General features: G+C 38.2%; 3 protein-coding genes and 1 long non-coding RNA gene across 7 annotated transcripts; 3 read left to right on the top strand and 1 right to left on the bottom strand.

The window, feature by feature from the left end:
* The first annotated feature begins 19,063 nt into the window (after nucleotides 1-19,063).
* Nucleotides 19,064-23,470, top strand: LOC133857300 (actin-related protein 2/3 complex subunit 3). 4 transcript variants are annotated; one of them, XM_062292514.1, is made up of 5 exons: nucleotides 19,064-19,319; nucleotides 19,492-19,526; nucleotides 19,718-19,826; nucleotides 20,167-20,436; nucleotides 22,945-23,470. In XM_062292514.1, the coding sequence occupies exons 2-5, from the start codon at nucleotides 19,524-19,526 to the stop codon at nucleotides 23,085-23,087; spliced, it is 525 nt and encodes a 174-aa protein (XP_062148498.1). In that variant the 5' UTR covers nucleotides 19,064-19,319; nucleotides 19,492-19,523; the 3' UTR covers nucleotides 23,088-23,470. The 4 variants fall into 4 exon arrangements, with proteins under 4 accessions (XP_062148498.1, XP_062148496.1, XP_062148497.1 ...); XM_062292512.1 differs by having other exon boundaries at nucleotides 19,492-19,544; XM_062292513.1 differs by having other exon boundaries at nucleotides 19,164-19,319; nucleotides 19,435-19,526.
* A 7,751-nt stretch (nucleotides 23,471-31,221) lies between these two features.
* On the top strand, nucleotides 31,222-36,696 carry LOC133857097 (ubiquitin C-terminal hydrolase 22-like). The gene is made up of 3 exons (XM_062292220.1): nucleotides 31,222-32,558; nucleotides 32,837-32,961; nucleotides 35,348-36,696. Exons 1-3 carry the CDS (start codon nucleotides 31,681-31,683, stop codon nucleotides 36,118-36,120), a joined length of 1,776 nt encoding a protein of 591 aa, XP_062148204.1. The 5' UTR covers nucleotides 31,222-31,680; the 3' UTR covers nucleotides 36,121-36,696.
* A 7,311-nt stretch (nucleotides 36,697-44,007) lies between these two features.
* Nucleotides 44,008-44,705, top strand: LOC133856993 (uncharacterized). The gene is made up of 3 exons (XR_009898275.1): nucleotides 44,008-44,036; nucleotides 44,106-44,232; nucleotides 44,333-44,705. It is a non-coding gene; the product is annotated as an uncharacterized LOC133856993 (long non-coding RNA).
* Nucleotides 44,706-48,458: 3,753 nt separating this feature from the next.
* LOC133857880 (uncharacterized transporter C405.03c-like) lies at nucleotides 48,459-51,680 on the bottom strand. Its single transcript, XM_062293249.1, has 8 exons — nucleotides 51,564-51,680; nucleotides 51,077-51,448; nucleotides 50,747-50,964; nucleotides 50,501-50,571; nucleotides 50,122-50,223; nucleotides 49,601-49,718; nucleotides 49,232-49,367; nucleotides 48,459-48,654 (listed from the first exon to the last, which is right to left on the bottom strand). The coding sequence occupies exons 1-8, from the start codon at nucleotides 51,642-51,644 to the stop codon at nucleotides 48,529-48,531; spliced, it is 1,224 nt and encodes a 407-aa protein (XP_062149233.1). The 5' UTR covers nucleotides 51,645-51,680; the 3' UTR covers nucleotides 48,459-48,528.
* Nucleotides 51,681-71,930: the final 20,250 nt, after the last annotated feature.

The raw sequence follows: 71,930 nt of genomic DNA, 5'->3' as shown, positions 1-71,930 counted from the left end.
TGAGGGTTTGCCAGAAATGATACCCACAAACATTGAAACACTATGTTGTCAACAAGAAAGAATTTTCACACAAACCATGGTTCATACGTCATTGGCATGCTTAAAAAGACAAGCCCCATCATAAACATCAACAGGGAATCCAACATCAAATCACTCATAAATGGACAGTTAAGACATCACATTTTCTCAAAAGTGTAAAGTGAAATCAACATGCAATTATGAGGTTTCATTTTAATCTCAAGATAAGTACTTCAAAAATCATTGGAATCCCTATCAAATGAAACAACCAAGGCAAGATATGCAAATTATTTTATTTTATTTTATATATATATATATATATATATATATATATTTTTATATGTTGGCTGTGCAATGCTCGGCTCCGTTAAGCTTTCTAATTGACCCATGTAACGAGTGTTGGGCCAGTGGCTCCCAAACCAGATGGTCTTAGGGCACTAGATGTAGAAACATCCCTAAGAGCTTAATTACTCAAGTCAAAAAGGCTACGAAGCCAAACTAGCCATACAATTAATCAAATTGAAATTCTCACCTTTTGACGCGAACACTCAATGCTTAGTGAGGCAAGAGACCCGGTTACTCAGTGAAAAACTCAAAATGATCTTATTTTATTTCTTTTTCTCTTTTTCTCTTTTTTTTTTTTTAAATATCTTGCAAGCCAAGGTTATTTATCAATAGGTCATCCAAAAAATTCTCAAAATATACAATTAAGCACAAATTCATACCCCACAGATTACATGATAATGTGCTCGTGATAATTCAACTCAAACAAGTGAAGTCTCACTAGCCCAAAAATAAGTCAAAAGATTCAGATTCCTAAAGACATGATGTGTTCAAAACTTTAAGCAAACCAATGAAATGCAAACCACAGTTACAGTTTAACTCAAACTTGACAACAATAAAATTTTTTTTTTTTAATTTTTTAATTTTTAATTTTTTTAGAACAAAAAGACAACTAAAAATAACTAAACAAACAAAAGAAATAAATAAACAAACAAACAGACAAGTGTTTTTCCATACCTCCAAACTTGAATTACACATTGTCCGCAATGTGTAGTGTAGAAATACATTACCAGAAATACGGAAACATCGAGGTATGAAAGGTCAAGGCGTCCCCCAAACTTAAACACCAAAACTCCTGTCAACAAAAACTAACAGTAACATTTTCTCATAGAAACAAACATCAAAAGGTTAATTGTTGTCAGAAACAAAAATAAAATAACAAGAAATGAAATGAAAAATGAAAGAAATTAAATGTACAGAAAGTAAAAAGGGAAAAAGAAAATTTACAGCGCCTTCCCCGATCATGTGGATGTCCAACCAATCCCTTCCACCATTTTCTCTTGAAAATTTGGTATCCCTCTGGTGGAATGTTTCGCCATTTTATGTAGCCAACTTGCTTGCTTCGAAGGATCTTCTTAGGATGATGGTGCCTAGATTTGCGCAGTTGTGTGTATAGATCCTTGACAGTTTTGACATAAGATGGCTCTTTGAGACATTTAAGAATTGAAGCTTGGGCTCATGAAATGTCTCAAGAGAGATGTTGATGAAGGAATGAGCTTCAGTACTCATTTCCTTGTCATTGGACGTATTTGGATTTGGCGGGGGCGCTGTGTGCTCTAGGTGCTCCTCCTTTTCTTTTTCCTCATTGCCATCCACAATTTCCTCATTCTCAAACATGGTGATGGTAGGGACATGCTCATGACAAGAATAGCTAGCATCATCCTCATCAATCATGTAGTGCACTTCAGCAATCAACTGACTTCGAAACTCTTCTTCCTCTATTCGGGTGACTTCAGCAACCAGATATTCGAGTTGTCCTTCTATCCTTGCAATCGCCTGAGTGTTTTCCATAACAGCATTCTTTACGTCACTAATAGCCTAGCCTGTGAGCTCCATGAAGACCTTGAGAGTGTCTTCCAAAGTGGACTGTGAAGAACATGCTGGATAATTGTAGGATGAAGGATGGGAAGATTGGCTATCGAACTATGGATAATCAGGATGGTGCAGTTCTTGAAATTGGGGAGCACAATTTCCCATGGCTTGAGCTTGCCATGAGAAATCAAGCCATGAGAAATTAGGATGATTGCTCCAGTCTGGGTTGTAAAAATTGGGATTTGCATCAAATCTCGGACTAGAGAAATTGGGGTTCATTTGCTCATAAGAAAGATTGCAGAATTGTCCCCATGAGGGACAACTACTAGCACTATGATAAGGATCAGAGCAATATGAACATGGTTCATGTGGGTTGAAACTGTAAGGGTAGTTGGTTGGAGCAAGTGTCCTACCACTAGGTGAAGCATGTTGTGCAGAATAGTCACAATAATTATCAAAGTAAAAACTCATGTTTCACTTACACCATATAGCAAGAAAATTTCCCACCAAAGATATGAACCAATTTTTTTTTTAAAAAAATAAATTAATCAAAGAAAAACAAACAATAAAATAATATAAAACAGAAACAGAATATTAACAAAATAAACTAAAAACAACTGATTTTTTTTTTTTTGCTTAGAAAATTTGCACGATCGAAGTAAAGTTCGATCGATCGAATTACTTCTAGATCGATCAACTTTATATAGGGCGAATGCTTTCTCGATCGATCGATTGAATTGATACTCGATCGATCGACTTCGCAGGGCACTTAGAAAGTGCAGAAACAGAACCGGGAGCACAAAAATTTTTCTTCTTTCTTTTTTTTTTTTTTTTTTTTTTGAACGAAAACAGAAACAAAACAACAAATATATGAAAGAAAAATCTATCTAAACTAGTAGAAAAATAAAATCAATTCAAACAAAAATCAATTTCCACAAACTAAACAATTACCCGGCAACGGCACCAAAAACTTGTTGTGCAAATTATAATTACTCGCAAGTGCACGAATCGTTTTGCAATATAGCGTTATGCAAGTGCGAGGTCGATCCCACAAGGAATTGTGTTGTGAAAATTAATTTCTATTTAAACTAATCCTATTTTAACCTAGTTCCAAATTTAATGATTTTTAACAAAAGAAAACATAAACAAAATTAATGAAAATAAAGGGGTCTAGGGTTTTGGAATCCACACTCACCAAATCACAACAACCTAATCTCATGCTCATCACACATATTTTGAGGTTTTCAAATGCAAATCTTAGGTATGTTCTACTTTTGCTTCAAAAATTGTTTAAATCATTCAATGAATCCATTCTTCCACAAATCACAAAAGATATCTAGTTTTAACTAAATCATCAAATGTATCCATAGAATGAAACACAATGAATATCCAACATACATGAAAACCCAAGCCATCAATTTAATGAAACTATATCAAATCATCACTTGTATCCGGAAATCACAAGAGATATCCAATAATAATCTCAAAAATCAGAGTAGAACCATGAGAAATCAAAGCCCATAAACTCAAATAGCATAAACAAGCAATGAAACTCAGTGTCTATTCAATGGTGAGGTTTCATCCTCAACCCAAGACGAAAGTTTAGTTATACATCACTAAAGAAAACGTAAATGAACAAGAAGAATCAATAAAAACATAAATAAACTTACAAAGGAAGGTGGTTCTAGGTGAAAATCACCCAAGAACCCTAAGCTAGGTCAAAATCGGCCCTTTGGGGCGCCCAGACGGTCTCTGCAGCGACTCCTCATATTGAGAAAATGAGAAAAAGACGTATTTATAGAGTTAGCTAGGGTTTCTGTCCCGCAAAAATTCGATCGATCGATTTAAAATCGATCGATCTACTTAATATTCGATCGATCTACTTTTCGATCGATCTACTTAAAATTCGATCGATCTACTTTTTCAGCACTTCCGAAAATCCAGCTTTCTATGTATTTTGACTTGAAAATTGTCATTTTTTCTCTTATTACCCTGCAAAAATGCAAAAACACTAAAACTAACCAAAACATCAGAAAGTAACAAAGTTAAAGGTTTAACTAATGTAAATTAAGGGATCCAAATATACACTTTTTGGCACTCATCAGATGAGTTGTTGAATATGTGATTGATGATAAGTGCACTAAGAAATTTGTGATTAGCAATTTCTCACACTTTCAAATGACCAATGAGAAGAGCATTACTTCTCTAAGTCATGAGTTTTGTTAGTATTTTTATTGGTTACATTCTGGTTAAAACAAAAACACTTTATGTTATGGTTGCAGGACAATCGGTTTTTCCAATCTTTAGATATTTGACAGTCAGTTTTTAAATTGGAATCTTCATACATAGAGACATTTGCTGTTCACAAGCTTCTAGAAGATACCCATGAAGTGTCCATTGCAAAAACCAAGACAAATCAGCCAGTTCCTGTGCAACCTTCTGGACGGGCCTTTGAAGGCGTTCGGACGCCCCGCAGTGTCTTATAGATAAACATTGAAGACGTCCAGACGTCAGAGCAACACCGTTCGGATGCTCGGTCAATCAGTATTCAACAAGGAGTCTGTTCCCAAAAGTCGACACTGTTTGGGAGGTTTATGCAATCCGTCCGGATGACAACGCAACACGTCCGGACGATATCCAATAATTCAGATAACTCTAGATTTCCGTTCGAACGTGAAAATGATTTCAGTGAAGACCGTCCGGACGCACACCTGATAAAGATTGAATTACACGGTTCCTGAAAGATATCGCAGAAAACCTTCCAGACGGGGCTAACTTCTGTCCAGACGCTCGACAGACAGAGTTCGATTTACAGCAGTTTTTAAGGTCTCTTAAAGCCTATAAATAGGGGGCTCTAGGTCTGTGTTTTGTACAGAATTCAGTGGTGAATTCCATAGTGCTTTGAGAGGGTGTTTAGGGAGAATCGAAGATCCGCTAGCTCTCAAGCCGGTGCCAGTGTGTGCTCAAGTGTTCGTGTGAAGTTTATCTTAGGGGTCTTCCCTAAGGTAAATGAATCCATTAAAAACCCCTTATGGTGAAAGATCTAGTTGGGAAGCGTTTGTGTTGGGCTATATGTCAGAGTTAAAAATATGATTACTGCATAGGGTTATGTGAGTACGAGTGTCTTGTAACTAGCTTTATTTTTGGATAGTGGATTTCCTGGGTTTGGCTGCCCCGGAGTGGTTTTTTCTCTTCATACAGTTTCCACTTCGTAACAAATATCTGTCTCATTTAAATTCCGCATTTAAGATATTTGTTTGCACACAAACACACACTTGGTTTAAATTAGAAGTCAATAAATTATTTTCAATTGGTATCAGAGCCTGGTACACTCTGTTTTTAGATTTATTTCTTGAGTGTATCATTTTGACTTCTGTTTTTGATTATTATGTCTCAAAATCTTAATTCTGTTCCGTCCTTTGCTATTGGAAAGCCCGAATGCGCTTCTTTTTAAAATCTATTGACGTCTGGAAAATTGTTGAAATTGGTTGGATTAAACCAGAAGAAACAGAAGAAATTACTGTTGTTCAAACAAGCGCAAGGCTGTCCAATGATAAAGCCCTCCATGCACTATGTCAAGCACTTTCACCATCTGAATTCGCAAGAATTTCAAATTGTGAAATTGCTAAAGATGCATGGCAAATTCTAGAAACAACATATGAATGTACAAAACTAGTAAAATCTGCCAAACTTCAAATGTTGATTTCTAAATTTGAAGAAATTAAGATGCTAGAAGATGAGACATTCGGAGAGTTCTACACTAAGATTAGCGACCTAAGAAACTCTATGGTGAGTCTTGGGAAGCAAATCTCGGATGTAAAACTCATCCGAAAGGTACTAAGATCTTTGCCTGAGCGTTTCAGGATTAAGGTGATAACAATAGAATAAAGCAAAGATCTGGAGGAGATGAAGATTGAAGAGCTGGTAGGATCTCTTCAGACATACGAATACTACTTACCTCCAGTCAGAAAGGCAAAGACAATTGCCCTCAAAGCATCTAAGGTTTCCAAGAAGAAATCCGTAGTCTCATTTGACGAAGACTCGGATGTTGATGAAGATGCAATGGCAATGTTAGCCTAGAACTTCGAGCGCTTTATGAAGAATAATAAATTCAAGAAGAAATTCCCTGACAGATTAAGAAAGGCTCCTCACACAACTGATACAGAAGAGGCAGAAAAGAAAGATCTGAGGGGTCCCTAGTGCTTCGAATGTTCAGCTTTTGGGCACATCAGGACTAAATGTGCAAATCTAAAGAAACAAAGAGGGAATGCCTTTAATGCAACTCTCAGCGATGAGTTTGAGAAAGAAGAAAAAGCTCCTGAGGAAGAAAAATTCCTGGCATTCGTTGCCCCATATGAAGGTAAGGAGGATTCTCAGTCCTACTATTCTGAGAATAGTGAAGACGAAGATATGTAGTCAGCCTATCAACTTCAATATGTAGAATTCCTAAAGCTGAGGGACAAATACAAGCAGCAGGTACTAGAGCTGAACAGCCTTAGGACTGAAAAGACCTTTATGCTTATAAAGATCAATGATTTAGAAGAGAGGCTACTGGAGACACAGTTACAACTAGAGAGAGTCTCAGATGAGAAGCTCACTCGCATGCTCTCCATTCAGAAGTGCCCAACTGACAAGACCGGACTCGGGTATGTTCCTACTTTTGATACTCCTTCTACCTCCAAGACCATTTTTGTGAAGCCAGTTATTCCCGACTCTCCACCCCCAAGAGTGGATAAGGGAAAAGCTGTTATGGAAGGAGAAGGTCCTGTCAACTCTCAGCCTCTGTTCAAGCTTCCCATCAGGAGAAAGCCTCCCACATGCCATAACTGTGGCAAGTTAGGGCACATTAGACCTAAGTGCCCACATTGAGAAGTTCGGTAGAAGAAAAAGTGGAGGCTCCTAAAACTCCCATGTGTCACCAATGTGGAGCTAACAGTCATGTCAGACCTAAGTGTTATCCACCTAAGTCACCCAGGCAGCATAGATCACCGCCCAGAAATCATACTCCAAGGCATTAGCAGCTGCAGAAGCCTACTCAGGAGAAAAAGACTTGGGTCCCCAAGAAAACTACAGCAAGGGAAATCTCCAGTGAAGGAACATCTTCCACCGGTACTTTCATGCAAGATCTGGTCAGATTTCTGACTTTACAACTTCAGAAGGAAGGATAGGACAATGATGAGAACACTCACTCCCCGAGGGGGAACAGATCTACCTAGTAGGTAAGGTCACACATGCCTAAGATTTTGGTTCCTAAATCCTAGAGCATGACGGGTACACTTGCATAGTTTATTTTATTTTATCATCTTATAAAAACTTTGCATGCTGTTTTGGAACCATCTTTTCTATCTCTATATTCCCTCTTGGGTTGTCTTGAGGAAATTCTGTAGGTATTAAATAAGGATGATAGTAAAAGCACGTCGAGTGGCTGTTTTGTCTATCTTGTTACTCTCAAACATCTCTCCCTGAGGCCAAGTTTGTTTTTACCATACATGCTTAGTCAACCCTATTTTTTTTTGAAAGCATGTTTGTTTTTTTTTTAAATAAAAAAAAGGGGTTAAAAGGATGCAGAGTTTTTCTTGTTTTATAACTTCCAGATATCGTATGTATGTTTAACTGATTTCTCAGTTTCTGATGCATTTTTTCAATTGCCTTTATATAACTGAGAGTTTTTTTTTTATCTGCGAAGTTTTCCAGTGGCGTCCATTCTAGATAGTTGTTTTTTCTCTTGCGATGAAAAATGTGCACTATCCAAGGCTCTCCTAAGGTATTTGTGTCTCTCCTCTGACTTGAAGCTTTTGGATTTTTTTTTTTTTTTTTTTTTTATGGGAGAGATTTTTGCCAAGATGGTCAATTTGACCAACTCGCTAGTTGAACCTAGAACCCATAAACTCTGGCATTCTTTCTAGGGTACAGCACCAAGTGATAAAAGGCATTCAAAACTAAATAAACATGGATAAATAAAAAGATCCACTGCTTATGCTAAATCTGTTCTTGATCTTGTCCCTAAAGAAAAAGTCAGTGACCACATCATTGCGAAAATAAACGGTCACTAAAAGACATAGTAAAAGAAAAGTTTTGCAGCTTAGGGGGAGTGTATCAGATGAGGGTAACTAGGCCCTAGCATAATAAGGTTTGACTTTTGACTGATCTAACATTGATTTTCTCTCTTCTTTGAAGAATCCGGGTGTTTTAAGTCATATCAGCATACTTCATACCTTATTGAGAAAGCCTTCACACACACACGCATTGCTTGAGTTAAGTTTTCTATTGAAAAATGTTCTTCCGCAGGGAAATTATTGTGATGATTAAAACATAACTCTCAATTATATCTTGTATTTTTTTTTTTAAAAAAATGCTAATTGAACTAAGATATCAGTGTTATATACATGCGTGCTCTGGAAATTGTTTTTGGAAATATTTTTCTGCTCTTTTTCCTCTCTTTTTCAGATTTTTTTTCTGTGAAGCGTCCGGACGGTATGTTTGGGGACGTCTGGACGGTTATCCTGAAAGTCTGGACGGATATTCTGGTTGTCCGGACGATACGGTTTCTTCGTCCGGACATTTATGGTTCTTGTCCGGACAGCCGTGTTTTCGCAACCGTTTATGTGGCACAACGTCCGGACGTTACTTATGTTCCGTCCCTACGATGAACCCTGTAGGGTTAAATCGTTTTCTCCCCGCCCCGCAGCTCACTTTTTGGCCTCCTTTTGTGTTGTTTTGTCGTCTTGTGCGTTTTTCTAGTACTTTTTATGCATAGTTCTCACGTGCATGTGTTGTCTTTGGATTTTTTCTCCACCCTGAGTATATTCTTGTACTCTTTTCCTACCTTATTTTAAGTTTTCTTGCTTAAAATAGGTTATTGTTAGGTGTATACTAGTTTGAGTTTAATATGTATTTTTTTTCTGAAAATATACTATTAGCTAGGTTGAGATTATGTCTATTTGGTTCTCTATATGTTAGGGCTGTGTTTTCTTGATATTGTAAAATTTTTGGGTAGTCCATTTTACAGCTGTTATAATGCCCAAATTTTTTTTGAACTAATTGAAATTAATGTTTTTATGGATTTGTGTTTGTGATTTTTTTTTTTTTTTTTTTTTTGTGTCTAGAAATTATGTCTTCAGACAATTCTCCTCCCCGAGCCAGGCAAAGAATTGAGGAATCAATTGCAGACCAGGTGCACTGTATGTAATCCTGACAGGTCTTATCTGAGCGGAATCTTCTCTGAGCAGATTTGTGTGACCTAGTTCTGCTTCCTATTGCACAGATGCTCCTGGAGAACAACTGGGAGTACCTGTACAACTGTGCCTGCGAGGCATTTTCCATACTGGTGTGGGAATTTTATGGCCATATGATCGTCACTCAGGATGATGATCGTGGACTGATCATGCAGACTATGGTCAGAGGCCAGACTATTTTGATAGACCTTCAGCTTATCGGTTCTGTGATCGGGGTCCCTGTTCTCCCAGTCTCTGGAGCTCCGTTTCCTGATGAGGCTCCCAGCATTGATTTTCTCCATGACTTCTTTGGGACGAGACCATAGCGTGAGGACAAGTCCCACTCCCAGATCAACATCAGTGCTTTTGCTCCTATACACCGCTTTTTAGCAAAAGTTGTGGTGACAGATCTTTGGCCTCAAGCTCGACGGAGTGAGCTGACTCTCAAGAAGGCCACCCTTCTGTATGCCATAGTGATGCAGACTCCGTTTTGCATGTGCAAGCGCATCTTGCACACTATGCTCGAGGTTCGAGATGAGAAGAACAAGAGTCTCTCTTTTGGGTGTTTGATCACTCAAATCTGCCTTCGGGTCGTGCCAGACATTTCAGACTCGGAGCCCCGCTCACGGATTCCAGATCCCCTTGGCATACAGACTCTCATGAAGTCTAATGCCCAGTTGCGGCACGAGGCTCAAGGCGTTGTTCCTCAGCCTCCACCAGATCTCCCTACAGTAGCCACATCATCATCATCTCAGGCTATGCCTCCCTCTTTTGACATTGAGGCTGCTTTTGCATAGGTCATGACTTCCATGTCAGCTCTTCAGTGGGAAGTAAATCTTATAGGGGAGCATGTCGAGTAGAGCCAGATCGACATAAAGGAGTGCCTGAAATATCATCATCCCAAGCTGAATGATGATGATGATTGAGTGTTTATTTTTTGTTGTTCTTGTCTTATTTTTCGAACAATTTTAAATTTATGTTGACACTTTGTGTACTGCTTAAACACTTATGGTTTTAATTTCATACTTTGTTTACCCTTTGTCATTGTGTGACAAAAAGGGGGAGTAATTTTTGATTATATTTGGTGTTTAGACCGGAAATGTATTTCCAAACCGGTCAAGTGTTTTTGTCCCAGAATGGCCAAAGGGGGAGTTTGTTAGTATTTTTATTAGCTACATTCTGGTTAAAACAAAAACACTTTATGTAATGGTTGCAGGACAGTCGGTTTTTCCAATCTTCAGATATTTGACAGTCGGTTTTTAAATTGGAATCTTCATACATAGAGACATTTACTGTTCACAAGCTTGTAGAAGATACCCATGAAGTGTTCGTTGCAAAAACCAAGACAAATCAGTCGGTTCCTGTGCAACCGTCCGGACACCCCGCAGTGTCTTACAGATAAACATTGAAGACATCCGGACGTCAGAGCAACACCGTTCGGACGCTCGGTCAATCAGTATTCAACAAGGAGTCTGTTCTCAGAAGTTGACACTGTTTGGGCAGTTTCTGCAATCCGTCTGGACGACAAGGCAACACGTCCGGATGATATCCAATAATTCAGATAACTCTAGATTTCCGTTCGAACGTGGAAAGGATTTCAGTGAAGACCGTCCGGACACTCGGTCAAGCCGTCCGGACGCAAACTTGATAAAGATTGAATTACGCAGTTTTTGAAAGATATCGCAGAAAACTGTCCGGAAGGGCTAACTTCCATCCGGACGCTCGACAAACAGAGTCCGATTTTCAGCAGCTTTTAAGGTCTCTTAAAGCCTATAAATATGGGGCTCTAGGTTTGTGTTTTGTACAAAATTTGGTGGTGAATTCCATAGTGCTTTGAGAGGGTGTTTAGGGAGAATCGAAGATCCGCTAGCTCTCAAGCCGGTGCCAGTGTGTGTTCAAGTGTTCGTGTGAAGTCTATCTTAGGAGTTGGCCCTAAGGTAAATGAATCTATCAAAAACCCCTTCAGGTGGAAGATCTGGTTGGGAAGCGTTCGTGTTGGGCTACACGTCAGAGTTAAAGGTATGACTACTGCATAAGGTTATGTGAGACGAGTGTCTTGTAACTAGCTTTGTTTTTGGATAGTGGATTTCCTGGGTTTGGCTGCTCCAGAGTGGTTTGTTCTCTTCATAAAGTTTCCACTTCGTAACAAATATCTGTCTCATTTAAATTCCGCATTTAAGATATTTGTTTGCACACAAACACACACTTGGTTTAAATTAGAAGTCAATAAATTATTTTCAAGTTTAATAACATAGTTACCGAATTGGCCTAAGAGGGTGATGGTCTACCTGAAAGCTTTGTGACCCAATGTCATGTTGAAAAATTATCAGACTGTTGGAAGTACATACTCCATTTCAAACAAAAAAGAAGACTTTCACGAGTCTTCAACAAACCATATTACATTCAAATAGAATAAATGAATAGGTTCTTGGAGAAGGTTAACAAAGTTAGGGAGATTGTTTCCAAAGCTAATTGAGTGGAAAAGAGACCGAGTAGGCCTCCACAACACTACGGGAAATTTGACTATAAGCCCAAAAGAAAAATTTGGAATAATAATAAGAAGAAAGTCAATGCACCCCATGCTTAAATACAAAAGAAAAAGGGAAATTATTTTATCAGTGGCAAAGCAGGTCATTATGCGGCTGTGTGTAGGCAAAGGGCTACCAACAAAAACAAAGGATCAATATAAAAAAAGAAAAAAGAAAAAGAAAAAAAGAAAAAAGCCAAATGCGACGGAAGTTGAGGAGATCATTGTAGTGTTGGTATCCGAAGCTCACATGATCACGAAAGTAAAAGGATGGGTGGTAGATTCCGCAACTACTAGGCATAACTGTGGAAATAAAGAAAACTTATTGTCCTACACATCGGTGGAGAAAAACACCGAGTGGGTGATCGTGAGAGACAATACGTCCGTACCCGTGGTAGGTAAAGGGAAAGCTCTCCTAATGCTAACTTCGGGTAAAACCCTTTCACTCTCTGATGCTTTATACTCTTATGTGCAACCTTTTCTTTAAATTTTGTTTTGTATTATTTTGTATTTTTAAAAAAAATAAAAATTTAGAGGGTAAAAATATAACTTTACAAGGACTTCGTCATACAAATAGTTAGAATTGGAAGGAATGATCGATTTCATACAAAAAGCTACAATAAAGAGCTTTAAAATAATTTTTTTTAGCTTAGGGATCAATTTAGTACAAATCCAAATTCTTGGAATTAGTTTATTAATTTTTCCTTCATTTTATTCTTTTTCAACTAATATTTGAAAATATGGAAAGTTAAAATGGATTGGTGGGAAAAAAGAGGAAGTGAGAATGCATCCAGAAAAAATTTATGGAGGTAACTCATCTAGCCGTGAAATGGGTGGGCACTTCTATTGATTTTCCTACCTTTCCAAGAAAGAGAAGAGATGAGAAAGGATAAAGCATCATAAAAAATAGGAGAAATTCGCTAGCCAAATGTGAGGTTGGTGTGGTTGAGAGCTAGGATGACTACCTGAGAGTTTCCCTAAAAAATGAACTTCTGCACATGGACGAAGATGACCAGTTTGACAGCAAGTAGGGATGCCAAAGCCTTGCTTGTGTTGGGGTCGCAAGGGGGCTAACTTCAGAGACAACTTTGATTATAAGGCTAGAAGAGTTCCTACAGACAACAACTTGGATTGAGAAGGAGTTTCAGATTGCGATATCAAAATTAATCTTGAGAGCTTCTAAAAAAGGACGAGCCCATCTCTCAACCAAGGGAGAATGAGTCTTATAGCCCCATGTAGAGTTGTATTCTAGAAAGAGCTTCTTGATCGATTTGGTCAAAGCTAGTGCATCCGGGATTTTGCCTTCATGATAGGCTTTGGAACATGTCAAAAGCCACCGAGGTAAAAATTTGGAACATGTGTTTGTCTTCCTTAGGAATATTCAGAATCTTACCAAGTGGGAGAATTAGATTGATTCAATTAACAAGATTGGAGATCCCAAGGGCTAGAGTGCCAAGAAGTCAAAAAGATTCCCTCCACACACTCGAGCAAAGTTAGTGAAAATGTGCACTAAAGATGTTTTATTAGATTTGAAAAGGGGGGCAAAGGAGATGGAAGGTGGGAGAAAAGATTATATATATGTACCTTGGTAGGAATGATATTCCAGACTAATTTCCAGAGAAAGAGCTTCACTCTTTTATTGAGATTGAGCTTTCAGAGAGCTTTTCAAGAATGACTGGAAAGGGGTACGGGGTCTAAGGTTAGCTTGGAGGAGATATGCAGATTTAGTGGAGAATCCACAGAGGGGGAAGGGGACCAAATGAGCTTGTTTGGGGCATGGTTGAGGGGGATTCTGAGTATAGGATCCTAAGGGCACAAGGTTCATAAAAAAGGGAAGTGATTAGAGGAAATAACCAAGTTTTGGTGGAGGAGTCAATGAGATTAGAATTGGTCAGGATAGGGGAAGTAAGACTGCTGGAATTCTTTGGGTTAGGTTTGAAAGAGGGAGATGCTGGAATCCAAGGAACTTAAAATAGTAAGGGGAGTTATGGCTAAATTAGTAGCAAACTCTTGACTCAATAATGTGTTTGACTTTCAAGATGCCATTTCAAAGCTAGGAACAGTTTTCAAGGATGGGAGAGGAAATGAAGCTATTATTACCTAGGTACTTACTTTTTAATTGAGACACCCAGATGTTGTAAGTTTTGGAGAGAATCTTTTGTTGGGACTGGTGTCCAAAACTTCAATGCATTGATGATGCTTTTCTATAACTGTATGATATCTAACATTGGACATATACAATGATATTTTACATGTACATATATGTTTAAATATTTTCATATTATATACGTGTAAGGTCCATTAGTTACACTGTATTTGACTATGATGTGACTAATGAGATTATCACAAAGAATATCATAGTCATAGGTCCTTGTAACTTATAAAAGATTATTTACAGTCGTAAATGGAATTGAGAAATCCATCTAGATTATAAAATGTCAACCTCAACAATCTATCTTGATTAGGAGAAGCAAGTAGGGCTTTGTGTTGATATGTTAGTGTAATAGCAAGGTAGTGCCATGCACCGAATGAGCTACATGTGTCATCATACTATCAACACTATGATAAAGAATGATGTACGTGTACGACGACTTATAACAGTTACTCTAAATCTTGAGAAGATTGTGAACTCAGATGAAAAGTGTAGGTCACTTTATCAAAGAGAAGATCTGAAAGTTTAATCAAGAACATCATGAATGTAAAGAACATGTTCTTGATCATTCAACATGCAAGGAGAATTTCATCTAGAGTTAAATAGCCCTACATGCTTAAGAGATGCCAAATTCGATTGTAAGTATCACGAACTTGTGTATTTGTTTAATCTAGTTTTGTTTATCTTGAAGCAAAATTTTTCTTGGCATTGGTTTTCATTGCGCTTACCCTTTATATGCATGATCCCCAATATCTTCCACCCCATCATAGAAACAAGGGCCTTGCTAGCTTCTTTCATCTGCCTGAAACTAAGACCACCAGTTGAGGAGGGTTGTTACAAGGAGCTTTAGGACTTAAGAGTGAGGTTTTTAGATTTTCCAATGGGAAACCCCCACCGAAGTCCTTAAAAAGCTTGTCAAGAAGGCAACAAGAAGTTGCTCATGATATAAGAGGGGATAACAGAAGCAACATATTTAACTAAAACAATCTTGCCAGCTTGAGATAGGGTATGGCCCTCTAACCGGAAATTTATTCTGAACTTTGTTAATGATATCTTCAAAAGTTGCCTTCTTGGATTTGTCGAAGAGGATAGTAAGGACCATATAATTGGATCTAATGGGGGTTCTCTTGGAATGAAAAAGGTCAAGAATAACAATTAAAGACTGAAGTGAATATTAGATTTCCTCGTGTTTATGGCCTAGCTAGACCAAGAGCAATAGGTATATATCCAGACAATCCTTAACAATGGCAGCTTTAGAGGAATTAGATCTAGCAAAAAAGATCAGGTCATTTGCAAAGAGCAGGTGGGTGATGGGGGTGTAGTTCCTAGCAATTATGACACTCTGAGATGCCATTGACTTCTTCTCTAAGAAAATGTTTGGACAAATGTAATGCCTAGACAAATTAAATCACATAAAATAATAATAATAATAAATTCTCAAAATGCATGGAATAACTTATTAAAATGATTGGTTGTAAGATACAGGAGTACCCTAGAGAAAAGGAACCATGAATACGGAAATAAGAAACCCTAGTCTTCCCTAAAAGAAATAAAAATTTCCAAAAAATGGCAGAGAATAACTTCAAATGGGGTTTGGAGGTAAAACCAATAGATTTTGAGCTTGGACAGGTTTTGGTAAGGCTCAACCAACAATGGATTGAGTATATCTTGGTAGTTCAGCAACAACTGTGCCTCCTAGACCAAGTCTGACGATACCACACCCCGAAACACCCGATTCGGCCTTACCAGATTGCAAATCTCCGGCAGCTTCAGATACAGGATGGTACGGGTTTACAACCGGGTGAAAAGATAGCCCAATTATAATTAGGGTTTTGGTCATAAGTCATAACTCTTGTTAGATAATGTAAGAGTCGTATTGTCCCTTTAGGAGAATAATGGATTTATTATCCATACTAGGAAAATAAGGAGATTTGCTCATAAAGCAATATCTCTAGTAAGAAAATAAGGGATTTGTCTCCCATTAGAATTAAATTTGCTATTTACGTTATTTCAATTCTTACTATGTAATCTTCTATTTAAACATGAGAGTTGATCAATAAAAATATGAGAAGTTTATGATTCAACTCTAGTAGTTGTTTTAGGAGGTTTAAGGTGTTGAATTACCCTAAAATTAGGAGGCCCAGGATTCCTCGAATTATCTTATCAAATCTATCATTCTTGTTGATTTTTCATCACTCGTTAAAAAGGCCCATAACAACTTGGTATCAGAGCCACGTTGCAATTACGGATCAAGCCAACCATGTTTGTCAGATTCTTTGAAGAATCCTTGGCAGAGTTTCGTCGGTGGACAGATCAGTTTTTCAAGCAATGGAGAGATGACATTGAGGCATATCGCAAGCAAGCAATATCACTCTCATCTTCACTATTAGAAAATCTACCTGAAAAACAACCAACAAAAGAAACCACAGCCTCGATATTGTGCAAGGACCCAAAACCCACCAACACTTAAAAGAAAACCCCAATAACCATACCCACCGTCGCAAGCCCTCAAAATCGCAACCAACCACATCTGTTAGCCACATCGTCGCCCAATACCCACCATAGAACTACCTCCGAACAATGGTTGGCAATTCGGGTTGTCGTGTCGAGTTTGGGTCAACCCGCTTGACTCGCCAACCCAATTAGGTCAACCCGAACCCGACACGATTATTAATCAGGTTGAAACTTGCAACCTGAACATGACACGACACGATTAAGTTAACGGGTCATGTCGACCCGACCTTATTAAAGATTTTTTTTCCTTTTTAATTAAAAAATAAAAGATTTTGTTGTTAAAGATTTTTTCCTTTTCTCTGTTCCCAAATGCTGGGGAATCATGGCTTTTGTTTTAAGTTATTTACTTCTTCTTCTTCTTCTTCTTCTTTTCTTCTTCTTTTCTTCTTCTTCTTCTTTTCTTCTTCTTTTCTTCTTCTTCTCTTTTTTTTTTTTTTTTTTTTTTTTTTTTTTTTTTTTTAAAAAAAAAAAAAAAGAGCATTTATTCATTTTTATTTTTTAAAAAACTAAGTCTAGTAACTTCTGAATTTTTTTTAATAAGTAAACGGGTTGGCGGGTTAACCCGCGAGTTGACGGGTGACTCGAAAACTTAACGAGTTGTAAACGGGTCAGCCCACCAACTCGTTTAGCCTAAACCCTAACCCTATAATTTCATGTTGCGGGTTGTGTCAAAAATTGCCAACCTTACTCTCAACAGCGACCTTCCCTCCACCAACTCAGCCACCCCTGCCGACGTAATCCACAATCAACTACCCAGTGTCTAAACTTTCACAAACAGCTCCCGTCGCTGACCTTTCAGCAGCGACAACAAACCAAACGGCTCATGTTTCACTACCCCAAGTACAAATCCCAGAACCTCCATCTCAAATGCACCTCAAATCACTGCTTCTGCATATCCTCAAGTGGCCCCGCATCAGTTATCACCCAGTTGGTGCGCACCTTCCCTCCACCAACTCAGCCACCCCTGCCGACGTAATCCACAATCAACTACCCAGTGTCTAAACTTTCACAAACAGCTCCCGTCGCTGACCTTTCAGCAGCGACAACAAACCAAACGGCTCATGTTTCACTACCCCAAGTACAAATCCCAGAACCTCCATCTCAAATGCACCTCAAATCACTGCTTCTGCATATCCTCAAGTGGCCCCGCATCAGTTATCACCCAGTTGGTGCGCACGTTCAACTCTCATTCGCCGGTGTTTCGTGTTTTCTGGTTCATTAGAAAGAAGAAAAAGAAGTTTGACTTCTTTGTTTGGTCTAAAAAAAGAAAAAAAATTGTGAAAAAAGAAGACAAGAGAAGCGGCATATAAGTTTCAACAAAAGCAAGAAAAAAAAATGGAAGGAAAGGAACCGGTTACAGAAACCACAAAAATGAAGGGGAAAGGAACAAGTTGCAGGAACCATAGAGTCTTCAAATGCGAGTTAACTTTAAGTGCCAGCTTGTAGTTCATTTATTTTGCCTTCTTCCAGTAATGATACTCCACGTCAGTAGCGATCTGAGAAATAATTCAAGGACCTTGAGGACAAGGTCATTTTAAGGAGAAAAAAGTGTTACAAGTCTACAACCTGGTGAAAAGATAGCAGCCCAATTAGAATTAGGGTTTTGGTCGTAAGTCATAACTCTTGTTAGATAAGGTAAAAATCGTATTGTCCCTTTAGGAGAATAATGGATTTACTATCACTATTAAGAAAATAAAGAGACTTGCTCATAAAACAATATCACCAGTAAGAAAATAAGGGATTTGCCTCCCATTAGAATTAGATTTGCCATTTATGTTATTTAAATTCTTACTATGTAATCTTCTATTTAAACGTGAGCTGATAAATAAAAATACGAGAAGTTTATGATTTAACTCTAGTAGTTATTTTAGGAGGTTTAAGGTTCCTCAAACAACTTTAAAATTAGGAGGCATAAGATTCATCGAATTATCTTATCAAAATCTATCATTCTTGTTGATTTTTCATCTCTTGTTACGAATGCCCGTAACACAAGAACACGCACACCACACAGCTCTTCGGTATGTCACCCAAACCTGGCCCTGTGCCCAACCCATTCGCCACCTCCCCCATACCCGACAGCGTCACGCCCATCTCCGAACCCACTCTCTTTGCTATATGTTGTCCTTTAGGTTATGACATCGCGGTTAGTTTCGAGAAACAAAGTTGACTTTATATGTTTGTTTTGTCTTTGTGTTTGGTTACTGAGAAAGTAAGAAGTGGAACAATGTGTGTTGATTTTCTTTCATGTTTTTTTGGGAGTGGGACGTTGTATGTTGATTTTTCCTATGAACCACCTTCTCAAGGGTGGGGTTGGGTCACCAGGAACCACCACCACCCATAGTGGCTCTTTCTGTCCACAACCACCACCTTCCGCTTTTTTTTTTTTTTTTTTTTTTTTTTTTTTTTTTTGCTTTTTATGTCTATTTTTTTTAAAGTGATATGCTAATGTGGGAAGCATGTACATTTAGCTGTGTTTTATTAGTCTTATATGGTTAACACGTGGCATAAAATCCATCATCTTTTTTAATGGAATATGAACAAAATGAGTAAAACGATAAATGATGAAAGCACCATAACCTCTGTCACTTTTAAAAATTCATGAAACAGTTTGAGAAAAATGTAAAGCTCGTAGACCAAAAAGTTATTTATTTATTTATTTTTTTTTTAAAAAAAAAACCGAATGAATTTGCGTCTATGACTGACTATTTAAGTCTGTCCAAAACTACAGCTTTCAGATTGTCGTAAACCTGTTCAAATAAACGACATTATTTTGCTTGCCGAGAACGCGAAGCGGTTCATTGCCTAAACGACGAAAGACGCACCCCCACTTCACACCGACAAGGTTGTCGTAAAAGCGTCGTTAAAGAGCCGAAAGGGTGTCGTTCAGTTCGTAATGTAATTATCGGAGCACTTCCTCCCACCACCATTCACGTTAAGGGCAGTCCGATTGAGCTTTTCACCTTTCATAGTTCCGTCCATTTCCGATCCGATCGAGAGAGAGGGGAGAAAATAAATTCAGGTAATCTCAGACCCTGAATTTTAAATTCCATTGAGTTTTAGATGATCTTTGGCTGTTTTCATTTTTATCCGAAAATTGACTCGTTAATGTTATGCCGCAATGATGTTCTTTTCAGAATTATTGGGCTGTTTTGGAAAAATCTGATTATTGAGCTCCGATTGTGTTGTTGTAGTAAGACATCAATTTATCTGGAAAAAGCGAAACATGGTATGGGATCGAACTTCGGTAATAAACTTTCAATTTTGATGCTGATTCAGTTAGCTTCATACGTTTTTTTCTTTTGGATTACTGGAATTCTTTTCTTGTAGGTTGTTGTTTTTCTGTTTTTGCATTGAATAAACAAATGTGGAACTTTAATTTTCCGAAATGGGAAAATTAAGAGATGGTTGTGATGGCAGGTTTATCACTCTAGTTTTGTGGATGAAGAGGGTATTACTAATGCTTGTGGGTGCCCTCTACTCCCTCTGAAAAGCCATATAAAGGGTCCTGCTCCAGCTTCTGATCAAGGTTTTTACTTGAATTTGTCTTTTGTCTATGCTGAACACTGTTTCCATTGCTTAATTCTCTTAGAAGAGCAATACAAATAAAATTTTTATACTCATGTCATGCTGAGCCATGAGAGTTGCCATGTATGGAATAGACAGATACATGTAATTTGAAAAAATATACATAATTTTTGTGGGTACATTTAAGCGCATACACATAACAAATTGGTAATCATAGCATGGATGAAAAAGAATTTGTGAAAAAAAAAAGGAGTAGGAGTAGGGTGTTTTTTATTTATTCATTTATTTATTTATTTTGTGTGTGTGTGTGTCTTTGGATATTGAGGTATCTTTATATGCAGATAGAACTGATATTGTCGATGAAGCAATCACATTCTTTCGCGCCAATGTTTTCTTCCGAAACTTTGATATTAAGAGCTCCGCGGATAAGCTTCTCATCTATTTGACATTATACATTAATGTGGCTTTGAAGAGGCTCGGAGGTTGCAGAACTTTGGCTGAAGGAACCAAGGCAATCATCAACTTGGGTTTGGAAAAGGTTCCGGTCCCTGGGGAGTCTGGTTTTCCTTTTCCAGGCCTTTTTCCCCTTCCTCAGTCTCAAAAGGAAGCAGGTGAAACTCCTTGTTTTTGTGTTTAGTATTACAATGTATGTCAGAGAGCTAATTTTCATATTGTTTGCCTCATTTCTCATATTGGTTATCCTTAATTATAAAAAACAATTTCTCATATTGGTTATTCTTAATTATAAAAAACAATTTCTCATATTGGTTATTCTTGAATTGCTTGACTTCTGTTTTTGTATATTGGAGGTTGTTATAATGTTTTTGAAACATAAATCAGTTGAGAAACTTGATTTATGTTTTTTATCTGGATAATTTATAAGCAAATTCAGATGTGGCTTCATCCCAAACTTGGATGATTTATTACAAATTTTAGTTCATAACCTTTAGACTTTTGTATGAATCTATAGAGCAAACATCCTAGTTTTATTTTTTCTAGTTTTTAATCCTTGAGATGGTGGGAGCTGGAGTCCCTTTTCGTATCCCTCGACCTTTTGTACTCCTTGAAAACCCATCCGGTGGGAGACAGATAGAATGTTGTGGACCCCAGCATGTAATCATGGATTTGAAGTGAAGAGCTACTATAAATCTTTATAGTCTGGACTTGTCTATTCCCATGGAAGAGCATTTGGAAGGTGAAGGCTCCACCTCGCATTGCTTTTTTCACTTGGACGGCAGCTTCGGGTAAATTCTCACGATTTATAATTTTAGGAGGTGGGGTCTTACTCTTGTTAATTGGTGTTGCCTATGCAAAAAGAACGAAGAGACTGTAAACCATTTTCTCATCCATTGTGAGTTTCCTAACAAGATCTGGCACTTGGTTCTCAACTTATTCGGAGTTTTGTGGGTCATGCCTAGAAATATCCTAGAGCTGCTTCATTTTTGGAAGACTAAAGGGTAGGGACACTCCAAACAGGCCGTCTGGAAAGTTATCCCCGCTTTATTAATGTGGAGCACTTGGAGAGAAAGAAATCGGTGCCTATTTGAGGATTGCGAGTCTAATGTGCCATATTTAAAATCCTCCTTTATGAGGTCTCTTTTAGAATGTGCCGTATCTTATCTTCCAAATTTTCCTCTTCAAATCTTGTAGATTTTGTTAACTTCTTAGATTTTCGATACCATTAGGGTGGCTACATCTCTTGTATACTTTTCGTGTACAAGGACTTTATCTCTTCTGATAAATTACTATTCATCAAAAAGGATGGTGGTTGATGGAGCTAATAGCTTGAACCCATAATTGTATATTGTTTCATAACATGTTACTTTGATATGAATGGTACATATAGAAAGAATTATAGATTCAATTTCCCCTATTGTGCTCTTCCAAATATATATATATATATATATATTTCAAGTTATCGAGTATGAAAATTTATTTGCTGCCCTTCTGTTTGAAGAAAGTCCACTTATTCTGCTTTCTATGGCATTTTCACTATTCTCTTTATGTTGGTTTATAGTTCGTGGTCTGAAAATAATGCTCAATGTTTTTAATAGTATTATTTTTTCCTTTTTTTCCTTTTTGACACTACTAAAAAATCCTTAGCTTTAACTTTTCAACGTAGATGATAAGGGGAGAGGTTTTTGGTTGTCTACAAGCTCTTAATGCCCATCTTGCAAGATCTTCTGTACAGTCTTTAAAACTACATCTCAATGGAAGTACTAATTTTAAAATGTTCCAACGATTTACATCCTGCATGTGCCCTGACACATTACTGTTTAGGAATGTCATTGTCTATCTAGTGATTGATGTGGTATCAATGACGCAGTAGGTTCCTTCATCACTTAAGGTGTTTTGAAAGCAATAGACCATTACTAAAGATTAAAACCAACCACTTCTTGTTGGTTATCAAATATCCTAAGGGAATGTGAAGTCTCTCCGTATTTAATTTTTCATTGTGGAGACGGAAATTGTTGTTTTTCATTTTTTCAGTATATGGACGCTTTTTCCAATCTGGATTTAGTTGACTGGTTTTTCCTTTGCTAGGGCTGCTGTAGTGGCCCAAAATTTTGGCTCTTTTGCCTATTTTTTTTTTTGGATTTAATAGTTTACTTTGACAGAATTTAATAGTGAGTTGTTTGTATGATTTTTAGTTATTAAGGTGAATGAATGTACGACCTTGGATTTTTTAACTATAACATGTGTCATGAGATTTTTCGCATCCTTTGAAGGTTATGGAGTTGGAGCCTTTGCACATTTTCTTCCATAGTTGAGACCTGAATATCTCAACTTGTAACTCTGAGTGTCATTTCTGCGCCAAATTATTGATCCTTGTTATTTCAAAGTGGTTGTAAATACATCACTGAATTGCCCCTGCATGGAGAAACTCATCAAGAAAATTTCAAATCCATTTGTCATTTTGATTGATAAACTTTCGTAAAATCAGTGTAGTTTTATTATTAAGATGATAGCTGAATGTTGAGACTAGAGAATCATATTGATATATGATCAGACGTGAAATTTTGGTTTTGCTCTTCTGCATAAACACCCCTGCTTCCATGTGAGATTGCTTCAGCATTAAATATTCTTCACAATTTTAATTTCCTGATTGTTGAATGCAGAGCTGCTGAGGAATTATTTGAAGCAGATAAGGGAGGAAACAAGTGGGAGATTATTGAGTGTTGCATATAGACCTAATGGTACTCCAAATAAATGGTGGTTGGCTTTTGCCAAAAGGAAATTCATGAATATCATTGTACCATGAACATCAATTTGGTGAATCGTGAACAATACCTGTGAAGTTGATCTGTCATAGGAATCGCACGAGCTAATCAGGGAGCACGCTTGCTTCTTGTGAGCTCAGTATAAAATGAGTGAGGTCTTAGTTACTCCCTTGTTGCCTTCTTTTTCTTTGAAGAATCTTGAACCAAGTAATTGAACTAGGGGATTATGCACCCTTGTGCAATATTAGTATATTACAGTTGTGTAAAGAACCAGCTTCTTTATTCTATTCTTCTTTTTCTTTCTTTTCTACCTCAAAGGCCACTCTTTGGTATAATTGCTTTGGCCTTATTGAGTTGATGACCTGTTGTCTCCCTGTTCCTTGAAACTGAGTGAGTGATATTGTGGAAATTATTTCTGGCACAAGTTGGCTTTTCATAGATTCATTTTTATAAGCTTCAGTATTTTGCATAGTTACAGCACAATGATCATGTTGTCCTGCCATAATTCTCATAAACACCTTTGGTTGATAGGCGCAATATTGCAAATGAAAGATAACTCAGGTTTGGGGAAGCAGTTATGAGCATTTCCTGCAGCATCTTTAAATCCTTTCTGTTTCTCTAAGTTTAGATAAAATATTTTCCTAAATTTGGGTTGACACTGTAGCTACCCTATTATTATTATTATTATTATTTTAGTTTACAAAATCTCTTTTTTCTCTCCCTTTTTATTATTCAGCCCTTTTCTCTCTCCCTTAGTCCTTAGGTAAACACGAATTCAGACTTGTTTGTAAATGATTGTGATTGGGGTCAAAACTTTTCCTTATCATCCACCAGTCATGACATATGTAAATGACTTGTGAACATGGATCTTTGAACAGATGATGACGTAGAGTCCTCAGTTACCCTAAAAGTGTGCCACTTTCTGTTACTGTTGGGTCAAAATATCAGATGGAAAGCCCTAGCTTTTTCTTTCACTAGAACCTTCCTTCAACATCAAGAAATTATAGCCTTCATGTTCAAAAAGATAAAAATTAAAAAAGAAAAAATAACAAACGAAGTGATGTGGTTTCTCTTTTTAAACCAAAAAAAAATTAATAATAAAAAAAATTAATAAAAGAAAGTGATGTGGTTTCTCTTTTTAAGCCAAAGGAAACCCCCAAATTAGTCAAGTATCCCAGTCTCTCACTATTCTTGGCTCAACAAAAGGGCCTTGTATTCACAAAAGAGAAATGTTACATACATTTTTAAGTGTATATTCCCTAACGTGATAGTAAAAATCATTATTTAATTTTGGATGGATTATCAATAGATTTTGGATCTAATGGTGATTTTTATTGCCACGTCAGGGAGTTCACTCTCTGATATGGAAATGAAAATCACCACTGAAATTTGGATGGATAACAATTAGATTTTGGATCCAATAGATGATTTTCATTGTCACATTAGGAAGTGTGCACTTAGGAGTGTATGTATCATTTCTTTTCACGGAATCAAGGAAACGGTCCAACAAAAGAAAATGAAAAGCATGAGTTTTATTCCAAAAAGATCGAATAATTTTAGTTAGTACGGGCTAATTAGTAGGAGTCCTAACTTATCCAAAGAGGCTCCATCTGAACCATATTTTCTTTGCAAATGATAGTGTGTTGTTTTGTAAGGCAACCTTGCGGGAATGGGGTCACTTGTCCCAACTTTTGGCACGGTATGAGAAAGCATCGGGGCAAAACTTGAACAAAGAAAAAATTTCTATTTTTTTCAGCTGCAACACTAGTCAAGAGGTTTGAGCTGTAATGACCCACCTCCAACAATACAATATTGTTCACTTTTAACTCCCTCGAACCAGACTTCTCAAGAGGTTACTCATTCTGGTACTACTCTCGCATAGGAATGCTTAACTGCGGAGTGTTAATAGATTCATGGCTATCACGACATAAAACACGTTGTGTCAAAAAGTGTGCGAATATACATATATGCACATCCTCATTCACATACCCAGGCGATGTGGGATGTCATAATCACCTCCTCATGGGACCCAGCATCCCTGCTAGCCACCCTCATGGGATCACCTCATCTCAACAAGTGCATGTTGGCGACCTTAATGGGCTTGTGCACGCTCCCCCCATCTCAAGCTAGGAAATGACTCTGATACCATTTGTAACAACTCAGCCCAACGGTATAATATTGTCAGCTTTTGGCTCTCCTAAACCAAACTTCACAGGAAGTCACCTATCTTGGTACTACTCTAGCATAAGTACGCTTAATTGCAAAGTTTTGATAGGTTCCTAGCCATCACAACTTTTAAATGTATTGTGTCAAGAGTATGCGAATATATATAAGCACATCCCCATTCCCATACTCAAGCGACGTGGAACGTCATAGTAACACTAGAGAAAAGTAATAAATTGTAAAAAGTATAAACTTAGAAAATATAACAAATTCGGACTTAAGACGCTCATTGAATGAGGTATGGACTAACACGAGTTAGTATGGGGGTTTCGGGTAGATGGAAATCAAGAAAATTAAGTTAAAACTTAAGAAAAACTTATAAATTAAGCATCTCGTCTAAACATGTGAAGGATTCCGTTCAGACGAGAAGGCATCATAGCGTCATCCGGACTAGAAAGGATTAGCGTTCGAATGAGATTAGATCAATGGCCAGGATATTGCACACGCACAGATCTAACGGATGCAACGAGTTTTTAATGTGAGAGATGAAGATGAGCATTATTCATCCGAATGAAATGGGAACAACACGTGTCAGAAGATTGCTAGAGCGACGAGATGTTGATTGGAGTTAAATTTAATGATTCTGACTTGATTTCTTTTGGACGACCCTAATAACCCGTTCGGGCTAGACTGCATAGTAGGCATGAAACTTGCCTATTTAAGTGCGTCTCACTAAAAGGCAACCGTTTTTGTTGCCTTGCTTTCCTTCCAAACTAAAAGAAGAGAGAATGGAAAGTGTTGAGACTTAAGGAGGAGGAAAGTCATCACCAAAGGTATGCCTTTTCTCTCTCCCTCTTGTTTGATTTCGTTTCAAGGATTTGTGAGGAGGTTCAGAGGTTAGATTTGATGTAATGATGCATGTTAGTATCTGTTATGGATTGTTAGAGAGTTGTTGGAAGGGTGTTTAGGAGATAGGGGGAAAAACTATTCCTTTAAAAGATGCATTTTTACATTTGATGTTGGTGTTTTTCGTATGTATAGATTGTGTTTGAGTGGTGTGTTGTGGAAGGGTTTTAGGAGGTGTTGGAAATGTGTTAAGATGTGATTTTCGAAGTAAAAGTGCAATTTATGCATTTTGTCTTCCGGGCAATCATATTCCTGTCCTTGATGAGTATGTGAAATAAGACTCAGACAAAGGATAGAGGAACTTGTTCGATACTTCATCGGAGCAGGTTCGGATAAGGTCTCGATAAGGGAAATGAAAAAAGGATACCCGAAAGGCTCGTTCAGTAGCTTGGTTCAATGTGGGTCTTGACGAGTTTCAAACATAATAGTTTGTTCGGAGTTTGTTTGGAAGAGTTTCAAATAGAATAGTTCATTTGGAACACTTAGTCGATCAGACCTCATTCAGTCGAGAATGTTCGAAAATGGAAACTAGGGTTTCTAGTGGGAGAAATGGGACTCTTTGAAGTCCAATAGGTTCCACGAACTATATAAATGAAGTAGAAACTAACGTATAGTATGATATAATTAAGATGAGTTTGAGAACATATTAACGCCGCCTAGAAAGGGATTAAGCGAAAGTTGTAAGTAGGGCTTTCACCCAACCATAATTCAAATGCTTTACATGAAATGTTTTGTATACATCAAATTTATAGATGTTAAATGTTTTAAGTTTGTATTGCTTGCATACAATTTTCAATGAATATGAGCTCTATAGTTTCGTAGTTAAATTATATAGACATTATATTACAATTGATATTGACAAACGTGTTAAGAAAAGGCGTTTAAAGAAATGACATGTGCATGCAATGCTTTAATGAATAAAAGAGTAACAGAGAAGGAATGGTTCAATAATGAAAATGTAGTTACCTTGCTTTGGCCCCCTATCTTATTATATTTCTCATTTATGCTTTGACTCCTTCTCAAGGCATCAAACATTTTCTTGTCTGCCTCTCCGAGGGTGGTACATGGCGGTGGTGGTGGCGGTGACTGGTGGCAGTGGCCACATTGATCTGGCCTCAGGGTTGTGGTTCGATTGATGTGATCTAGTGGTGCAACTAGACCTGTGCAAGTTTGTTAAAAACGGTGGTGATGTAGGGGTTGTTCTATTGGTTTTGGTGGTTCTCACTTTTATGGATGGATGACAAAAATCTATTGGGAGCTTGAGTTTGTGTGTGGAAGGGCCGGTGGGTGTTCTTGGTCTTGAGTTGGTGTTTCGGGTGGGGCTTCAGTAATGAACTACCAGTTTTGGGTGGATGAGAGGTGGGATGTGTGTCTTGGGTGGAACTTTTTGATGGGTTAAAAACGGTAGTTATCAGTGGTAATGAGTCTTGGGCAAATTTTTTTTTTTTTTATGGGTCTTGGGCAGCGACGACACTATGTTGTGACTTTTTTTGTCGTGATTTGATGGTGTGATTGGGTGGTTTTTCCGTATTTGTTGAGGAGGAGCGTGGTGGAGATGTCAGTTTGATTGGGTGATGGCTAGTGATAAGTGCTGAATGTTACACATTCAAACCCCTTAATTTACATATGTTAAGCTCTTAGTTTTGTTATAATTTGATGTTTTGTGTTGTTTTTTTGTTTTCTTGTATTTTACAGGTTTTAGAAGAAAAACCGATCAAATTCCAAGATTATAATGAAGTCAGCAAACTCACTTTTGGATAGATTCAAACTCCAAATCAATTTTGAATTTAAGGAAAGAGAAGTTGGCAAAAATTCGTTAATTACAACAAAATTGGTGGCATTGGAAAGCTAATAAGAAAGGAAATAAATATGTCAGAAATAGGTTTTTCCTAATTCGGACGTTTTCCATGCCAAAATCGCCCCGCAATAAAAGACCGCAAATCTGTACGAATTTTGGAATCCTTTTCCTACTTGGATACAAATTTCAGAAAAGGAGAAAACTTGTAATTATTCTTTTTGGACTAGAAAACCTACTTAGAATTGTAATAGGAATTCTAGAGCTTCTAAAGCTTCTCTAATCCCTATAAATAGGACTCTAGCCTTTGAAGAAAGACACATAAACTTGGAGGAAGAATCAAAGGCTACATCAAGAAGGAGGTTTTTTATAGTTTTTATTTTCTTTCTTTTCCTTTATTAATTTCTTATGAGGATGATTTCCATCCAAATTATGTGTAACTAATACTTTAGTTAGGGCTCGATTGAAGCCCTAATCATGTCTTTTTAAGTTTTTCAATTTGCCTTGCTATAATTTATATATTAATGCTTAACTTGATTAATTCTAGTTTCTTGAATTCCTCGCATATTTATGTTTAGCTAGCATATTCTTGTGGTATGGATTTGTTATTTATGTCAATTTGGATGACCGAGTCCTGGGCATAATAGAGTAACGGAAGAACCCCGACACAGGTTCTTGGATTAATCAACATAAAGACAATTGGAATAGATACCATATTCCAATCTGAGTGTGTTTACCGATTTCCATAGATTTATGCTTTCTTGAAGAACAACTTAGTAGATACCATGCTAAATCCTTCAAGGAAGAAAAGAGTTAGAGTAGATACCATGCCTAACTCGTTGTTTAGGGAAATCAATAGTTTTAGGAGAAGATACCATTCCCTTGTGGCTGGTAAGCATTAAGCATCATGTTATGATTGTAGTATTGTGTATATTGCGAATCTTATTTGAGTATGATTAGCGGTGGATATCGAAGCCCTACCTTTTCTTCATAGTATTTTTAATTCAATCTTTTATCCCGTCTTATTCAACATATCACTTTTAGGAATTTCTCTTTAAATACAATTTATACCAATCCTTGTGGGAATGATCTCGTATTTGCCTGCTATACTATTGTTTTGATCTTGTGCACTTGCGAGTAAAACGTATAAGTAATTGCCTAATTATTTAGGTAGATATTTGCACAACAGCTAGAATCAGTGGGAGTTTTTAGTTGGGAAGGGAGTTGAAGCTCAGGTGCTTTTAGTTGTGATGTTTGTAAGAGGGATAACACTATTTTTGACTGTTGAGGGCGCGGTGATAAAAAGTTGTCAAATTTTCTCATATGTGCGAGTAGAGGCGGAGCTACATGGTAGCATGCCCCCCCCCCCCCCCCCCCCCCCCCAAGCTACTATGTTTTCCTTCCCCCCCTTATTATTATTTATTTATTTATTTTTTTATAGTTTTGCCACCCCAATTTTTATTTTTTTGTTTTTCAGTTTTACCCTCCCAAAATTTCCAAATGCTAGCTCTGCCCTTTCGCGCGAGTAATTGATCCTTTCACGTGAGGAAATCTGACTGCATCTTTTCTTGTACAATTGGTTGCCCTGCGCTCAAGGAGATTTTGACAGACATGGCCGAGTTTATGGTGATGGCAACCCTAGCTTTGTTACCATTTCATGTGAACCAACTAGTAACAAGCACAAGAAATCAATATGTTTGGCTACTTCGAGTGAGCCATGACCTTCAAAGCACAATAAATGAGCAGCAGTAGCCTCACCATAAAGAGCAGAGCAATGTGAGCTAATAAGAGAGATACACTTGATTATAGAATCAGTACAGTCTTTGCAAACTGTAGCTTGAGCAGAAAAAGTAGCTTTGATGGCAGTATCATAGTTTATCTTGAAATAGGGAGGGGATGTACTTAGGGGTGAAAAGGCGGTTGCGGTTAGCGGTTACTGGCTAAAACCGCAACTGCCTAGGTGGTTAGTGAAAATGCCAACCGCCTCCGCCAACCGCCAACTGGAAACCGGTTTTATTGTTTTTTAATGAATCTTTTTCTGTTTTTATTCTTAGAATTAAAGAACAAAACACAAAACAAGATCCATCTAAAGCATTATACAAGCATAACCCTAACAGAATAACTATAGTAAGTAACCATCCATATTTGCAATTACCTGCAGTAATTAGGGCTTGGTCGACTAGACAAGCTTATGTTTGTTTGTTGAGAGGAACTTTCTAGTCCAAGGAAAAAGGGTTGGGCAAAAAAGCGAACATTGCTGGCCAAAAAACCACAAAAAATTACAGATATTTCTTTTGGCATTCTTCTGATCATAAGAAAAATACAAGATATCTGCTTCTTTCTCGAACCCACTTCCCCATACAAATTGTTCCACTGGTTCCACTCACCCATTATAGATCCTTCATAAGCAAAGCTCACAGCAACCTTCTTTCCAAACAACAGATGGTATAGATCACAAAATCTTCAATTGGCTAGGACACAAAATCGAGAGGTTGAGGGGCTTGAGGCTGGTGAGATGAGTGGCGGCGTGGAGACGTGAGAGAATGGGAGATGAGAATTTGAGATGAGTAGCGGCCAGGGTTTGTTTTTGTTCTCTAGGGTTAGGTTAAAACGTATGAAACGACGTCGTTTGGGTTAAAAATCAAAACAGAGCCGTTTCATATATAAAAACCATAATAATAATAATAATAATAATAATAATAATAATAATAAAGACGGTTAATGGTTTTTAAAGCGGTTTTACAGTTATACGGCTAGCTGTTATGGGTGGTTAGCGGTTAACAGACGGTTATTAGAGGGCGGTTATTTCACCCCTAGATGTACTCTTCCAAACTTCATGAATTTAATCATATTTGGTTGTCCGCGCAGAATAGTGCTCAAGAGTACTATATTTAAATAAGACTACTACCGATCTCTCACTTGAAGAGTAAGAGTAAGATCCTCTTATTGTACTACCATTAGTACTACTATTATCCTATAAGTAATGTTAGAGACTATTTTATTTTATTTTATTTTATTTTTGTTCCTTTAAAATTGATGTTGTTTTTAAAATTATTTTTGAATTTAAAATGAATCATTATTAAATTTTAATCCCACAATAATTTTAAAAGATGATCCTTATAATAATCGGGATAAATTATAGTTTAATAAGATCTTTCCCTTCCCAAACAAATAGCAAAATAACGTGATCAACGACATCACAACCGGCAAACAAATGCCGTGGAACCTCCCGCAGGAAAGCAACTATTTTTATATAATTTTGGCCTTCCACTATAAAACAACGCAGGGCTCCATGCTCTACTGCTCAGTGCTCTCCACGTTGTCATTTGTCATTCAGCACCACTTTCATTTCAAGAGGGAGCAAATGAAAATAAAACAAAAATTACTTCTCTATTTATTTATTTCATAATTTCCCTCAAAATCTCTCCCTCTCTTTTTGGATCAAAAAACTCTAAACCATCAAACAAAAGCAAGATTCACACTAAATTATTTTTAGGTTTTTTTTTTTTTTTTTTTTTTTTGCTCAAAAAATTAGAAACAAAATCTTGGAGATCCGAATGCAAACGAGCTGAAACAGTAGAGAGAACACCCAAGATTAACAAAACAACCACCAGATCGCAATCTTCATCAGTCATCACACTCCATGGTCTCTCACTTCTGCTTCTCTCATCTCAGCCGTTGATTTCGCCGATTGATGAACCCTATGTTCTTGAAATCTAGGGCTTCCACCATCAATCTCCACCCGATCCCCGTCATCGCCGTCACCTGCAATGTCTTTAAAGATCGACCACCGAATCAACGGCCAGATTTTCCCCCAGCCCTGTCCCCACCTCGCCGAGTTCCGCTCCAGGAACGGCGCCAAGCCGTTCCGGGCCCTACAGGACTGCCTCCGGGTGAAGCCGCCCAGCGGACGCGCTGCGATCCGGCGGGACCCGGACGAGGTTCCGCGCTGCGGCGAGTGCGGCGACTCTGGCGGCCGCACGCGCCTTTACGCGTGCGTGGGTTGCGCTGGCGTCCACTGCCACGCGCCTCCCGGACCCTCCCATGCGGCGGCCCACGCTGAGTCCATGGCGCCAGGGCACGAGATCGCCGTTGACTTGGACCGTGCCGAGCTCTTCTGCTGCGCGTGCCGCGATCAGGTCTACGATCGCGACTTCGACGCCGCGGTGGTGCTCGCCCAGACGGCCGCATCGACGCTCCACGCGCCTTCCTCCATCGCCCGATCACCTCACCCAGAGAATCTCAGAAAGCGGCGCAGAGTTGATTACCGGCCCTGGACGCCAGATCCGAGGGAGCGAGCCTTGATGGTAAGCTGTTCCAGTCCGCTAAACGCCGCCGTTTCGGTCTCTCGTTCGAACAATTTGCCCTGGGGATTGCGCGGATTGAACAATTTGGGAAACACATGTTTCATGAATTCGGTGTTGCAGGCATTGCTTCACACGCCGCCACTGAGGAACTATTTCCTGAGCGATCGGCACAACCGCTATTTCTGCCAGAAGAAGAGCGGTGCGAGCAATGATGCCACTAAGAGAGTTGTGGCCAAAAATGCTGACGCGCGAATATGCTTGGCTTGCGATATGGACGCCATGTTTTCGGCCGTCTTTTCTGGGGATCGGACTACATATAGCCCCGCTAGGTTTTTGTACAGGTTCGTGTTTGCTTAGTGGGTGATAGAAATGTGCTTTTTTTTTAAAAAAAAAAAAAAAAAATCTGGGTATTTGATTTCTTAGTTTATTTTGTTGGTAGAATGGGTTGATGGGCACGGTTTGTAGCATTTCTCTGTTTAATTTGACCCAGTGGATAAACACGTTTTACCTTGGGCTTAGTCTTTACTGATTTGCGGTTTTTGTGACACCCATTGATTATGTTTACTTAAAAAGTATTTGCCTTGTTGATGGTGATAATATCACTGTGGTTTTATCCCAGTTGGTGGCAACATGCGGCAAATCTGGCAAGTTATGAGCAGCAAGATGCTCATGAGTTTTTCATTTCTATGCTTGATGGGATCCATGAAAAGGTTGAGAAGGATCGACGCAAGCCGCAGAGTCAAGGTGCGTTTTGTCCTGTTCCAGTTTCTTTCTATCACTTTTTCTTGTCTCGTTTATGTGCATGTTACGTAAAGTTGGGAGGGGTGTTTCATGTCACAAAAAGAGCTATCAAGCGTTTCTTGAGTTTATGCAACACGTGGAATATCATGGCATGCGGGTCCCTTTTTGTTTTGGTCTATGCAAAATTTTCTTTATCAGGTTTTTGCAGTGAGAATCTTAAGGTGATTTGGTTGGTAATTGGTGTATATGGCTTAATCAATTAATTGTAGAATAATCTGAATACGAGCTGTACAACATGGTCCCAATATTTCCTGCTATGCCTAATGGTGTTGCTAAAATCAGAAATTCAGTTGTATATCAATTTCTCTACCTTTTATTCATAGACATGGTGATTCATGGAAGTGTAATTTAGGCATTGGGGGTCTTTTGCAGCCGTGTATTTAGTTTCTATTTAGCAGCTTTGTCAGTTAAAAGGCTTTGAATTTTGTAGAACTTGATCATATACTTCGAGTTTTGAAGTTACAACATTTTAACTTGTAAGATCAGAATAGTCCTTTGAATCCTTTCATTGATATAGGATGGTATGATTGCTGTGTTTGTAGTAGAGCCCTGTTGGAGGATCTAGTTTTGCTATTGGGACTGCCTCTCCTAATATGTTATTCCTGAAAATAAGTGTTTGCCTGTGAAGATACATGAAACATAGCCAATAGTTAGTTCATCCGAAAAACTCTAGATGACGCATTAGTCATCTTAGTATATCATCAATGTTATTATCGGATTTGCTGTAGCTAAGTGGTGGGAACCCTTGGATAGCTTGATATCACATACTACACTATTCCAATTAGTGTATTGTTCAAGCCAATGGATTTCTAAAACACGAATGAAACTTGCTGTGAGCTTATACTGCAAGGTGACCAACTTAAAGTTCTCTTTATGAGCAGCTCGTGTCCCTCTCATGTATATTTATAGTTCTTTTTAATCAAGATGATACTGTTAAAGATAAGAAGTAACCTTAACATTTAACTGCAGGGTCTGGGTTTAGGTATCCTGTTTGTTGCCCTAGGAGTTGAAAAGTGCTCTCAGATTTAGGGCTAATTGTCAACCTCAACCTGCTGGCTTGAAGGTGTTGTCTGCTTCATCTAGTAAGTCAAACTTTTCCTAGCCCACTTGGTTTGCTTGTTAGGGTTTTCTCGCCTTCAATAATTCTCATGTTAACTCCACCTGTTGGCATGTTTAGGGGTCTTACTACAGAGCTGATCCGGGTCTCAAAGAAAGGAGGGTTGTATTAGGTTCAAAGGCAGCATAAAACATTTTGTCAGTCTTTCAGGAATTTTTGGATTCACATTTTCTCCTTGATCAAACTTTCTTCCGCATCATCTGGTTGAGATATTGAATATCCAATGAACTTCATGAAGTTTCTGATATCTGATTCTCATCTCTTACCAAAAAAAAAAAGAAAAAACTATACTGCACCAGTAACTATGCTGCACCTGTTCCTCATCCTTGTTATCAACGAATAACAATTAGTTCATGTGCTTTTGGAATTTATGTTCCAGTCACTCTGTTTGGAAGGTCAAAAGGGTTTCTAAAGTAAGCGGATATTACGCTATCCGAGAATAGCGGTAATGCCTGTGATAATTTGCAGCAATATTTTCTTATACAAATTTGTTGGTTAGCAGCTCAGGAAAAGAAGAAAAATTTGTTGGTTAGCAAATTAGTTGACCGATATTCTGACTAAAGAAGATTAAAGACTCTGGTGTCTCACGGCTAAAATTAGGGCAATACTAGTAAGACAGATTGCAGCACATTCTTTACTTACATGAAGATTTCCAACATGAATCAGATCAATTCATCCAAGATAGAAGCAGTGTTGTACTTAGGAGTGGAACTTATGCTATGCTTTTAGAAGCACTGTTTATTTTGTATATATATGTTGCTCATGATGTTCACGCCCAACGTGCTGCTCATGCTCTTCATCAGCTCCACCTTCACCGAGATTGGCACCATCCCAAGCGGCGTGTTGTCGAACATCTGCATGCCCCTCACAAAGCACTTCATGGGGTCAGCAAAATTGTTCTGCAGAACGCCTTGGTATGGATACTTCACAAGAGAAATATAGTGGAACCAAATCCAGTAGAGCGGGATTCGGTCTCTGCCAATGAAAAACCTGCTGAACAGGAGGAGGAACTAGGCTAAGATGGCGATGACAACAGTGTTTCTAAAAGCATAGAAGTAGTGTTGGCTTCTGTTATTTGTCAGATATATTTGCATATCCTTGTGTCATAATATCTGGGTTATTTGTTACTATTTTTCCAATTATCTGTCATGATTTGATATATGTAGAATATCTTAATAACCCATTCCCACCACCATTTCTTTTGTAGTGCAGGCAATGGGGACTGTTGTATTGCTCATCGAGTATTTTCTGGTATCTTGCGATCTGATGTGATGTGTATGGCCTGTGGTTTTACATCTACAACATATGACCCATGTGTAGACATATCACTGGACTTGGAACCAAACCAAGGGGGATCTGCAAAGATGGCGTCCACAAAGTCTAATTATTCCTACAGTGGCGAGGCAGATTGCACGAATTCGAGTCAAAACTATGGAATATCTACCCTAATGGGATGCTTGGACCGCTTTACAAGACCTGAGAGACTGGGCTCTGACCAGAAATTTTTTTGCCAACAGTGTCAGGTGAGGCAGGAGTCTCTCAAACAAATGTCCATCAGAAAGCTTCCACTGGTTTCTTGCTTCCACATCAAAAGATTTGAGCATTCCTCAGTACGGAAAATGTCGAGGAAGGTTGACCGTTATTTGCAATTCCCATTTTCCTTGGACATGGCACCCTATCTATCATCTTCCATCTTGAGGAGTAGATTTGGGAATAGAATTTTCCCTTTCGATGGGGACGAGCCAGATGCTTCAAATGAATTGTCATCAGAGTTTGAGTTGTTTGCCGTCGTCACTCACACAGGCAAATTAGATGCTGGCCATTATGTGACTTACTTGCGGTTAAGCAACCAATGGTATAAGTGTGATGATGCTTGGATCACTGAAGTCAATGAGAGCACTGTGAGGGCTGCCCAAGGATACATGATGTTTTATGTACAGAAGGTGCTATACTACAAAGCAAGTGAAAAACAGGTTGCTGCCTGATATGCTGAAGGAAGAATTGGTAATTATGTTAATTGCACAACACAAAAAAAATTGACGAATCATTTGAAGTCATGGTTAATACTTTTGATTGTACGTCAAAGAATGCCATGGCTAATTTTCTATGCCATGATAACAGAAGTCATTGAGTTGCTCTTGTCATCGGTAAAATTACCAAAGCAGCTCTCTCTTTGCCCTCTTGAGGACATTTTTGAGCGGTGGTGGCTTTTAAATTCTCAGTTGGAGCATTAAGCCTGAATTTTTGAGGCTGTGTGGCAGTTGGGAAAAATTAATTTATAGAGGCATTGATTTCTTCAAATGGTTTCTGATATTAAATTCTCTGGTTTTTGGTGGGTTGATTATTATCTTTCTCATGGATTACTGCACAAGTTGCAATACTTGAAGCCTGAAGTGTAGTTTACCAGTGTACTAATCTGCTTACATGGAATATTTATGTCAAAAAGTCTTATTTTAGAGGTCTCTTTTATTCCTCCAGTCAGATGAGTGGTGTACATTTCAAGATCTGTTAAACTCAAATCAAAAGCCTCGTCTGCAATGACGTGTGAATATGCTTGATAAGATAGCCTTGTCAGGTACTTGTGGTGTGCCAGGTACTTGTGGTGTGTCACAGTTATCTGAATATGCTCGATAAGTTAACCTCATTAAACAGAGAATGATGGCTGCCCTGAGTCCACAAAAGAATTATGCAGATAAACACAGTTGAGAGTTAACGTTTGAAGCTGGGGACAAAATATTCCAACAAAGGGCATAACGAGGTTCGACAAGAAAGCGAAGTGAAGTCCCATTTTGTTGGACCATTTGACATCATTGAAAGGATCGGCATGTAGCTAATAGAGTTGCCCTACCTTTAGATTTGGTAGGAATTCATGAAGTATTTCATGTATCGATGTTATGAAAGTACGCGCCCGATCCTACACATTATTCACTATGAGCCATTACAGATTCAAGGGTATCTTTCTTATGAAGAAATGTTGGTGGAAATTTTGGACCAGAAAGAACGAGTATTGCACACCAAGAAAATTTCGCTAATTAAAGTATTATAGCACAATCATGAAGTTAAAGAAGCTTCTTGGGAGTTCGAGTGAAACATGTAACAAATATCCACAATTGTTTAAGGTTTGAGGTTCCCTTCATGGTATTTAAATTAATAGATGTTATATTATAAGCATGTGCAGAAGGGTTTGGACACACCATGCCACATGTCGAGTCGGATGCCACGTTAGCATAAAACGCGCCAGGTGCCATGTTAGCTTGTTATGCTCGCATGCCACATCGCCAAACCATGTTTGGTGCCATATCATGCCATGTGTTAGAGCTCCACCTTGTCAGTAGCAACGTGCCAGTTGAAAGCTGAGGCAGCCTGCTACGTGTCACGATTTAGTTTTTTCACGTCACATAAGTCATTGACCAAGCCTTGAAATTTTTCTATAAATAAGGCTTCTCTGATTTAAAAAATTCGTAAGTTTTCTCCACTTGTTGGAAAGAAAAACTAGTGATTTTTTTTTTTTTTGTCAAATTTTTCCTCTTTCTATTTTATTTTTTTTGAAAAAGTAGATTCAGTGCGACAAGAACCAAGAACTGAGCATGAGCTCGGCCATGATATCTGTTGATGATAATTTGATGTGTTGATTCAAAAGGCAAGCATTTGGTGCGGCACGAAGCAAACATTGGACATGAGCTCAGATGGGGCCAAATCAGGTGTGACATATAACCAAAATTGGGCGTGAGCTTGATTTGGTGAAGCCACAAGATATGGCGTCAGACATCGTACACAGCGAAGAATTGTTGCCGAAGATGGTGGGCGGGGGTTGCTAGTGGTGGTGGCCCAACGTGATGTTGATGGTTGCCTCGCGGTGGTCGAAGACAGTGGCCTAAATGATAGCAGACGGATTGAGACAGGAAGTGGTGGTGGTTGGTTGTGTTCGATGATGTCGGTAAAAAATAATGGCGGCTAACTCAGATTGGAGACTATGGCGGCGGTGGCTAGAAAATAGGCTAGGTTGGCCCACTTGGGCTAGTTATTACTATCCGGTAATCCGAGACCCGATGCACGCATGAAGCATGTGAACTATGCCCATTTAGGTGATTATCGGATCGGGTGACGTGAATATGAATCGAACATGTCGCGAATGGATTGAGCCCACTGGGGCCGTTACCGGATCCAATGACTTGGAACCGATTTGCGCATGCAGCAGTGTGTGGTGTCCACTTGGGCCGATTATTGGATTGGGTAACCTGGATTCGATTCATGTGTGTCATGCGTAGACTGAACCTACTTGGGCCACTATTGGGTTTGGCGACTTGGATTCGATTCGCATGTGTGGTGCCCCAGTTATTGGATCAAGTAACCTGGATCCGATCCGTGGATCGGGTACCGATTCGCACGTGCAGCCCTTGTACCAACCCACTTGGGCCGATTATTGAATCCAGTGACTCGGATCCAACTCGTCTGTATAACGTGTATACAGAAAAGGGAAGGCAAACGTGAAGTTTAGGTGGCGCATAAATGCGCGTGCAATGTAAGTTTATGCTGATTTTGGCGGCATTGTGAGATTGGATTCCAAAATTTTGATTTGTGTACTGATCGATACGAAAGAACACTTGGAATGCATAGATCCAAAAAGGTAGTGGTTGAATAATTATGTGTAATTGTAACACCCTGAAATAAAAATTTAGTTAATTAAATTTAATTGTGTTAAATTAACCTTGGAACTACTATTGTTGGTTTGAGTATTGGAATTTCTGATTTTTGAGAAAATTAGGGTTGAGCGAACGATCGATGTGGGTGATCAAGTGTTCGACGAAACTCTGAGTTACAAACGTTCAATTTGGTACTCGAACAATCGATGGACGGTTATACAAACTTGGATTTAGACGATCCCATCCTTTTGAGCGTGCATGGGTTCGTTTTAAACACTGTTGTTTGATCCTTAGGCCTCATTTCATCAGTCCCAACCTCTGGAAACCTTAAAGTGAGAGAGAGAAGAGAAAGAAACAGAGAAAAGTTAGATCTTGAGGGCTTTCAATCAAGAGGAGGTAATTAGCTCTGCCTCTCTTGTTAATCTTGCCTTTGGTTATCACTTCTAGTTTGATTCTACTTGTTGTATAGTCTTTAGATCTTAGATTTGCTATGAAGTTTGGTAGATTGTGTTATTAGCAAGTTTTGATGGAGTTATGTGAGATTTGTTGGTTAGATGATCTTGGTATATGAATTACCATGTGATATTGGGTCATTGGAAGTGTTTATGTTCTGTTTACAACTTTGAGAATAGATCTATATGTTGATGCATGAATCTATGGTTAGATTAAGTTTTGGGTGGTTTAGAATGCATGAATGATTATGGATAAGTTTGGATGTTGTGTTCTTGTCTAGATCAATGTTAGGATGTTTAATAGGATGTTAGATCTTTGCTAGGCTGGGTTAGAATGGTTTGAATTGGTTGAGGCAATTTTTGGTCGATAACCAAACATTCGGTGGTCTAGTCAAACAATCGGTAATGTTCGATCGACCTAATATACGAATGTTCGATTAGTGGACAAAGTGCTTGTTCTGTCCTCATACCATGTTTTAGGATGTTCTAGCTTAGATTAAGTTTTGATTAGTGGTTCTTTCTCAGATTTCGAAGTTGGGGAGTCTTTGGACGGATTTCTGAAGGAGCCTTGCGAACTGGGTGAGTAAACTCACTAGATACACATTATTTTTAGTGGTAATTACATATCCCCCCATGAACTACTAACCTTCGTCAATATGCCCCCATGAACTGACACCCTCACCACCCGACTGCATCGAACTACCATTTATTTACCAAAACCCTCATTTCATCAATCAACTTTGTTAAATTAGACAGTCAACCCATCACAGGCGCTTGACATGGCATTTTAGCATTTTCTCCCACTTTCGCTCTCAGTTTGGATTGCTAAACGATGCTTATACCCTTCGGTTACAAGTTTCAACATTTGAAAATATCTTTAATAGTTTAATGACGTTTATACCCTTATCTGAGCAATGAAGTACCTCAATTGACCCTTGTCTTTCCTATTGGAATATTGAACTACCCCGACAAAAGTGAATATGCACGTGTGAGTCTCTCAATAAATTGAATCGTATAACCCAAAAAAAGAAGTTAAAGCCGCACTTTTCGTCTTTTAGATTTGAAACCCTAGAACAGATCTGCTACCAACTCATGTTTGAAGCTAAAATTTTTGAAGGTCTCGAACTTGAAGTCTTAACCCTCGCACTCAAGATCCGCACTGTTGTAAATATCATTTAATTTTGTTATTTTCATAAAAATAAAAAAATAAACTTTTCTTGTTGGAGTGAAAGCAATAGTTCATTGATTAATCAAAGATACTCCAAATTTTGTTACAGAACTGTGTATGAGCCACATTTAGTTCTTTTTTGTGATAAAGTACCATCTTGATATATATAGACTTGTGATTTGTTTGTTTGTTTGTTTTTATTTATTTATTTTGTTTTTTTTTTTTTTTTTTTTGTTTTTTTGTTTTTTTGTTTTTTGTTTGTTTTTTTGTTTTGTTTTTGTTTTGTTTTTGTTTTTGTTTTTGTTTTTGTTTTTATTTTATTTTATTTATTTATTTTTTTGATTTTTTTTTTCCTGAAGTGGTCTCGCATGGTCTTCATTTTCCCGTTTGTTGGTGATCCACAAAATTTATGTCATATTTCTTTATTTGTATTTCCCTTCTTTGTTTGTTTCTTTATCCGAAGTGGTCCCGAATGTTAGTGCATAGTTTTTGTTTTGTTTTTGTCTATTGTCCACAAGTCTGTTTTTGTCTACTCCGAGATGTTTTGTCCATCCTTATTAATTGAAAAGTAATGAAAAGTTGAATAAACTCATGCACAATTATTTGATAATCTTTATCGAAACTCTAAGTCCATGTTAATAACCTATCCTATAATTTTGTCCCATTAATTTTAGTTTTTTTTTTTTTTTTTTTTCATAATGTCTAAAAGTTTTATGTGTAGGGTCCAACAATAAACTTAGATAATGGGAAGTGACGATGTCATTTTTAGGGTTCATTTTGGGGGTAGGTTTGATAGGCAGTACAAGTGCACTTATGTTGGTGGGGATATAGGGTTGTTTGGTGAGCCATATGATCTAGATTATCTATCATTTTTTGAAGTTGAAATCATAGTTAAAAAAATTGGATCCCAACTAGGTGACCTGATTTACTATTGTGAACCTAATAAAGAATTTGATGATGGGTTGGTACTTAATATCTAATGATGATGTCGTTAGAATGGCTGAATGCTTTGTAGGACATAAACGTGTAGTGTTGTACACGGTATCATTTGCACATGCTATTGATGAAGTAAGTACAAATGTTAGTGAGGTCGAGGAGGATGAGGGTAGTGATGATGAGGAAAGAATGAGGACTTTTATAAATGACCCATAATGCTAGTCATTGATGAGCATTGATGACGATGCATGGGATGATAGAGGTGAACCAATGGCTGTTACATCAACCCGTGGAGATGACACTTCCACATCTGATGATGGGAATGATGGTGATGAGGAGGATGGTGATGGTGATGGTGATGGTGGTGATGATGATTGATGAGGTATCCTCTAATTTAGGCAGAAGTGATATCATGGTAACACTCCTTAAAAGTGGCGAGGAGAATGAGGTGGGTAGTAGGCCTAGGTTTGTTACTAGGATTTCAGAGTTTTATGATGTGGACATGGAAGACCCCAAATTGGTTGTTCGCATGACATTTACTTCGATGAAGTTTAGACAAGCAATGAGAGAATACAATTTGTTTAGAGGGAATGATGTTCAATTCATTAAAAATGATGGGGATAGGGTGATTGGAGTTTGTAGGAGTAAGAGTGATGGTTGTCCCTAGAGAGTTTATGGTGCATTGGTACCAGGTGCGCTAACTTTCATGCTTAAGTCATTGAACCCTACTCACCAGTGTACAAGAAAATACAAGTCTTCAATTATAACATTTAGGTAGATTGCAGATAGGATGGTCCACACATTTAGGACACAACCAAGCTATCCATTGGCAGCTCTCTATGAGGGTCTTAAACGGAAATGGAATGTGGATGTTACTACCAGACCAGTATAAAGGGCTAAGGTGAAGGCTAATAATCAGATAGAAGGCAAGCTAGGAGAATAGTACAACTGGCTTTGGGGTTATTGTGCAACATTGAGACAAACAAATCAAGGGAGTTGCATGTTGATGAAAGTTGAGAGGTCAAGTTTAGAGGTCCCACCAACTTTTCAAAGGCTGTATATGTCTTTGGTAGTATGCAAGGAAGGTTTTAGACAGGCTTGTAGGCCTGTGATAGGAGTTGATGGTTGTTTTCTAAAAGGAAATTATAAAGGGCAACCTTTTGCTGTTGTTGGAAGAGATCCAAATGACAACATTTATCCTATTGCAATTGCTATTGTTGAGGTTGAAACTAAGGACAGTTGGCCCTGGTTTCTAGAGACTCTTGTTGTTTACCTTGGTTTAAATGGCTTTATTAGGTGGACATTTTATATCTGACAGGTAGTTTGAATATTGAATTTGGTTTTCCATACAAATTCACTTGTGCACTCTATTTTATGCTTGGAGTTAACATATTTTCTTTTCTTGTGTTGTTTTGTGCTAAGGATTTGATTCCAAGCTTTGAGACAGTGATACCAAATGCTGACCATCACATATGTGTAAGACATTTGTATGCCAACTTTAGAAATGAGGGCCACAAAGGTTTATTGTTGAAGGATACGTTATGGAAGGCAGCTTCTGCCTATACAGTGCATGGATTCCAAAGGAAAATTGAGGAGTTGAAAAAAATGAGTCAACCAGTTCATGCTTACTTGGAGAAGGTGGACCCGTGTGGTTAGGCTAGAGCCTTTTTTGACGCCACCCTAAAGTATAACTTGCACATGAACAAGGCACATGAACAAGGCTTTGATAATGTATGGTTAATTCATACATTATCAAAGCCCGAGACAAACCAATAATTACAATGTTGGAAATGATTAGGAAGAAACTAATAAAGTGGTACCAAATGAAGAGGCATGGAATAAGGTCGTATGTCGGGAACTGGTGTCCGAAGATATTGGAGAAGTTGGAAGTGTGTGGAAAGGAGGCTAGAGAGTGCATTTCGACCTATGCTAGAGAGGGATTCTTTGAGGTGGAGTGTAGGAATAAACAGTTGTGGTTGACTTGACGTACCATACTTGTGGGTGTTGGTGGTGGGACATGACTGGCATTCCATGCCCACATGCCGTCTCGGCTATATTATATGATTCCTCAAAACTTGAAGACTACTTACATCAATACTACAGTGTTGACATGTACAAGAGGGCTTATGACCCATTGATTTTCCTAATGCCAAGTGAAAATCAATAAGTCAGGACCAAACAAGATGAGGTAGACCCACCTGTCTATAGAGCTGCCCAAGGCAGGCTTAAGAAGTTAAGGATAAGGGGTCCTGATGAGCCAAGGAATCCATACTGTATTAGAAAGTGTAGGGTAAATATGAGATGTTCACAGTGTAGGGAGGTTGGTCATAATAGTAGGACTTGCCCTAGGAGGAAGAAGGTATCCACTTCAAGTAGTTCTCGAAGAAGTGTACCCACTAGCATTGCAACCAAGTTGAGCTTTAATGATGTAAGTATTTATAAAAATGCATTGCAAACCGAGTTAATAACTATTAATCTTTGTTTTATGTTGCAGATTCCTTCCCAACCAAATGCATGTGACTCACAACCTACGCAATCACCACTACTTACACAAGAGGTAACCGGCCAATACTCTCCTACTTGGTTTAAGTTTGTATGAGTTACTATTGATTCGGACTGTTTCCTTTCCTTATCAGTGCATGCATCCTGCAGAAGAAAATATTTCAAGGCCCAACAAGAGACAAGCATCTACTACTGTTGGAGTAAGTATCAATATCATTTGTTATACTTATAATAATGGTGTTTTTCTAATGACGATCTTGCATATGTAGTTTGGTTTTAGCAAAAGGATGAAGAAAAGAATCCAGCGATGGATACTTAGAGGCTGTTAGGGGTAAGGGCATGCATACATCAAGTAATGTTGCAACTATGGATACTTAGCATTCTCATGCTGCTACTGTAAGTACATTTAACTTGTGGTTTATTTGCATTCTGATGTTTATCTTCTCTATATAAGATCATAATAATATACTTATTAACTCATCCATGTGTTGCACAGAAAAGTAAATCCACACTGCCATCCACAACTGTTGGTGCAAGATAGAAGACTTTGGGACTTAAATCTAGAAATGTAACAACTATTAGAAGGTCCAGTAGGTTGTTAGGTGCGTTTAAGAAAGTCTCATCTAACAAAAAGTCCTTAGATGTTGATCTTACTGGTGATAGGGGTGAATCAGCAAGGACGTCAAAAAGAGTAATTGTACCAACAGTGGAGAAGGGAATCCAGCAAATGGAAGGAAAGAAGAAACAGAAAAGACTTGTATGATGACATTGATAGGGAGGGATGTTATCCACTTGGTCTACATTTTGTTATGAAAGAACTTTTTGTTTGGGTTGTTGGAAATCTCCTCAAACTTTTGGTTGTAAACATTTTAGGGATTGTTAAACTTTTTGGGAATTACTGTTTATGTTGGTTGGTTGTAGCTGTGGTGTTTGTTTATGACAAGTTTGTTTAGTCTTTCAAGTTGTCTTCTGTATTTATACTTCTACCTATATATCAAGTCTTCGAGACATTTATAAATGTGTGAACAAATTATATGAATGGTGTGATTATGTATATCTAGTCCTTAATTGATTTACTAAATCAAATAGGCTGAAACTTTGACTTCTTAGTTTGAATACATTCGTTACTTTCATATAATGAAAGGTTATGATTAAATAGCACAGGTAATTAACCCATCACAACATCAACATTTGCATTAAGCTAATAAATTATTGGTCTTTAGATAATTAGTCATTACAAGTTTAAGAACATAAACCACATTTTCATGGTAGCCGTTTGTTGGAAAAATGTCCATTAAAGCACCATAATAATTGTCCCAAAACATATCTACAAAGACAACAAAAAAAATCTAGGAAACTGCCAAAAGTTGACTATGTATCTTTGATAGTTTTACTTGCATCTCATACTGAATTGCTTCAATTTCCAACTTAGCCTTCAATTTTGTAACCTCTTTATCCAGCTTCATGTCCCTGTGTTGCAAACGATCCAACACTCGATTAAAATGGTCACACATATCAGTATCTTTCCATTAGAAGAATCGACACGACCGACCAACATATTCAAATTAGAGGCCATATAAACAGAGGTTAGTCATCATTTGAAATCTAAAAATAAATGAAAAATATTGAGTTTATCAATTAAGCTTTGGATGTACAACCTACAAGTTTTTGAAAGAAAAAAAAAGGTTACCCAATATGAAGAGAAGAAAATAGAAGAGAAATTTCAAGACAATTATTTACAAATAATGAAGAAATTCTTACATCATAATTAACACAACCGTAAAACAATCGTCTGCAATTTTTCTCAGTAAAGGAAGTCTTCAAACATGCAGGTACTCCACAACACCATATGGGCTCCCCAAATGTTGCTTCGCTCTGTAGTGAACACACCATTTTACTTGAGAGAAAAGTTGAGTCCTTTTAGGTATACTATCTGAATGTTGAAGGAGCAAGAAGTGGTACTTTTAAAGATGGCCTATTCTTTTTCTTTTTCTTTATGATGTGTTTTTTAGCATCGTTTAACAATCCAAATTGAGGGCAAAAGTGGGAGAGAAAAAAAAAATGCTAAAATGCCATGTGAGGCGCACATGATGGGTTGACCGTCTGATTTAATGAAGTTGACTGATTGAAGGAGGGATTTGGTAAGTAAATGATAGTTCGATGCAGTCGGGTAGTGAGAATGTCAATTCATGGGGGAATATTGATAGAGGCTGGTAGTTCATGGGGGGAAAAGGTAATTACCCCTTATTTTTAAATTGTTTCATAACATGATTACTTTATACGATAAACTTGCATTTTTGCAAATTACATTAAATATATTTTTAGAACTCAGTGAACTCTAATTTGTTTATGAAAACATGAGTTAGATATGATATGATATAAATGATGATTTGTAAAAGCATATTTATAAAAGACAATGGGAATTGCATATAAACAAATGGATGATTAATGTATTAGTAAATTCTTTTTTTATATGCTCTCTGATGAGAGTTGACGATCCTTTATAATTACCAGTTAATTATATCTTGGGTATTATAGTAACGCTGGGCAGGAGGTACTCTCTGGAAAAGGAAGAAAAATAATTGAAGTCCTTAAAAAGTGGATCTGATATCATATAAAAGTTTATGAGGAATTATAAAATATGGAAAGAAAAAGTGGAAGCAAAGAGAGAGAAAAAGATACAAGGATTTTTGGGGTGGTTCAGTGCTAGACATCCATGTCCACTACTATGAGATTTTGTTTACAATACAAAGGTCCCCATTTATAGGAAAACTGTGGTAGATGAGAGAATACAAGTATTGTAATAAAATAAGATTTGGTTACAATCAAACCTAAATGGTGAATATTCTGACAAGGAAACATAACCAACCTCATATGCTTTTAAAATTCATCATGTAGTGGGTAAATTTGCTAATCTTAAACTAACCTAATTTTTTGTGACTCCTTAAAACCATCAATCTTGAGGAGGTTCAAATTGAGGTTTGGTGCGATTATAATTGCACACCTCTTGAAATGAGAAGCTATTTAAGGGTCTAGGTCAAACCCTGGACGCCATTTTGTCAGTCTGCAACCACCTAACCCTATAGAGAGGGAGAGGGGGGGAGAGAGAGAGAGAGAGAAAGAGAAGAGGAGAAAGAAGGATTTTGGAGGGCTTGTGGTCTTTACCTTCAAGAGAATTAAACCCTACACCCAAAGCTTGATTCTTTTCATGTTATGCTTGTCTAATCCTTGTTTAGTTTCTCTTTAGTGTGTTTTTGTGTGTGGGATTGTTGTTAGAATGTCCTAAAGTAATTTTGGTGGTTTGATGATGATTCTATGATTTGAAAGTTTGAGCCTTTTAAGAGACTTGGACTATTTCATTTACCTTGATTTGTATATCTTTTTTTTTCACTTGTAAAACATTTTTGTTTTACAACAAACTTTCCCTTAGAATGATAACCTTGGATGTAGCACCTCGGTCCCATATTGGGAAGAGATGAATAGCTCACATAAAGTAAATGGTTTATAAAGATACTCATGGGTACTAAGTCCCACATTGCCTAGTTACTAAGTAAAACTGGGCTTTATAATAGATTCTAGGAAAGTTCCAAATTGATTAGTCATTTTGGAGTGATAGCGCAGATGTGGCTAACGCTTTTCCTTGGGTCGTTACAAATGGTATGAGAGCCACCTAGTAATGTCAGGTCATGTGGTATTGGAGCATCGCATAACGTGGCCCTGACGAGGACGTCAGGGGTTTAAGGGGAGAAGTTTGTAACACCCCAGTCCCATATTGGGAAGAGATGAATATCTCACATAGAGTGAGTAGTTTATAAAGATACTCATGGGTGCTAATTCCCACATTGCCTAGTTAATAGGTGAAACTAAGCTTTATAATGAATTCTCGGAAAGCTTCAAATTGACTAGTCCTTTTGGAGTGATAGCGTAGATGTGGCTAGCACTTTTCTTTGGGTCGTTCCAAATTGTAACACCCCGGTCTCATATTGGGAAGAGATGAATAGCTCACATAGAGTAAGTGGTTTATAAAGATACTCATGGGTACTAAGTCATGGGTGCTAAGTCCTACATTGCTTAGTTATTAGGTGAAACCGCGCTTTATAATGGATTCTAAGAAAGTTTCAAATTGACTAGTCCTTTTGGAGTAATAGCGCAGATGTGGCTAGCACTTTTCGTTGGGTCGTTACATTGGAGGACCTTGCCATGTTGGTATTTGAGGAGTTGGATCATGAGTTGTCGGATTACTTGTGGTTCGATTATTCCGATGATTTTGGTGGTAAGTTCATAAGGAGTTTGTGGGTGTGGTACAATGTGTTTTGTCGCACCGACCATTGAGGACTTTGATGTCCCTATGGCTTTTAAACTCGGGTTGTAATATTTTAGTATTTGACTTGATGACTGGTCTTTGACAAAGATGCTTGATGATTTCCCTATGTCAAGTTATGTTATAACGTTTTAATTTTTGCTCTAGCTATTATGTGATGTAGTGTACGTAGAAATGGCAATCTTGTAGTATAAGTGACTTAGTCTTCGGTTGTTAACCTCTGGTCAGAGGGTCCTAATATCCAATGGGCTTATATACTTGATAAATTACTTTTTTGTTTTTTTTTTTGTTTTTATAAAAAGTTATACTTCATTTATAATCAATCATATTGTACAACAATAAACATGAAAACTAATGAAATTGTCACGGCCTCACATCGACAAGTACTTAAGGAGAGGGGAAGGGATGAACAATCTTTTAAGCAAATACAATAATTGCAACCCCCACTTCGTTGTGAACCAATCTGAGACGTTGGCAATTGCAAATCCCAGGAATACCTACAAAACATCCCCAATTTACGGATTAATGGTATGCACAAATATAAACAAATTCTATTTCTTCAATACCTTAACAAGTAGTATTTTAATTTAAAGTAAGTACTACAACTTTTATTATATATTCATTATAAACTGATGTGACAGTTCACATGACATTTATTATTTTAGTCACGTGACAATTCATATAGTATTGACGTAAAAATCTACATGGCAATTATCACGTCAGCCGCTAAAATGTAGATTGCAACGTGTCACTAAATTTTATAAAATGTGAAATGATACGTAAGTTTATAAGGAAATTGTAATACCCCGAGCATTTTCATTAAAACAAAAAGTATGTTTTTCTTTATAATCATTTGTGGCATTTCATTTATTTTTTTATTTTTTAGAATTTCACACAACTTTTCCACATTGAAATATAAAACTCTGGAGTTTGGATTGAAATAGTGGATCGGTCTGTTTGGGCTGACCAGATAGTTGTTAAATCACAATTTATCAAAAAGCTTAAATTTATAGGAAGAGATAATTTTAATCACTTAATTATATTCTAACAAAAGTAAAGTTCAAAATGTCTTACCTGAACGGATCCAAGAATGTAAATAGTTGAATATTGGCGGCCATGGATAATCATGTCCTCCAACATGGCAAGTGGTATGGTAAGCGAGGCACCTAGTGCGGCCACCAATGGTGAGGTCCAAACAACACCTAATGCCCTGTTAATATGGAAAGTATTTGGATTAAAAAGATAAGAAGCATTCGGACGCATAAAAAAGTGACACAGAATCTGTCAGTTAATTCAGAGTCTTGCTTGATTAGTGTGGAAGGGGGGGCGCTTTGCATAAATCCGATATTTTACCCCGCAATATTAGGGTACATAAAATGACTCTGCCCTAAAGAGTTCCATCAAAAAAATAAAAATAAAATAACATAGAGATTCCGACATTACCAGAAATAATCAGAGAGGAAACTTCCAGCAAAGCAGTTGGCAAAAACAACTCCGACCGTTTGAGCAGAGTCAGGAATTATGAATTTGGGTTCAATTCCTAAAGCAGTCAGCGGCCACACTGAAAAAGGAGACACCAAAATAACATTATCAATCAATCAATCAATCAATCAATCTAAAGCCACTGGTTGAATCCAAGAATAGAAAGAAATTTGGAGAAAGAAGACATTACGGCCTTGTTTGGCAAGAGAAAAAAAAAAAATTTCCTACCCCTCTTCATTTATTTCAAAAATAATCAATTTCAAAACATTCTAACTTTATATCACATTAATAATTTTTTATTATTATTTAAATAAAAAAAATTCACTACAATACAAAATTTTTTTACTTTTCTATACAAATTCTTTTTACTTTATATCACATCTATCACTTCTAACTCTCACTACTAATTCCCCTTTTCTTACCAAACAAGGCCTACATGTATCGAGGAGAAAGAGTAAAGTTGGTCAGAAGTTTGGTCTTACCTACCCACCAAAGGGAAACCAGGGTGAATAATCCAATATACCCAAATAACTTCTGCATATCCACCTTCTCTCCATCTTCCCCGGCAAACTTTTTAAGGAGCACTGCAGGATTTATTTTGTGAATGAGTCAATACTATGATGATTCGTTATAGTAAGGACAAAAAATCTTCGAAGTACAAATATATCGATCGGGATTTCTTGCAATTGCTTGTCCCTCGTAGAGCTATCATGTGTCTAAATGTTTGTTTAGACAGATGGGTCTAATAAGAAGATCTGTCGCGCCGCAATTGCATGAAATTGCGCGAATCTCGATCCCAAAGAGATTCTTGCTTCATTTGCAAATATATATATATATATATAAAAGTAGAAGATGTCTGACCTGCGAATAGTCCATCGGTAATAGCTGAGAGCAAAGCAAAAAGATATCCGAGGAAAGAATGGCTTCCGTTTCTGAGCACCAGACAAAGAGAAGAAGGCAAAGAGCAATCAAAACTCAATACAGAGCACACTGCAAGCCACAGTTTACGATTTGTCTTCCCTTTGTGTTTTTGGTTGTTTTTGAGATTCAGATTTCAATTAACGGTAAAAACTTGTTTGGCAAAATATGAGAGGACAAGAAACGTACGAGGATGTGGTTGACTCAGATTCATCCGTTGCCCATGTCTTCCCGCATGCTGTCATGGCAACACCAGCCATGCTGACGAAAACAGAAACCAAATTTACTACATTTATAGATTCTTCTCCAAGCAATGCACCGATTAGAAGAGTGAAAAGCCCTGAAGTCGAGAATAATATTGTTGTACTCGCAACGCTTGTTCTTTCAAGAGCCGCATTCATAAAATACTGCAAAAAAAAGAAGAAGAAAAAACATCAAATTTCATGAACACTTCTTGTTTCTGCATTGAGAATACTAGAAGGAAACAAAAAAATGTTACTGTTTCATCAGTCTGATCACCTCTGATGCAAACCAGATAGGACCGATGAATAAGCCTAACGTTGCAATTTCCTTTGTGATAAGCTTTCTATGTATCAGCATGTCTACATCATCTTTGCTATCAGCAAAAACAGTTGGCTTTCCTTCCTTTTGAGAATAATGCAAGTCTTTGGCACGTTTTTCATCAGCCAGAGGTTGCTGTTCTTCGATGTCAAAGTTGTGTACCGGAGGAGAATCAAGCACTTGGGAGGACTCAAACACACAACTATCAGAGTAACATCGCAGACGTTTGAGTAACCAATCCCGAATGAATGCTATTGGAAGATAAGCTGCCAACAGAGAGGTTCCAAGATATGTTACTGCAAATGGGTGCTTATACTCTGTAAAAATACCCTGTCGAGAAAAATATTAGTCAGGTAAAAAATTAGTACAAAAGCTCCACTATACATATTCTTCATGGAAGGGTTTGAATGATGCAGAAGTTCAAACATTGAGAGAGAGATCTCACCTGGGTGATTTCTGCAGAGGTGACCCACAGAATGACAACAGTGAAGATTAGGAGCATGCCTGCTCTATATCTCCAACCCATGGGTAGCGATCAAAGAAAGGAGATCGAAAGAGAAAGATGTTGAGGTATATGAATGTTGTGGAGGATAATATATATAGCCGACTTATGAGTTGTTTGGTAAGTAATTGTGTAATAGAATATTTATTTGAATAGTAGTAAAAAGTGATAGATGTGATATAAAATTTGTGAATGTTTTATAGAAAAGTGAAAAAATTTTGTTTTGTAGTGAGTTTTTTTATTTAAATAATAAAAAAAAATTATTAATTTGATGTAAAAAATGTAAAAAAAATTAAAATGTTTTTTATTTTATTTTTTTGAAAGAAGTGAAAAGGGAATTGAAAATTTTACATTTGGTTGCCAAACAGCTCCTTAAATATTATGGAAATTAGCTTTTGGTCTTAAAAGTAACCATATCTAGAAAATAAATAATTAAAAACTTGGGCAAACTGTCAAGCCCTTGTAATTTAGTGGTGGAGGTAAAAACTAGGCATCCAAATCTATCTGAGACTGGCAGACTCCTGATGCGGGCAGGGTTCGAGAATAGAGTAGGTCCTGCATGAATCTACTTCCACTAAACTTTGAAAAAACGGCCATCTTCTTCTTCTTCTTTTTTTTTTTTGTTCTTTTTTTCTTACTTTTTTAATTTTTTTTAAGAACAAAAATAACCCTAAAAAGTTTTTAATAAGACAAAAATATCATTATAAATTCGAAAAAAAAAAAATCTAAAAAATCAAATGAAAAAAAATATATCATTAAAAGAAAATGAAAAAAAAAATGAAAAATCAAGGGGTGGCCCAAATGGGGGTGACCGAAAGAAAACGAAAAAAAAAAATCAGTAAATATTTTTTTTTTGCAATAATTTTTAGTTTTAGTTTTATCCTTCTTAATTTTAAGAATTTTTATAATTGTATGAAAGGTTTTTTTTCTTTTATTGGGAGATATTAACATTTTTTTATAATTTAAGAAGGACATCGACAAAATCCATAACTTGGATGACATTGACAACTAGATTCTTGAGACATTAGGCAAAGCGCACCTCCCACACAGAATGACTAACCCCCTTTTTTATGCAATGCATGACACCCAAGAATATATAAGTACAATTATATTAACATTTGAATTATATATAATATCACAAAAAGGATAAATATTAGGCAATATAATGCATGACATCCAAATCTATATTATATATAATTTTTACTGCAAATTAAATGTACGTACAGTCATGCAGGAATATATAAAAAACGCGGCGGAGGGTATCATAAGTGTGAATGCATCCTAATAATTCTATGAAGAGAATATATACATATGCATTCACATCACTGCTGGTTGACTCCTTCTCTAACGTTGTTGACTCATGAACATGAAAAATATGATGATTTAACAAACGTTTCCAAATCAATTTTGACTTCCACTTCCTCCATATACATCCTTCCTATCATCTTCCAAGTCAGAAGAAAAATACTAACAATAAATCATTTTTGATGACGCATGCATATGCATCATATATATAGGGTTAAATTTACTTTCGACCCCTTTAACTAACCGTTATTTGTTTATAAACCCTCACAAATTGAAGATGTGACACTCAGATTTATCAAATTACCATTTTGTTACAATTAAGCTATTTTTTTTTCAAAAAAAAAAAAAAATCCTATTTTTATTTTTATTTTATTTTTTTTAAAAGAAAAACAAAATTTCATACAAATTCTTTCTATACTGATCGATCAAAACTTAATCTATGTATTTTGGTATTTAAACAATCTTTATTTTATATGTAAATTTAATTATTGTTTTTAAAGAAAGTAGGGGTATTTTTGAAAGCATAACAGAAAAAAATTGCTAAATTACAACAAATTGGTAATTCGATAGATCTAAGTATATTAAACCCATATATATGAATGATATATCAGATTAATTAAACATATATGAAGAAGAAAAGTGTAGGAATTCTTGACAAAGCAGGGGGGGGGGGGGACCCATAAGCACTAAGTCGGTGTTTTTTAGAATATCGACGTTACATAGTTGTGTAGATCTGAATTATTGGTAATGGTGGGAACGCGTAAACGAAAATTAGTGTTAATTAATTGAGACAAATTTTGATTAATTAGGGTATTAATATATATATATATATATACTCTACGATCGATCATACTCATACAAAACCCTTCGATCACCTAAATGCCCATAGAGTCTAGAAACTAGTATAATAAAATCCCTCGCATTTGCTTCAGTGTGCTTACACCCAACCCCATTATTATTATTATTATTATTATTATTAAGATTTATATGGTAAGACTGGTGACTTGGAGTTGATACCCACAGATTTGACAGATTTGGTACCTTAATACTTCTCACTTCTCTCAACCGAAATTCTCATAAATTGCTCACCTCATGTACAATTAGGACTGAACATGCAAATGTGATTTATTTGCAATATTTGTATTTGCATTTGCAAAATACGGATATCAGTTTAGATATTCATATCCGCGTCGTTATTGTCATTATTAAGTACGGTTATTATCCGCTATCCGCAAATAAATTACAATTCCAAGATAATAATAATAATATTACAAATTCATAACATAAAAAACATAAATTGTCTACATATAATATATATATATATATATATATATATATATATAAAGGTTACGTGGATGCGGTTTTTAACCATATCCACGTACTCTGAAACTGCTATCTGCATCTGCACATGCGGATAATGGTTTTTGCTAACCGCATCTGCATGTGTGGATATCAGATAGTGGATAGCTGTAACGGATGCGGGCACTTAATATCCACCTGCATGTACACCCTTAGTGACAACAGTGAAACATATTTCAATTATGTTTTGTCAAAGTTGATTTTTATACATACCCTCAAGTTTGGAACATTGGGGTGCCCAAGTATAATAGAAATTAGTAATGCTACATATCACACAAACATTGATTCTAAAAATGTGACGTGACAAGGTCTAATAATCATTGAATATATTTTCTTTTAAAACAAATCTGACCCAAGGGTTATTAGACTATGCTTGATGTTAAAGTATTGATTAAATGATTAAATATGCATCTTCCTATAAACTTAAACTTTTAAATGATTTAAAACTTGCCACGTTAACTTTTTTGGCATTACTCAATTTTATAAAATTGTTTTGTTGTTGTTGGGGAATTATTATTCCTCAAAGTCCGAACAAGACCATGACCGAACCAGTGGGCCCAGTTAGTCCGATCGAACCGAAGAGGCCTGGCACGACCCGTTCGGTTGTCAAGGTCTCGGATATCCATTACAAAGACCTATGAATGTCCTCAGTCGACAGGACCGAGGATAGGTGCGCTTGAACAGCCCCGGAACATCATCATCTCAGGAATGCCAGAAGAACATACAAAAGCCTTATATCCAATTGATCACAGGAACAACTTTCTAGGAAACACCACGAGGCGATATGGATGAAACATGCTGAAATGTTTATCCTGATATTATGGCCGGAATTCACTAGATAAGGCTTGATCTCATAATCCATAACAAGGCTTAGAATGACTATATCCCGAGTTTCCCGCACAAGACCATTATCCTATAAAATATGGGATAAGATACCTAATACTTATATGAAATCAGCTAATAGGAAGTATACTACACGAACTGGACTCTTAGGAAGATAAGTCTGATCCCATACAATCTAGGGATCAGACTCCTAATTGAATTTTATCATAGCAATCTAATTATCTCAGAACTGTGTGCTTATAAATAGGCTGGTACCCTAGATACGAAATTAACTCTAATCTCTCTGACTTTACTCTGCTCTCGATACTCTTTGAAATTGTCTATTAGACTCTGACTTAGGCATCAGAGTGGGATTAGTCGGCACCCCCGACAAACTGTTTATTATTTTGTAGATCTTGGAGAAAGTGAATCAAAAGGTGACACATCCTCAAACCGAAAACTGTACCAACAGTTTGGCACCGTCTGTGGGAATGTTTTATCGTTTTCTACTCAAAACAAATCTGCAATGGTGACTACACGATCGAATATCCATGATGACATACTAGCTCCTAATCTTGCCAACCTTGAAGCTACAATAGCCAGCCCAAACGAGCGACTTGCCCAGATGCAAAAGAACGTGGAAGACCTGACAGTACAGAATGCTGTGTTGCAAGCTGCTCACAATCCAAAAGTGCACGCCCCCCATCCAGAACAATCCCATACACCAATAATTGTTCCACCCCATTTCGAATCCCGAGAACAAAGAAGAGCATAGCCACACTGGTGGGCGACAAGGAGATCTGAGCCATCACCAAGAAGGATCTGGTGAGAAGACTGAACACTGAGAGGTTCCTCTCCAGAATCCTCCCCAAAGTGAAGCTGAGAAGCGGATGAAAGATATGAGCACCAAGTTAGAACAGAGATGTGATCTTTAATCCGAGGTGGTCCAGCGAAACGACAAAGGAAAGGCTTCCCTAGTGGACAACCTCTTGATGAAGATAGCATCACCATTCACCGACCAGTGGCCACTTTCCTTCTCCTCAAGAAGTTCAAAGTCTCGGACCTGCCGTACACCGAACTCAAAGATCCGATTGAGCATTTGCAAAAATTTTGAGCTCACATGGATATCTACAGGATACTCGACGAAGTGGCATGTTGGGCATTTCCTCTCGCTTTGTCAGGCAATGCCTGGAATCTATTGAGGAAGCTTCCCCCAAAGTCTATCAACGACTTTGATGGTCTTGGAAAGATGCTCCTAACACAGTTCTTGCCCAGGAGAGTGAGAAGAAAGCCTTCTGGATCCCTGATGTCCCTATATTAGGATCCCGATGAGTCATTGAAGGACTATTTCATGAGGTTCAATTAGGAAAAGCTCGACACAAAGGGTGCAACAGACGATTTCATCTACGGTGCCCTGTTTCAAGGAATCATGAAAGAATGGCCCCTGATGGTAGATCTAGCTAGGAAACCACTGCAGATCCTTCACGAGTTCATGGATAAAGCTGAGGAATTCATAAACCAAGAGGAGACACTCCGAGCTCTCCTGGGACCTGAGCCATCTTAGGCATCAGCTTCTGAGATGCCTAAGAAGAAAAAGAACGTTGACCGAGAAGAGAGCTTCACCGACTTCAAAAAACCCAAGAAATTGTTCAAAGACTAAAACTGGACTCCCCTCAATGCCTCGATCAACCGAGGTTCTCATGGAGGTGAAGAGAGATCCCGCATACCAGAAGCTAAGGCCGATACTCAGGAAGCTGCCCGTCAGAACTGTAGACATGTATTGTGTCTTCCATGAGTGCAAGGGCCACAATACCGAGGGATGTATATCCTTACGGCTCTTGATCAAGAAATTCATCGAGAATGGGAAGCTTGTTCGGTTCCTTGTCACTCAGAGGAATCAACAGGATTAGGCTCGACCCCAGCAGCCTAGAAGAGACCGGGATCGAGAACCCAGATGACAAGAAAGAAGTCAGGAAAGGACTCGTGAAAGAGCCAGGGAGCCTACTCCCTGAGCAAACGACTGGGAGAGGTGTGAGAGAAGTAGGAGCCGAGCAAGGCCTGGAGGCCATGACAACCTTCCCAACATCCACACTATATCAAGCGGATTCGGAGGAGGAGAAACCAGCTCGACTCGGAAGGCCTATACAAGGCAGTTGAAGAACTTTCAGGTATATTCCGTGGACAGACTTGTGAAGTCAAGAAGATGCAAAACCCTGGTTATAGGGTTCGTTGATAAAGATTATGTGGGAGTATCACTCCCTCATACTGATGCGTTAGTGGTGACTTTGGCTATCACCAAACACAAGATATTCCAAATTTTGGTATACAGAAGCTCAATTGATATCTTGTATCATTCAGCCTTCGATCATGTGAAGATTTCCCGGGATAAAATTGTCCTGGCCAGATACCACTTGGTAGGTTTTGTAGGAGAAGAGGTCTTACCAGTCAATTCTCGGTCATTGCAGAAACATTCCAGAGCCAGAAGACTAGAATGGTGAAATTCCTGCTAGTGGACAGACCCTCGGCTTACAACGCCATCATTGGAAGAATAACACTAAATGAGCTGAAAGCCATGACGTTTACTCCACACCTGAGCATGAAGTTTCTAAACGCAAAAGGAGTCAGAGTAGTGGAAGGTGACCAAGTAGCGGCCCAACAATGCTACAACACAATCTTAAAGAGTCCCTGCCGAGAAGACAAACCTCAAGGAGAAAACTAAAGAAGATGGAAAGTAGCAATCACAATTGGGGGAGCCAATTGAAAATCTAGAAGAGTTTGAGATCGGAGATCTGGGATTGAAAATATGAGTAGGCTCGCACCTCCCCCAAATAATAAAAGAAAAGTTGGTGGCATTCCTTTGGCGTAATAATGATGGATTTGCATGGTGCCACGAAGATATGCCAGGGATAGACCCTTCAGTAATACTCCACAATCTAAATGTGGACCCAAGCCATAGACCGATGAAGCAGCGAAGAAGAAGTTGTACCTCGGAACGAAACCAAGCCATCGTTGAAGAGGTAAAGAAGCTGCTGCAGGCAGGATTCAGAAGAGGTGGACTACCCCGAGTGGCTAGCCAATGTTGTGCTTGCAAAGAAGCCCAACGCAAATGGAGTATGTGTGTCGCCTTCACCGACCTGAACAAGGCATGCCTGAAAGACAATTTTCCATTGCCTCAGATGGGTCTCCTAGTAGACTCGATGTTTGGACATGAGTTGCTCAGCTTCATGAATGCCTTCTCGGGATACAACCAGTTCACATGGATGAGGCAGACCAGGAGAAACCATCCTTCATCACCGATCGAGGATTGTACTACTACAAAATGATGCCCTTCGGCTTCAAGAATGCCGGAGCCACATATCAAAGGTTAGTAAACAAAATGTTTCAAGATCAATAGTCAAGAATGTTGAAGTTTATGTCGATGATATGCTAGTGAAAAGCATACAAACAGCTGAGCATATAGCTGATTTGAGACAGACCTTCCACACATTGAGGCAATACAAAATGAAGTTGAATCCAACCAAGTGTGCGTTTTGAGTCTCGTCTGGAAAGTTCTTGGGATTCATGGTGTCATAAATAGGTATTGAGGCCAATCTCAAGAAGGTTAAAGTGGTTCTAGAGATGCAACCACCTAGAACCATTAAGCAGTTGCAACAACTAACTAGGAGGATAGTAGCTCTGAACTGATTTATCTCCCGGTCTACTAATAAGTGTTTGTCTTTTTTCAAAATCTTGAGAAAGGCATTCACCTGGAGCGAAGAATGTGAAGAGGCCTTCAACAAACTGAAGGAGTATTTGATGAACCCGCCATTACTGAGCCGATCGACTGAGGGTGAAATACTCTATCTTTACCTAGCTGTATCTCCCTCGGCTGTAAGCTCGGCATTGATCAGAAAAGACTTGGGGATTCAGAAACTAGTTTACTTCACCAGCAAAGCACTTCATGGAGCTAAAGAAAGGTATCCCCTTATTGAAAAATTAGCCTTCGCTCTAGTCATCTCAGCTCGGAGGTTAAGACCATACTTCCAAGCTCATGCTATTCGGGGATTGACTAAGTACCCTATGAAGAAGGTATTGTAGAAGTTAGACCTTTTGGGAAGACTTGTGAATTGGGGGATTGAGCTTAGGCAATTCGACATTGGGTTCCATCCCTAGACAGCAATCAAAGGTCATACTCTAGCTGACTTTCTAGTAGAATTCTACAACATTCCCGAGAGTGAAGAACTCCCCAAATAATTTAGTTGGGTGGTCTACGTGGATGGGTCCTCGGCAAACAAAAAAAGTGGCACCGGAATTACTCTCACCAACCCAGAAGGTGAAGAATTTCAGTATGCCATCAAGCTGGATTTTATCACCACGAACAACGAAGCGGAATATAAAGCTGTTCTTGCCAGATTGTCCATAGCCCAAGAGATGGCTGCTGCAAATGTGGAAGTCTGTAGTGATTCCCAAGTGGTGGTCAGCCACATCCAGGGAGAACTCGAAGCTCAAGGGGATACAATTACCAAATACCTCGACTAGGTACGCAAATGTCAATCTTACTTTAACAGGGTGGTACTGTCAAAGATTCCCTGAGAGGATAATGTCCGAGTCGATGCACTATCCCAATTGGGATCTGGCACTGAATAGGAAATTGAAGCCTCAGCACAAGAAGTGATTATCATGACCAAGCCCATAATAGCTCCAATGCGAGACATGATGCCCGTAGATGAAGCTCCATCCGAACTTGAATGGGCCACGAATATCATTCAATACTTGAAGAATGGATTGCTACCCAAAGGGAAGGCACACTCCCGAAAGGTGAAATTGTAGTCAGTTTGGTACACGATGGTAGAAAGAATACTATACCAAAGAGGGTAGACAATGCCCCTTCTCAAATGTCTACCTAATTCCGAAGCTGAATATGTGCTGAAAGAGATACATGAATGTGTCTGCGATAATAACTCAGGGGGTCGGATGTTAGAGAACAAAGCAATGCGGGCCGGTTATTATTGGCCTACCATGAGTAAAGATTCGGTCGAGTTGGTAAAGCATTGTGATAATTGTCAGAGGTTCACCTGAGTCATGAAGAATCCTCTCGAGAAGCTGAGTTCTATCTCTTCACCATGGCCATTTGCAAAGTGGGGTGTTGATATTATCAGACCAATGCCCCCCGAAAAAGGAAGCAGGAAGTTCCTAGTTGTTGTTGTGGACTACTTCACCGAATGGGCAGAAGCAGAAGCACTTGCCACCATCACTACCGAGAATGTAATGAATTTCCTATGGAAATCAGTCGTATTCTGGTTCGGGATACCTCATGTATTTGTTACCGATAACAGAAAACGGTTTTGATTGTGGACTGTTTTGAAAGTGGTGTGCGAGCTTTCACATCTAGAATTACTACTCAACTTCGATATATCCTCCAGCTAATGGGCATGTCAAAGCAATGAATAAGACCTTACTAAGAACTTTGAAGAAGAAGTTCAACCAAAAGAAAGGTGCTTGGGTAGAATTCGTCCTGGAAGTGCTATGGTCATACAGAACAACCATCCGAACCCTGACCGGGAAAACCCCTTTTCTCCCTAACGTAAGGGATCGAGGCGGTGATCCTGACCGAGGTCGGTTGTGATGTCCTGAATATTATTAACCATTTTAAAGAATAAAATCTAATGAATAAATGACTAAAATTGATTAGACAACTGGAAAATACAGTAGGACGCGCATAGAATGTTTTATAGTCCAAAGAAATAAAGTATATAAGAGGAAAATGTGAGAAAATGAATTAGAATGGGATGGAAAATTGAAAATAAATGAAATAAGTAAAATTAATTTGGCGCGTCCGGATGGCACAAGAGGCTCATCCAGACGGTACCTTATCAGCACGTGGCGAGTGCCTCATTTCACGTGCGTCCAGGCGCCTGGCTTAATGTGTTCGGACGGCTTGCAATGAGTGGTGCATGCCCATTTAAATGGAGTGCGTCCTGATGATGGTTAATGTCTGTCCAGACGGCCTCCTTAAATGGCACGTGTTCGGACTGTTTATGATGCCCGTCTGGACGGGGTTTGTTTTAAGAGGGCAGAATACTCTTTTCTTCTCCACAGCTCCGAAATTCTCTCCTATTTCTATACGGTTTTTCATCTAAAAACTGTGATATCTTGAAATCTAGCCGTCCAATCTTAGATCCGACTTCAATAACGTAATCATCGAAGCCCGATCTACATTTTGATCGAACATTTTGAGGTAAATCACTAAACTCGCATTTTTGGAGATTTTTAATAAATCTTTTAGAAATGAGTTTAACTTGGTATTTTCTCTAGATTTTGTATGGTTTGGAGTTGCTAGGAGTTTCCCGAGCATTTGGTCTTGGCGTGGCAAATTTTTGGTAAGTTTTCATAGACCCTAGTTTATGGGTATTTTGATAAAATGCTATTTTATTGCGATTAACCCTAAGTAATGCTTATGGGTTAATAATATTGTGGTTATTAAAGTGATTAAAAATTATGGATAAATATTTAGGAGTTTTAGGGTTTTATGGGTAAATTAGCAATGTGGCTTTTGAGCGATTCAAAATGCTACCTAGTTTGTTTATTGGTTAGAATACTAAATAATACAATGTATTGTGTTTTTAGTGGCACTTTATTGTTGAGCTTTGAGTCGTTTGGAAATTGGGAGTACAAGCGATCTGAGGTGAGTATTTTACTCACTGAGAAAATATATATTTTTATATTTAATAGATTGATAAAAATATATATATTGTTTATGAAACCGAACCAACCATATGATGAAATATATGTTTTGGATAATTTGATTAGTTTGATTATATTCAATTATATCAATGATGTTTAAGAATTGATGCATGAGTGAAGTGTGTTGAATTGCTTTAAAGAGTTTGAGTGTGTGCTGCGGTTGGGATTTAAATTATGCAAATTGTTTGATAACATGTCATGTTGAAACTGTTTATATTTTATGAAGAAACTATGTTTTGAATGATTTCAAAGTGTTTGATGAAATGTTGGATTTGTTTAGTTTTAAGGGAACTTGATTTAGCAACTGCATGATTTTAAAGTATGATACAGTAGTGAAACATATACTGGTCAAACACAGAGCATAGAGCATGCAGTATAGAGCATACATGCAATAGCAGTACAACAGTAATAGAACGCAATAAACATAATTAAACAGCAGTTATCAACATCGTGTGGGACGTAAGCCCCAGTAAACCCAGTTTCATGCATATCATATATAGTATTGTTTTATGAGTGATGTTTTTATGTTATGAGTAGCTTTTACTAGACGTGTTGGTATGCATAAGTGTCTTAAATGAAAAGCACTTATGTATATTTCTATCGAATGGTCGCATGTGTTTAAGAATCATTGAACTTGAAAGTACATGGATTCATGATTTCCCAAGTGTGAGTAATGGCATATCTATAAGTAAGAAGGTTGACTGTTATTTTTCTTCAGGAAAGACGTGTTAGCATAATTGAGTTTAACTCTAGTGCTCATATGATCTACTAGCGTTCAAGGCTTGAAGCTGAAATAAGATTAGAGGTGGTGTTGCGAGTATTATGTTGAACGATGATATCATAGTATGGAAGAGTAAGACGCCATGTTTTATTGCTTAAGACCAATGTGTTGGCGTGATATCTGTGATGGAGTGATCGTGTGCACATATGTCTGAGCCATCGTTGAAAAGTATTATTATAGAGGGGTCTATATGTAGAAACTTCCAAGCGGTAGACTGAAACTTTTACAAATGTTCATAGCTATATAGTATGCCTTAAATGTTTTCTGAATAGTCGGTGTTTATTGTATTAGCCATTGGTAAATTATGGCTGCTATAGTGCTCGCGTAACTAAAAATAAAATAAATGTTAGTTCTTTGCGAAAACTTAGTTAGTTGAATATAACTGAGGTCTCGATATGTTTTATACTGAGACGGTGGACTCATTCTTTCACCTTTGCAGATGTAGATACCACCACAACCGTGTAGATGATATTCCTATGATTGCAGGTACTCCGGAGCTGGATGATGATCAGGTAGCGTTCTATTTGGATTATTACGATTGAAGCCCGTAGCGACAATCGTAGTGGGATCGACTATGGTGTCCTTATTTTGAGTACTTTTGTATATGACTTGTGACGCATGTGTCACGTATCATTTTGTATCAGCCATTCTTTTGTAATAGTTACATGTAGTTAAGCCTTAAACAGATAGACTTGTGTTATGGCTCACTTTTGTATAGATAAGAGGTTATTTATAGTTATGCTTTTCCGTTCTGTTTGATGGTATCATGATGTATTCCGCTGTAAATGTAACTCAGTAAATTAGGTGCATGTTATGGGCATGTGCCATATTGTTGGCTGAGTGACACATAGTCGTGCCACTGTGAAGACTCATTATACGTTTTGTATAAAAAAAAATAAAAAAAAAAGGCATGTCACATGGGTTCTCTGAGCTTTATGGTATCTTACTACAATCCGAGACTCAATGATGAAGGAATCAACTTACATCTAGACCTATTGCAGGAAAGAAGAGACGAAGCACAGATCACATAGACTACCTATCAACACCGAAGAGCTTACTTCTTCAACAAAAAAGTGAACCCCAGAAAATTTCAAGTCAGAGATTGGGTTCTAAGGAAAGTGAGCCTGATGACCAAGGACCCGACAGAAGGGAAGCTCGCACCCAAATGGGAAGGTCCTTACCGAGTGGTCAAATGTCACAAGAAAGGAGCTTATCATTTGATCTCAATCAATGGCAAGCCATTACCAAGAGCATGGAATGCCGAGCATCTAAAGAAATATTACATGTGATTCCTATGTACTCTGAATTTCTCTGATATATGACAAATAAATTCATCTTTTCATCAATTGATTGTTATGGCTCGCATCCCCTCGAAACAAGGTGATAGTCAGAATGTGATTGTGGCTTCATACAAACTGACCAACTTGCCTTCTTGGTCATAACTTAGACAAACCTGAATATTTGTCCAAGTTATAAGGGGTAGCTCTGAAAAATTGACTAGTTACCTTCCTCGGTCATAACTTAGACAAACCTAAATATTTGTCTAAGTTATAGGGGGTAGCTCAAAAAAATCGACCGGTTACTTCCTTCGGTCATAACTTAGACAAACCTGAATATTTGTCTAAGTTATAGGGGGTAGCTCGAAAAAATCAACCAGTTACTTCCTTCGGTCATAACTTAGACAAACCTGAATATTTGTCTAAGTTATAAGGGGTAGTTCAGAAAAATTGACCAGTTACCTCCCTCGGTCATAACTTAGACAAACCTGAATATTTGTCTATGTTATAGGGCGTAGCTTGAAAGAAGCGACTGGTTACTTCCCTCGGTCATAACTTGAATATTTGTCTAAGCTATAGAGGGTAGCTCGGAAAAATCGACCGGTTAGTTCCCTCGGTCATAACTTAGACAAACTTGAATATTTGTCTAAGTTAGAGAAAGATAGCTCGGAAAAGATGAGAGGTTATCTCCCTCGGAAATAAATTTAGGCAAATATTATTTGGGGGGTAGCTCGGTTATGATTTACTAAGTTATGAATTACTCGGTTAGATACTCTCTCAAAAATAATTTAAATGAATTGATTATTTGTCTAACTTATTAGGTGGTAGCTTGGCAATAATCATAACACACAGAACAATAGCAAATTCAAGAAATGAAGATTTCATTGAAGAAGTTTTTCATTATATAGAAGATTCAAGGAAATACAAAAGTTCAGAACAAAAATTTACAAGTCTTCACCCACAATTGCATCTCCATCCTCGGTTGCATTTTTACCCTTAGTTGCAACGTCGGATGTGTGCTTGGATTCGAAAGAAGATGACGGCCACCATGAGGGTTTAGAGCATTTTCACCCCAGTTCGGTACATCTAGAAAAAATTGCACTCCCAAACCTTCAAGCTCTAAAAGTCCTTGATCCGGGACATCCAGAATGGTTAAAGTCATAGTCTCGGGCTGAAAGTCAAATCGATTGGGATTGAGAACTAAAGTCCTGAAGTTCTCAAATCCCCAGGTGAAACCTAAAGACCAGCCTAGGTCCCAGATCCACGGTACGAAGGAGTGTTACTTGAGCAACCTCTTTGTCTTTGCCCTGTAATGATTGTACTTCCTCCAAAGCTTTTTGTACCGGCTCTCGGCATTCTTTTGCTACTCGATTGCAGCTGTTTTCTTGGCCACAACCTGATCCTTCTCTGCCGAAGCTTGCTCCTTTTCTTCCCTGGCAATGTTTAGAAAAGCAGCAATTGTCATCCTCTCGGGCTTGGAGGCATTGAGCTTGGCAGCCAGACGGTCTTTAGCTTCATTAGCCTCGGTTAGGTCATTAAAACCCGATCTAATGTTGCCTCAGATTCGTGTGCCCGAGCCTCAAATGCATCACGCTATTTTCTGCTCTCCGCAAGCTCTCGATCCTGAGCCACGATTTCTGATCCCAGGCTTTAACCTCATTCTCGAGGCTTGTGATCCGGGCTTGCATCTCGGCCACTTCCAACGAAGGGTTGGCATTCATATGTGCCTAGTAGTTCTGCCACAATGCGGCCACCTTGACTATGAACTGAAAGACCAAAAGAAATATGTTAGTGAAAAATTGACTAAGTACGAACAGGAAGTTTAGCCCCAAAAAAGAAAACCTTACCAGAAAATGAGAATGAATGAGGACTCCAACAAATCTCTCAAGGTTTGTCGTCCTGGCACAAGAGAGGAAGTTCCGGAATGACCGAAGTGATAGCCTCCAGGGGGCATCACAAAAGACCTTCCCTCAAGGACTGAATCAAGGGTCTCCGATCGGAAGCACTTGCTCCGCTAGCAGCTAGCATTGAATAGGAAGGTCATTCCAAGCCTGTCGCTAATCTTCATTTCAGACTTTTTACTCTTCTTCAGCCCGAGTCGATTGCTCCCCTTCTGTCCAAGCTAGTTGTTGATCTCAGGTTTGAATATTCACCCCGAGGTGGACTGGCACAGAACCGGAAGGACCTTCAACTTGAGTAGATCCAGGTTCAGCTTCTAGAGGTCGAGGAGAAAATGAATGATCCGAATTCATCTCTTCCACTTCACCTTCCTCTGGGCGGCGAAATAAACTCGTCACTTAGCCAAGGCAATTACACACATGTTAGTTTAGAACCTCAATCCGGGACCTCTATGCGACACCTCCAACCATTTCCATCTCAGCATCTTTGCGCTTCCTTGTGCAAGTCTTCATCTGATGAGGACTAGCCAATTGTAGACCAGCTCCGATAGTTTCCTCTTCAACCACACGATGAGGGGTCGGACTTCTTTCCCCCTCGAATATCTGCTCATCTGCCACCCGGACGCTCAGAGTAGGTACCATCTCTATTCTGGGCACCTCCCGATATCTTGAAGCCTCAGGTGGGGAAACTTTCGCGATCCCAGGAGTGGCCTCGATGCGAACTTTAAGCACGACTTCTCGAGCTATGGCAGTGATCGGTTGCTTTGCATCCCTCATTGGAAGCACACACCTCAAGTTGGATGCAACCAACGGTTGTCTTTGAATCTTCGTCACAGGGGCTTTCTTTGGAGCATTGCCCTGTACAGAGGCCTCAGGTACATCAGTCTTCTTCTTCTTCATCGATCTGCCCTTTTTGTCGAGCAAGACCTTGTCTCCTGGGATAACATATCCGAGATATGCCCTCATGTTGTCGTCTGTTACTATGTTGTCAAAGTTAATTTCGTCAGTGATGTTCTTACCATCTTGGGACCAAGAGGTCATCTTGGTAACTTCGAACTAATTGACAATGTTCCATTGCAGGGGCTCCCGCAAGTCGTCAACAAGGGGCCTCCATTCCCAGGGAATCCTCTGATCCTTGGGAAGCTCCTCAGAACTAGAGCATTCCCACTCTCCTGAGACCAGAAAGAACTGTTGCTCCCAAAACTTGTTGTTCGAGTAACTATTCTTCAACAAAATGAATATAGGGTTCTGGTGAACCTGAAGCTCCACTACCTTGTCACGCTTCATGGACAACCAGTAGAGAATTTAAAAGCATCAGGATGCTCATCCGAGTCCCGAGCATCATCGTCCATAGGATGTAGGGGCGAATAGCACCTCCACCTGTTTGGGATGAACTAGCTCGGGGCGATCATCAGGAACAATAGAAGTTCCCAAGCAATCTCCGAGAACGGAAGCCGGAGGTTGGCCATGAACATCCGCTCAAAGAGGGTAACCTCCTCGCCGTTGATGGTCCAAGTGTTAGGATCCTGAAAGTGGAGTTGGGCAGAGCAGTGGAGGTCATAGTTGTTGCGAAGGACACGCTCGTCCTTCACACTTAGAACCGCCTCCCGGCGATTCTCTAACACCACCAAAACATTAGCCTCGGGAGCTGGAGAAGCTCCCTCGACATGAAGTTCCTGGCATTGAGCTCGGGATAAGCATTTCCTAGGGAAGAGTTGCCGAATTCAAAGTGGGAAGACACTTTCAGAAAAGGTTGGGTAAAAATCGGGAAGCTTAAGAGAAAAAAATGCAAGAGAGCTAGGGTAAGAAAGTTTGAAAGCGTAAGAAGTGAAAAGTAAAAGTGAAAGATATATATAGAGGAGGTGTAATAAATGCACCAACCAGACACGTGTACCCGAGAACCGAAGAGACACCCATCAAGTCATTAGATGTCAGCACGCGTACCCAAGAACCAAAGCATCACCATCAAATCAGCCGTCAGTGCCAAATCGAGATTCGAGGAGTCATCAAAAAGGTGACGCCTCGAATGACGACTACTACTCGGGAATCTAGGCGTCATCATTACTTCTGAAAAAGGCAGCTGCGGCGTTAAGTGTGTGTTTCATGGAAGAATTTGAAATAAACGCAATGATTAATTCTCTTAAATTCAAATAAAAGAATTTAGGGGTAACTGTTGGGGAATTATTATTCCATAAAGTCCGAATAAGACCATGATCGAACCAGTGGGCCTAGTCAGTCCGACCGACTTGAAGAGGCTAGACATGACCCGCTCAGTCGTCAAGGTCTCGGATATCCATTGCAGAGACTCATGAATGTCCTCAGTCAGCAGGACCGAGGATAGGTCCGCCTGAACGGTCCGAAACATCATTGTCTCGGGAATGCCAAAAGAACATATCGAAGCCCCATATCTAGTTGATTCCGAGAACGACTTTCTCGAGATCACCACAAGGCGATATGGACAAAACATGCTGAAATGTTTATCGTGATATTACGGCCGAAACTCACGGGATAAGGCTTGATCTCATAATCCCTACCAAGGCACAAAAGGACTCTCTCCCGAGTTTCTCAGACGAGACCATTATCCCATAAAATATGGGATAAGATACCTGATACTTATATGAAATCAGCTAATAGGAAGTATCCTACCCGAACTGGACTCTTAGGAAGATAAGTTTGATCCCATACAATTTAGGGATTAGACTCCTAATTGAATTGTATCAGAGCATTTCAATTGTCTCACAACTGTGTGCCTATAAATAGGCTGGTACCCCTTGTACAAAATTAACTCTAATCTCTCTTACTTTACTCTGCTCTCAATACTCCTTGATATCAACTATTAGAATCTAACTTAGGCATCGGAGTGGGATTAGTCGGCACCCCCAACAAGCTATTTATAATTTTGCAGATCTTGGAGAAAGTGAATCAGAAGACGACATATCACCAAGCCAAAAACTGTACCAATAGTTGTAAACTCCTCTATTCTCAAATTAAGTTGTTGCTGAGAAGGTCTAGCGCGTAGGCGTTGTCTTCATTTACACTGATTATTCTATGCTTCGCTTTCACCATGCATTTCTTAGTATCACTCCACCAAGGAGATGAATAAGAATAATTAGCCTCAAATAACACCCTAGGATAACATACATACATATATATATGCCCACCTGACTTGAGAAATTCAAGTCACTACAGTCCTATCAAATTTTGGACTTGCAATCCTTCTCAATTTAGGGTAAATTGACTGACGTTTTGGCTTATAAAAGGAACACCAAGTTCAGCCTTTTGGAAGAACACAACAAGAAAGAGAATCTCACTTCGTTGTCTAACAAAATTGTAGCGCTACTTCCAGCTTAGAGAATTAAGAGAGTATTTTTTTTTTCCTTTTGTCATTAATTATATTTTGTGTGAATGAGATTTGAGTGTATCGAAGCTTTGGGTTTTGATTGGTTATCTCTCTACTACTCTTAGTACTTCATCTTTTGATAGTGAATTTCCTCATGGTCGTCTCTACTTGTGGACGTAAGCTTCGTATGCTGAATCACATTAAATCTTGGTTTCCTGTGTGATTGAGCTATTTTTATTCTTTTTAATTTTTTCGATCCTAAAATTATTTCGTCACATCAAATTGGTATGAGAGCTTGGGTCTTAATTTTAAGGAATGACTACTGCAAAATTTGAAGGAAAAAAGTTTGAAGGTCATAATAGTTTCAGCCTTTGGCGCATCAAAATGCGGGTTTTGTTACAACAACAAGGCTTAGCAAAGATTTTGGATGGCGAAGCGCCATTAACATCATTAGAAGAAGAAATTGCGGAAGTTACAGAAAAAGCCCACAGTTCAATTTTGTTGTCTCTTTCGTATGGAGTTTTAAGAGAAGTCATCAATGAACAAACTGCTACTAGACTTTGGAAGAAGTTAGAGAGCTTGTACTTGACAAAGTCCCTCACTAACCGGTTGTATTTTAAGCAACAAATATATATCGTCAAGATGAAAGAAGGTGAGCCTCTTTGTGATCATCTTGATGACTTTAATAGAATTATTTTGGATCTGAAAAATATTGATATTAAAGTTGATGATGAGGATCAAGCCCTAATTTTGTTGATAAGTTCATTAATTCAATGTTGTATGGTAGAGATACTATCTCCTTAATGGACGTTAAGCCTGCTTTGAATTCTATGGAGTTGAGGACAAGATTGAATGGAAAAGGTAGTGATAATCTGGCAGATGTTTTATTTGTTAAGAGTTGTTCCGAATATTCCTCTAATTCTATAGGTCAATCCAATGAGAGGGACTCAGGTAAAGATAAATCAAGAGGTTGATCCCAGTCTAACTTAAAGAAGAAAGTTAAATGTATCTTTTGAAAAAAGTATGGGCATTACAAATCCATTTCAATTGGTATTTTCTCTCTCCTCTTTCACCTATGAGTGGTGAGTGTTTGAAGCTGAAAAATAAAGAGGAATGTGATAAGCCAAGTTCCTCTTATGTGATTGGTGTTGTCAAAGAAAAATATGAAGGCTTAAAACTTGTCCTTGTATTTACCGTTTCTTATGGTCGTTTTAACGATAAGTGGGTCCTTGATACTACCTATACATTTCATATGTCTCCTAAAAATGATTTATTTATTACCTATGAGTTAGTCAATGGTGGTTCAGTCTTTATTGGAAACAATTTTGCTTGCAAGATTGTTGGCGTCGATACAATCAGAATAAGGATGCATAAGGGAATTGCTAGGACTTTGATGAATGTTCAACATATACCAGATTTGGAGAAAAATATTATTTCTTTGGGTACTTTGGACTTCCTTAGATACAAGTATTCAGGTGTAAGTGGAGTCATTAAGGTTAGTAAAGGCTCATTGGTTGATATGTATTTCTACAGGGCAATACGGTGACAGTTTCAGCTGATATGTATTCTTCAGATGATCCAGATTTAGACACTACCCCATTATGGCATATGTGATTAAGTCATATGAGTGAGGGGTATGAAAATCCTGAGCAAACGGGGATTGCTTTGTGACCAGAAAACAGGATTGCTTGAATTTTGTAAGCATTGTGTGTTCAGGAATCAGCGTAGAGTCAAGTACAATACAGGTACCCACTAAACGAGTGGGACAATGGATTATATCCATTCAGATCTTTCAGGTACCTCCTTAGGTTCTATCTTTCAGGTACCTCCTTAGGTTCTATCGAAGGGTGTGCTCGGTATTTTGTGATTTTGTTTGATGATTATTCAAGAAAGTCTGGGTGTATTTTCTAGAGAAGATAAGTGATGTGTTTATCACTTTCAAGCAATGGAAGGCATTAATTGAAAATCAAACTAGGAAGAAAATCAAGTGACTCAGAACAAACAACACCATGAAATTTTGTGGTGGTGACTTTAATAAATTCTACATGGATGAAGGCATCGCTAGACACCATACAATTAGTTAAACTCCACAGCAAAATGGGTTCGTTGAATGAATGAATAGAACTCTCTTGTAAAAGGTTCATTGCATTCTTTTGAATGCCAGGTTATCTAAAGATTTTTGGGCTGAGGCAGTCCATACTACTTGCTATTTGGTCAACCGTTCTCCATTGACAACTATTGATTGTAATCTCCTTATGAGGTATGGTTTAGAACTTCCGCTAATTATTCGATTATAAAAACTTTTGGTTGTCCTGCTTATTGTCATGTGAATGAGGGTAAACTTGAGCCTAGGTCAAAGAAATGTATATTTTTTTTGGCTATGTTGATAGAGTGAAAGGATATAGATTGTTGCATTATGATCCTAAATCACCTAAGTTTATAATTAGTAGGGATGCACTTGATGAATCTACCATGATTCACTCGAGAAAGGAGTCTGTTGTTTATGTAGGAAAGGATCAGGGTCATAGCGAGGAGGTAGAGCTTCAAGTAGAAGCTTCACAAAGGGTGTGACATGGCATTTGAGATCAGCTCGTTACAAATGGCCATAGTTCCAGTTCTGATGATGATGATCCAAAAGAAGAGAAAGTGACCAATATTACGTCTGGTAGACAGAGGAGGCAAATTAGGCCACCTCGGAGATATGGCTATGCATATTTGTTAGTGTATACACTTACTGTGGCAGAGGACAATGGAGTCCAGGAGCCTTCTAATTATTCAGAAGCTGTCACAAGTAGTGAGTCTATA

The sequence above is a fragment of the Alnus glutinosa genome, chromosome 14 (assembly GCF_958979055.1).
Source record: "Alnus glutinosa chromosome 14, dhAlnGlut1.1, whole genome shotgun sequence".
NCBI classification, from domain to species: Eukaryota; Viridiplantae; Streptophyta; class Magnoliopsida; order Fagales; family Betulaceae; genus Alnus; species Alnus glutinosa.
This window is presented reverse-complemented; position numbering and strand designations above follow the sequence as displayed.

What these genes read in the sequence shown, in the direction of transcription:
- LOC133857880 (XM_062293249.1), bottom strand. Translation starts at nt 51,644, where the DNA reads ATGGGTTGGAGATATAGAGCAGGCATGCTCCTAATCTTCACTGTTGTC. An exon ending in CTATCTGGTTTGCATCAGAG is followed by an intron (nt 50,965 to 51,076) that starts GTGATCAGACTG and finishes TTTTTTTTGCAG; the next exon opens with TATTTTATGAATGCGGCTCT. An exon ending in TTCCTCTCTGATTATTTCTG is followed by an intron (nt 49,368 to 49,600) that starts GTAATGTCGGAA and finishes CCATATTAACAG; the next exon opens with GGCATTAGGTGTTGTTTGGA.
- LOC133857300 (XM_062292512.1), top strand. Translation starts at nt 19,524, where the DNA reads ATGGTATGGGATCGAACTTCG. An exon ending in TGGTATGGGATCGAACTTCG is followed by an intron (nt 19,545 to 19,717) that starts GTAATAAACTTT and finishes TTGTGATGGCAG; the next exon opens with GTTTATCACTCTAGTTTTGT. An exon ending in TCAGTCTCAAAAGGAAGCAG is followed by an intron (nt 20,437 to 22,944) that starts GTGAAACTCCTT and finishes TGTTGAATGCAG; the next exon opens with AGCTGCTGAGGAATTATTTG.
- LOC133857097 (XM_062292220.1), top strand. Translation starts at nt 31,681, where the DNA reads ATGTCTTTAAAGATCGACCACCGAATCAACGGCCAGATTTTCCCCCAG. An exon ending in CCCGCTAGGTTTTTGTACAG is followed by an intron (nt 32,559 to 32,836) that starts GTTCGTGTTTGC and finishes GTTTTATCCCAG; the next exon opens with TTGGTGGCAACATGCGGCAA. An exon ending in ACGCAAGCCGCAGAGTCAAG is followed by an intron (nt 32,962 to 35,347) that starts GTGCGTTTTGTC and finishes TTTGTAGTGCAG; the next exon opens with GCAATGGGGACTGTTGTATT.